Source organism: Cottoperca gobio, chromosome 10 (genome assembly GCF_900634415.1).
Source record: "Cottoperca gobio chromosome 10, fCotGob3.1, whole genome shotgun sequence".
Classification (NCBI taxonomy): Eukaryota; Metazoa; Chordata; class Actinopteri; order Perciformes; family Bovichtidae; genus Cottoperca; species Cottoperca gobio.
The window spans coordinates 25,281,339-25,353,427 of record NC_041364.1 but is presented as its reverse complement, the minus strand read 5'-3'; the positions used below and the strand labels follow the sequence as shown (position 1 = coordinate 25,353,427).

The 72,089-nt window shown below is 42.3% G+C and overlaps 1 protein-coding gene across 1 annotated transcript; it reads right to left on the bottom strand.

Annotated features, from left to right (window-relative positions):
- Positions 1-32,246: 32,246 nt before the first annotated feature.
- On the bottom strand, positions 32,247-53,504 carry slc7a11 (solute carrier family 7 member 11). Its single transcript, XM_029441450.1, has 13 exons — positions 53,460-53,504; positions 49,910-50,542; positions 47,354-47,480; positions 44,200-44,315; positions 41,968-42,093; positions 40,036-40,135; positions 39,764-39,808; positions 38,497-38,620; positions 35,114-35,217; positions 34,551-34,647; positions 33,834-33,983; positions 33,382-33,559; positions 32,247-32,481 (listed from the first exon to the last, which is right to left on the bottom strand). Exons 2-13 carry the CDS (start codon positions 50,196-50,198, stop codon positions 32,426-32,428), a joined length of 1,512 nt encoding a protein of 503 aa, XP_029297310.1. The 5' UTR covers positions 50,199-50,542; positions 53,460-53,504; the 3' UTR covers positions 32,247-32,425.
- Positions 53,505-72,089: the final 18,585 nt, after the last annotated feature.

Sequence of the window (72,089 nt, the reverse complement as noted above, 5' to 3'; positions counted from 1 at the left end):
CTGAACAGCCCTCCTGCAGGCTATCAGCCTCCTACATCATACACCATGCAAAACTGAAACGTACATCTACTGTACCGGAGATATTCTTCAACGAGAGATGAAGAAGGAAAACACAGAGACAGGCTGAAATGGACTGAGGCTACAGCGTGTCTGAGAACTCTCTGATATTGATGCCAAGTCCAAATCAGAAAGCGAAAACAATTTTCCACATACTTTAGAGAAAAACCGAGCTGAAACTTGATGAAGCCACACCTCCTATCCCCGGGCCAACATTTCACTGCTGTCAGGTGCAAAAAAAGAAAAATGTCTTGTTTTAGCAGGAGGCCAGTGCATTTACGATATAATCCGATTAGATTTGAAGGGGTTTCATGATGAGCGGAATGGGAAATGCTCTTAACTCCTAGACTAAAGGTTTGAGTGTTCAGGGTTTATTCTAATGCTCAAACTCCTACAGACCTACAGTGTTGTATTATTTACAATGTGACACTGAGCAAATGTAGCCGACAAAAAACTTCACCTCCCTTCTAATAAAAGATACAATAGGCAGTGCAAGATGAAAAAGTGTGTGTGTTTTGTGTGTGTGTGCGTGTGTGTGTGTCTGCCCTTCCTCCAACTAAGCTGATATTTGGCTATTGATTTATGACTAGAGCATCTATCCTGTTTAACAGCAAAATGTCAGTATATCCAAGTTGGATCTGGTGTGCCAGCATGTGTGTGTGTTTATTCTATCAGTATTCCCTTCCCCTCTGCTGCTCCCATGATGCAGCTGATAATAAAGATGGAGGTTACCAGGGTCAGTGCCGTGCCCCCGCCACTGTCCGCTCAGTGATCTATTTGGCCCACTGCAACAAATTATAAAGTACTGTCCCTATGCTGTGTGTGTGTGTGTGTGTGTGTGTGTGTGTGTGTGTGTGCGTGTGTGCGTGTGTGTGTGTGAGTAAACAGAAGATGGTTATCCCTCGCTGCACATGGTGGTGATTTGTTTGCATGTATTCTATGTCAGGTTTGATGTATGTTATTATAGCAGGGTCCTTGCAGCCGACAAGGCCATTATGAAATAGAAAGCATACATGCACACACACATACAGCAGATAAGTTAGTTTCACAGTTACACACACAGATACACATACCTCCTGGCGATTCAAAAGTTGACACAGCTGAAAACTAATATAAACTAATGTATTTGCAGTTCCTAGAGCCGCTCTGACCTGTGTGATCTCTCTTTCTCTCTCTCTCTCTCTCTTTCTCTTTCTCTTTCTCTCTCTCTCTCTCTCTCTCTCTCTCTCTCTCTCTCTCTCTCTCTCTCTCTCGCTCTTTCTCTCTGTCTCTCTCTCTCTGAGTGCATGCTGGGAGTTTGTGTGTGAGTGAGACACTGAGCGTGTGCTTTTCGATTCTTCTTTTTTGATTATTTTGTTAATGGGTATTAATTTAACTTATTTTACTGGTGTTAATTTGGTAAAGTTGACTTTTGGTGCGTTTGGGTGTGGTGTTTGAGGTGTGTGTGGGGTTTTCTCTTACCGGTGTCTCACCGGTCGGCATCTGACGCCATGTTCCCATGTAGTGTAGAGGATATTGGTTTAGCTGTGGGAGAAAGGTCGGACACAGCAGTATTAAGTCACTGGCGCGGATGAACGGCGCTGTTGTCATTTTCCTGAATCAGCTGGAGAAGGTGAACCGTGTCATCGAGACAGGTATCGTGGTGAACGATTTGTTTGTGCAGGTGTTGCCACTCACTTAACCCGCAACCAAAGTTGTTATTGCAAATATCCCTCCATAACCGATTTGTTTCTCAGCAGAGAGCTGTCCAGACACGGGAAAGCTGTTTCCCCGGTGAAAAAGATTCTGTCTGGAAGTAAGTCTCAGTTACTGAAACATGTTGTGTCTCACCATAGACAGCTGTATATGATTCTTAATAACCGGGATGTGGAGCTCAACCGCCGCTTCCATACTAAAGTAGATGATTACGACTACGTGATTTTTGCCACCTCATTGTGTATGAAATGTTTTGGTTGCGGGGAGGAGTGATACACCGCAAGAGCCTGTCCGAAGCGCGGGGATCCAACTCTGTCTGGTCCTGGAGGGGCGGCAGGGGGATCTCCGCCGAGGGTAGCCGTGGCTCCAGCGGGGGGATCTCCACCGACTGCTCCGGCTGTGTCTGACCTGGCGCACGAGGTGTGTGGTGTGGGGAAAAATAATGGGCGAAAAAATGACCAAGATATTCTAGGTGAAGTATGAGGAAGTGAGGTCGAAAAAAGGGAGAAGAGGTGCAGGTAGAGGAGGCAGGTGGTTTGGGAGGAGAGCAGGTAAAGGAGGTAGGAGAGGTGCAGGTAGAGGAGGCAGGTGGTTTGGGAGGAGAGCAGGTAAAGGAGAGCCGACAGAGGTGCAGGTAAACAGGGCAGAAAAAGAAACGGTTACATGGAGTGAACAGGTAGAGGAAACGGAGATGGAGGAGGAAGAGACAGCGGCAGCACTGGAGAAAGTACAGCAAAAACCTGCTGCCAAACATAAGAAAAGGTCAAAGAAGGCATCCAGTAATGCTAAAAACAGTAAAGTTGGGGACAGACTGTGAGAAGGCAGGGACAGACGGACGAGAGTCTTAGTGAGGATGAGTGTTTGCCGGACAGCAGTGATATCCCTGCTTTTAATTTAACTTTCCAGATTTAACAGTTTTTATTACCTCAGCCAGACTCCAGATGAGTCAAAGAGAGGAGTCTGGCCTCACTGAACAAGAGTATTATAGATTAAAGAAACTTGTGGTAAAAGTAAAAAAACAAATACATTTTGATGATGCGTGATTTCATTAATTTAGTTGTTTTTTAGCGTTTAACATCTCAGTAGTGATGGATACTTTCGAAGTGGGTGTTTTGATTTTCTTTTTTTAAAGAATACAAATATATGAAACTGCTAAAATGAAACATGTTGATGTACTTTTTTTACAAGAATCGCACAGTGACAGTTTTAATGAGATAGACTGGAGGAGAGCGTGGGAAGGGGAAGTCATTTTAAGCCACAACACTTCTCTCAGTGGAGGAGTGGGTTTCCTCTTTTCCAGGTCCTTTACTCCAGTCTCAGTAGAGGTTGAGCATTTTATCAAGGGAAGGTTGCTTTTAGTTAAAGCAAGGTTTGACCTTTTTACAGCTGTTTTCTATATTCTATAAAAACATTGTTGGAGCATACACATTTGTGCACAGCGCAGAGAGATAGTGTCAGGACAGACAGACGAGGACCCAGGAGCGCAATTTCGAGATCGAGGTTTTATTGAAAACACACACACAACAGGGCTGAATGAGGCACGGCAGTAGTACAGTTCAGGGATATTCTAAACTCGTAGTCGTAAGGCGGAAGGCAAGTCGGGTTTACCGGGGCTGGAGATCAGAGTAGTAACAGATCACAGATCAGGAGTCAGAGTTGAAAGCAGACAGGTAGGCAGGCAGGCAGGCAGGATTTCCGATGTAGGCTTGCAGATGATCTGACAAGTGTGGACTGAAAAACAGGGCTTTCTATACAGGGCATGATGAGTGGTAAATGCAGTGCAGCTGGTAAGTTAACGAGGGTGGAGCAGAGACAGGTGGAGGTAATTGAAAACAATTAGTGGTGTTACCAGGCAGGGAGAGGGCTCATGACAGGACCCCCCCCCCCCGAAGGGACGGCTCCAGAAGTCCCCAAGAAACACCACCAAGCCGGGCGGGAGGAGGGGAAGCCGGCGGAGGGTCAGAATTCCTCTGAGCGGTCAGAGTCCATATCCTCAGCGGCACCGTCTCCATCAGAAGACTCGACATCCGAGGACCCCAGCTCAGAACCAGGTTCAGGGTCAGGACTAGACACCGGAGCAGGGGTAACAGGGCCTGGAAGTGGATCTACATGGCAAGAAGCCCTGCGCCGACCCCGTCGGAGAGATGGCTGGTCAGGGTGTTGGCGATGGAATTCAGTGATGAGGGCCGGATCCACAATTCTTCCAGCGGGAACCCAAGACCTCTCTTCAGGACCATAACCCTCCCAGTCCACCAGATATTGGATGCCCCTACCCCTTAGTCGAGAGCGGAGCAGTCGCCGGACCGTGCACCGTCGAGGAAGCGCGGAGGAGGAGGCGGTGGTGCTGCTGGGACCAGTGGGCTCTCATGTACAGGTCTGAGCTTGGAGACGTGGAAGGTGGGATGTACCTTCATGGTCTTGGGTAGCAGTAGTCGGACTGCCGTAGGGCTGATGACCCTCTGTATGGGAAAGGGTCCAATGAAGCGAGGCGCCAGTTTCCGAGACTCCACCCGCAGTGGTATATCTCGAGCCGACAACCAGACCTTCTGTCCGACATGGTAAACTGGTGCTGGGGTCCTACTCCGGTTAGCTCCGATAGCATAGCTTGCACTGGACTTCAGGAGTGTGGTGCGAGCCTGGGCCCATGTGCGGCGGCAGCGGCGGGCATAGGCGAGCGCAGAGGGACAGGTAGCATCTCCCTCCTGACTGGTAAACAGAGGTGGTTGATATCCATAAACACATTGAAAGGGGGAGAGTCCGGTGGCAGAACTGGTGAGTGAGTTGTGGGCATATTCTACCCAGAGAAGATGTTGGGCCCAAGCACGGGGGTTGCAGAATTCCTTCCAGAAGGCCGCAGAGAATTGAGGGCCTCGGTCTGACACAATATCCCTGGGAAGACCATGGACTCGAAACACATGTTCCAAGACCACCCGGGCGGTCTCCTTTGCAGTTGGCAGCTTTGGGAGGGGCACGAAGTGGGTCATTTTACTGAAGCGGTCAACGATGGTGAGGACGACAGTGTTTCCTTCAGATAGCGGAAGGCCCGTAACGAAGTCCAGGGAGATATGGGACCAGGGTTGCATGGGCACTGGCAGAGGCTGGAGTAACCCAGCTGGGGGCTGACTGGGGGTCTTGTGCTGGTTGCAAGTGGGGCAAGCTCTAACAAACTCCTGGATATCTTTTCTCATCAACGGCCACCAGAAACGTTGGGAGAGCAGATGGAGGGTGCGTGTGATTCCGGGGTGACAGGCCAGGCGAGAGTCGTGCCCCCACTGAATCACCTGAGACCTCAGATCTGCTGGGACAAAGAGACGGTTAGAGGGGCATGCACTGGGGCCCGGCTGGTTCCGGATGGCTTCTCTGACCTGCTCCTCAATGTCCCAGGTCAAGGCAGCAACAACACAGGGGCTTGGGAGGATGGTTGTCGACTCCTCATTGGATGCCTCATCCTTCTGAAACATCCTGGAGAGTGCGTCAGGCTTGATATTGCGGGAGCCAGGACGGTAGGAGAGCGTGAAGTTAAAACGGGTGAAGAATAATGACCACCGACGCTGGCGGGAATTCAGCCTCCTGGCTGTCTGGATATACTCCAGGTTTTTATGGTCTGTCCAGACCACAAACGGAACTTTAGACCCCTCCAACCAGTGGCGCCACTCCTCGAGGGCGAGCTTGACGGCCAGTAGCTTGCGGTTGCCGATGTCGTAGTTGCATTCTGCTGGAGTCAGTCTACGGGAGTAAAAGGCACAGGGGTGCATCTTGCCATCCTCTGCTGCTCGTTGGGAAAGCACCGCTCCAACTCCTACATCCGAAGCATCCACCTCCACCACAAATTGCCGTCCAGCGTCAGGCATTTGGAGAATAGGGCCTGAGGTGAAACGAGCTTTGAGGGTCTTGAAGGCTTTGTCAGCAGCTGCTGTCCACTGAAATGGTTGTTTCACGCTGGTCAGCGCAGTGAGTGGTGCTGCCACTGTGCTGTAACCCCGGATGAATCTCCTATAAAAGTTGGCGAACCCCAGGAACTGCTGCAGTTTCTTGCGGGTCTCTGGAACCGGCCACGACACCACAGCAGACACCTTTGCAGGATCCATTTGAACGCTGCCTTCGGTCACCACATAACCCAGGAATGAGACAGACTTGGCGTGGAACTCGCACTTCTCTGCCTTCACGAAGAGAGAGTTCTCCAGCAACCGGCGTAGCACCAACTGGACATGGTGAGTGTGTTCTGTCTGAGTTTTTGAAAAGATCAAAATGTCGTCAAGGTAAACGAAAACAAACTTATTGAGCATGTCTCTGAGGATGTCGTTTACCAGCGCCTGGAACACTCCCGGGGCATTGGTGAGACCGAACGGGATGACGAGATATTCGTAGTGTCCTGTTGGAGTGTTGAACGCAGTCTTCCACTCGTCACCCTCTCTCATCCGCACCAGATGGTAGGCATTCCGCAGGTCTAGCTTGGTGAACACTGTGGCCCCTTGCAGCAGTTCAAAGGCAGAGGAGAGTAGGGGTAGAGGATAACGATTCTTTACTGTAATGTCGTTCAAGCCCCGGTAATCGATGCACGGACGGAGAGAGCCATCCTTCTTTCCGACAAAGAAGAATCCCGCTCCCGCGGGGGAAAATGATGGACGGATTATGCCGGTGGCCAGTGAGTCGTTTATGTAGTCCTCCATGGCTTTTCTTTCTGGGGCTGACAGCGAGTAGAGACGGCCCTTCGGGGGTGTGGTGCCAGGCAGAAGGTCGATGGCGCAGTCATATGGTCTGTGTGGTGGCAGAGACGTGGCCTTGGACTTGTTGAACACCTCTCTCAAGTTGTGATAACAGGCAGGAACATTGGATATGTCGGGGGCGGTGCTGGAAGCTCCCCGGTCGATTGGCAAGATGGCTCCCTTTAGGCAGGTCCGATGGCAGCCCCTCCCCCACTCACGTATTGTGCCTGTTTCCCAGTCCAGTTGGGGGTTATGAAGATGGAGCCACGGAAATCCAAGGATGAGTGGTTGGCCGGGTGAGGGTAGGAGATGGAACTGGATGGACTCCTGGTGGTTTCCTGACAGCAGAATTGTCACAAGGGCCGTGATGTGAGTGATGGTGCCGAGACGGTGTCCATCCAGGGCTCGTGCAGGAACGGGTGGAGTGAGTTGTTGACGACTCACGGCCAGTTGCCGCGCGAGCTCTGTGTCCATTATGTTTGTTTCGGCTCCAGAATCCACTAGGGCGGCCAGGGTGTGAGTTGTGTCGGAAAGTTGAAGGCGGAGCTGAAGCAGGGGTTTTCGGATGGGGGGAGACTGAAGATGTATTGAGCTCACCCGGATCTCCCCTACACCTGGTGAGCTGCGGCTTTTGACGGGCTTGACAGGCGGGGGGTGGAACGTGGAGGACTCCCCCCGAATGCGGATGGCTGGTTGACTCAGACGCCCTCTCTCTCTTCTGCGGGTCTGGATACGCCGATCAATGCGAACGGCAAGGGCAATGGCGTCATCAAGTGTCTTGGGCTGCTCATGAGAGACGAGCTCGTCTTTAATGTAGTCCACCAGGCTGTGGAGGAAGGCGTGCACCAGTGCCTCGGAGTTCCACGAGCTGCGACTTGCCAGGGTACGAAAGTCTATGGAGAAGTCTGCCACCGTCCGATTGCCCTGGCGGGTAGTCAGCAGTGCCTGTGATGCTTCGGTTGTTGTTGAACCTAAGTCAAAGACCTTTAACATCTCCTCTTCGAAGGCACTGAAGGAGGCACAGGCTGGGGTCTGCCAGTCGAACTCTACCGCTCCCCACAACCGAGCTCGGCCGGTGAGATGGGTAATGACGTAACCCACCCTGGCTCCCTCCGTCGAGAAGGTCCTGGGCTGTAATGCGAACTGCACTCGGCAGCTGGTCAGGAAGGCTCGAATCTGCTTCGGGTCACCTTCAAAGCGTTCCGGATGGCCAATCCTCGGTTCTGGAGATCGAGGATATATTGAAATCCTAAAAGTTAAGAAAATGGCTTTAGCCAACCTGCCAGACGTTAAAGTACAGGGTGCAGTTGTCCGGTCCTGGTTTCAAAACGCCACCGAGATGGATGCTCCCTCTAGCTTCTTCTTCAGTCTGGAGAAAAAGAACGGACAGAAGAGGGTAATCCACTCACTTCTCTCAGACACAGGGCAAGAAATAACTGAACCAAGTCAGATAAGGCGAGCTGTCAGTTTTTATTCTTCTACTCCAGTATGAGTATGAGGGAGATGTAACACTCCTCTGAGGGTTCTGTGGGGGATTACCTCAGGTTTCAAAGGAGACCAACTCAGGTCCCGGCATCGACAGCCTCACAGTCAAGTTTTTTAAAGTCTTTTTAGCAAATGATCTCTTAGATGTTTTTAATGAAAGCCTGGCCTCTGGTTCTATGCCGATGTCCTGCCGCAGAGCCGTAATAACACTTCCACCTGTGTGTGGATTACAAGCTTCTGTCCAAGGCCCTGGCAACCAGGCTGGGGGGGGCTATGGAGCAGGTCATATACCGGGACCAGACCTACTGTGTGCCCGGCAGGTCCATGGTAGACAATGTCTGCCTAATTCGGGATGTTTTGGAAGTCGGCAGGTCATTGAGCATTAATGCTGGTATGATTTCTCTAGATCAGGAAAAGGCATTTGACCGGGTTGAACACAACTTCCTCTGGAAAGTGATGGAGAAGTTTGGTTCAGCCTTGGTTTCATATATAAGATCAAGGTGTTATACAGTGAAGTTGAGAGTGTGCTGAAGATAGTCTGTGTGCTCCTTTTAGAGTGTGGAGAAGCGTCCAGCAGGGCTGTGCTCTGTTGGGGATGCTCTATGCGCTCTCCCTTGAACCTCTCCTCATGAAAATACGCTCCAACCTACAGGGTCTGCTTTTACTGGGTTTTAGTAGCAGCATTGTTTTATCAGCTTATGCGGATGATGTCATTGGAAGCCAGAAGGAAGCGGATATTTTAACCAATATTGTAAAAGACAAGGCATCGGCAGCGAGGGTGAATTGGAAAAAAAGTGATGCTCTCGCTGTCGGAAGTGGCGTGGCGGTCTCCCAGTTCTTCCCCAGAGCCTCACCTGGAGAAGAGATGGAATAAAATATCTAGGTGTGTTTTTGGGAAAAGAAAATATAGTCCAGAAGAACTGGGAGAACGTCACTGAAAAGATTGAGGTAAGGATTTCCAAATGTAAATGGCTGCTCCCTCAGATGTCTTTTAAGGTGCTGTAATTATAACTGATCGAACTGTGATGATGAATTCATTAATATTAAGGCATCTTGCTCAGCGGTATTCAAACAATGGGGGGGGGGGGGTTGTGTGTGGGGGGGGGGTGGTGTATGTGAATGTGCAAAGAATGTTTTTATTTAAAATTAATAAAAAAATATTTGCTTTATCTACAAACAATTTTGCAACCCCCTGCTGTACCTCCTCGGACCCCCCTGTTGAAGGCCGATGTCATTTTTAAGTTTAACACGTCTCTGAGTACTAAAAGCGCTATCAGTGTTTCATTGAACAGGTGCTCTTTTATTAAATAAACTAAACGCTTATGTTATTCATCGCATGTATGAGCACGTTTCAGTGTTTACTGCACGGGTATCAAACTCAAGGCAATTATATACGGCCCGCTTGAAAATATATGTCGATCATAACTGGCCCGCCGGTTTTGGAAATACATATTTGAGGAATTATCTAAATGTGTGAGAAATGAAACTGTCCCGGGACAAACTGACTGACGACAGATGGAGATCCTGCGATGCATTGAAAAGATCGGATTAGTGGACAGGATGCGGGAGAAGATGCAGCTGACGGTGTATAACTGCATCACACATCAGGAAGCGCTGTGTTGTAAAGCTCTGGAGATTGAACATGTAATAAGCACCGTAACACAGACAGGAAACTTTATAAGTCAATTTAAGTCTTTTCTGAACATGGCGGTGCGATGGCTGAGTCGAGGGAAAGTGCTGAATAGATTTTTCGAGATGCGTGAGGAAATCTGGCCGTTTTTGGAAAGCAAAGGGAAAGACACGACAGATCTCTGGGACGATGTGAGCTGGACTGTTTGTGCAACATAACCAAGCATCTCACTGTTAAACCTCCAGCTTCAGGGCCGTGTGATCACGGACATGTATGATGCAGTGAGAGCGTTCCAAGCCAAGCTGCCTGTGGGAGACTCGGATGCAGAAGAAAACTTTGGTCACTAACGTGTTTCCAAACACTGACAAACCATCTCCCCTGCTGTGTTCTCGACCGCACATTCTGCTGATAAACTGAGCGCATTTGCCGAATTTGCAGCTCAGAAATTAAAATTAAACTGCTCAGCAATCCGTTTGCAGTTAACTTAAATATGTTCCATATCTTTTTGCACTTTATCCAATATGTGTATCCAGTTCAATAAATGTGGACCGTGTTTGGCCCTCGTTGTAGTCCCAGTTTTTAATTTTGGCCCTCTCTGTGATTGAGTTTGACACCCCTGCTTGCTTTGCGCAGTTTCTCCTCTGCTCGGTTTCGCGAAGGGCGGGGTTTCACTGCCGACACACACATGTGCGAACACACCCACAGTCAGAGACAGGGCGGAGAAAAGGAGAGGGGAGAACTAAAAAATAAAATCCGCTGCTAAAAGTTTTACTTTAAAACGACACAGTATAATTATTTATTACTTGATTACTAAAAATGTCAGCTCAAAATTGTCTGTGAGCCATATTGTGTCATCGAAAGAGCCATAGGTTCCCGACCGATATATAGGGTATATCTGTGTTGTTTGTTTTGACCATCATAGTTATTTGGTCAAAATTGTAACTACCAAAAGAATAAATAAATACATTGTGTTTATTTGTCTACAATGATAGCGCCTCTTCTCGGGAAAACCCTCTGACGATGTCTGTACTGTAATTTAATGCAATATCTGTTTGGGCGGGCACAAAAAATACATGAGAAAATATCTGGAGAAAACTTTAGTTTGACTGTAATATACTATGATAAATATTTCTTTTAAGGTGCAACACAAATCTAACTGCGATTTGATCTATATTTTGTATGTTTAATTCTGAGACTTTCTTTTACTTAATTTACTCTTTGAGTGTTTTTACATTGCCTGTGATAATATCCACATCAGCCTCTCAGATTGTGTGTGCCGAGGCAGAGCTCTGGGTGGCTCAGTACGGATCTTCACCTCGCCTGAGGGTGGATGATCCTCGCAATCCAGCTCTTCTGTGGATCAGTCCCAAAGCTCCCATTCAAAAGACCAAATATCCTCTTGGCTCCCGCCTACCCCAGTCCAGCAGGGAAAAAACGCCCGAACTCTATGGATGTCACATTTTCTAGGGTTTTGAAGGTCCATTCAATTATTCATATGCTTGAGCAAGGTACTGGAGTCTATTTTCACTGGTGATCAAAATGTCAAAAGCCACTTGGCCAACGACATTATTTGATTAGTGTGATAACTCATAGTTGCAGGTAGATTTTGGGTAAACAGTCTTTGGTCTTCATCATTTTGGGGATTTCAGGACGCTATTTGACACTGAAGCTAAATCAGAGAAATTTAAAACGCAGCAACCCACATAGTATGCTCGTAGAAAGTTACAGATACCCCACAGATGAAGTAATGCAGTGGTTCCCAAACTTTCTGTGGCCAAGGCACACCAAAGACCAAGCCAAAATCTCAAGGCACACCTGTATTCATATCTGGGCAAAATCCCCTCTATAACACATAGTATCACTGTAATCACTCTGTGAACATTTATTTAGCCTAGTCCTTGTAAGATAGCTATTCTCCTTCACACTAGCATATACTAGCATTATATTTAGGCCAAAGGATATAATACCTATTGTTTCTATATTGTGAAATAAGTATGTAGGACAAAGTACCGATAAAGTACAGTGCTTCCCTGTGCTGCGCCCCCCCACCCCTCCACCTGAAATTCAAGACGTTTTTTATATATTCACATCTCACTTTTCACATTGAACAGGTGCTCTTATATTAAATAAACTAAAGGTTTATGTCATTTTTCTCATTTATGTGCACGTTTCAGTTGCTTTGCGTATTTACATTCTCTGCTCTGCTCTGCTTTGTGAAGGACGGAGCTCCGCTTCCAAACCCATACACACACGCACGCATGCGCACACACCTACAGTCAGAGACAGAGCGGAGGAAAGGTAAGGAGATAACTTAAAAAATATAACATTCAACATATATAATATGAATTAGTCTAGCTTTAAAAAATTAGTAGTTATTAGTAGTAGGCGTAGAGTAAATGTAATTTGTAACTTCCTCCATTGTGACAGTTTGCTTGTTCCAACTACATTTCTTACGGTTCATCTGTATTTGTAAGAGACTTGCAAACTTTTTAAGCCATATCATAATCATAAAGTGTGGTGTCAGTCGCCCTCAAGCAGACAAGCTCTTGAGATTTCCAACTCATCATCCATCTTTTGATTGCACTTCAATGACAAAAGTGAACGTCAGTAAAAAAAACAGTTGTAGAGTAATGTGAGGTGAGGATTGTTCTCAACAACACTCTTGGCTTTCATTTTCACTTTTTTTATGTAAATGAAACATTGTGAGTTCCTTGTCCTCTAATGTTAGCAGGACATCTTCTCTTTAGCCTGCGGTAAGCAAAGACACAATGATGTATTGTCTCTTTCCTGGTTCTGCCTCATCAACTCTTCCAGTGCCTTGTAGGAATTGGTGTCCAAACAACACTTATCAATGTCATGTGTGAGCTATACTGTATGGATGACTGATGGGTTGAAGACAGACTTATTTGTGTGTGATCTCTACTATAAAATGCATGACTGTGGAGTGTTGTAGGTCATTAGTTAGAATAACAGATGAAGGTAATGTACAGTGAGAGCATTATGGAGGCCTTCATTATTCACAAAAAGCAGAATAATGCCACTGTGTATGTAGGCCTAATGAACAGTGGGTGGAGAGGCGTTCAAATCCTAAAACAATGAGATTCCGCTGGAGGAGCTAGAATAAATTTACAAAGTGAGGGAGGAAGAAAGATGCCAAAGAATCCTATCAGCCGCCCTCACTGATTTCCCCGAAACACATCATTGAAGGTACGAGGGACCGAAACAAGACAGAAACAATTACAAACCCAGGATCAGAGGCAGAGCGTTCCTCAAAGCTTCCATTTTTTCACTTTCAACTCATCCTCTGTGCCTGTGATTTTTGAACCAATTATATTGAGACAAGAGCGAGCTTTGTGGAGCGTCGTTCAGGGGAGAGAAACAACGGCAGTCATTGGGCAAATATTGAAATCACGGATCACATCAAAACTTGATCAAACTTGTCTGATGTCTTGGCAGCAGTGCATTAGTCACTGGGGGAATCCAATCAGCCAAACAAAATAAGCATGTTTTTTTTTACTTTCGAGTTATATTGCCTCAGAGCAGCAGACTTGTTCTACAAGCAGCAGCCCACACAGTGAAACTGATACAAACTGAGAAAACATCTGCACATTGTTCATCATAACATAGCAAATTCCCCACGCAATATGTTGAAAGCAAAGTAGGCCTTATTCCCTCCTGCTCGCTCAAATAATTGTCTCCAATTTCCGCCTGTAGTTGCCATGGTGACACAAATGTACTTTTAAGAGAAAAGAAATATTAGATGATTTGATGAGTTTCTCCTCTATAGCTTTTATTTAAGATTTTATTTGCACACAAGAGTATTTCAAGCAAAAAATGTAAATAAGACACAAAGCAGGGTGAGGTACATCCAGAACAATTCGGTGTGTTACCATGAAGTTCCAAACCATGTCCCAGGCCACTCAGGCCTTGATCAGAGTCTTTAAGAAGGTCTGCTGCTCTGTCTCTGTTTAACAGGTCAAGATAGTCGCCCGATGAGCTGATGAGGTGGGAGTGGCTAGATGGTGATGTGGAGCCGGGTGAGTGGGACAATACTAAGGTGCAGCAGGTAAGGTGAGAAGGACACATTTAGAGGACTAGATATCCAAACCAGTCAGTACTAGTTAGGGATTCATTTAGATCCCGTTCCCATGGAAGCTGGGTGGACCAGGAGGCATTATGCGCTGCACAGTGGTGGCCTTTATAAGGCTGATCTCATGGTCATGTTCTGAATAAGAGGCAGGGGCAATATCATCCTCACATTTCTTCCTAACCAATAACAATAATTGCCCATATCCTACTTTATTATTATTGGTGTTATTTTTTGTAATATTTTTATTCTGCTCATGCCTTTTAATTTTTTTCACTGTGTAATAATTGTTATTATTATTCACTAAAAATACAGCCCCCCGAATAAAGCGGAGGGGGAATACAAACCAAAAGTAGTGATTTTCATACAGTTCTTCCTGTTAGAAACAAACAAAAAACTGACAGTTTCTTTGTTATTGCTAAATGGATATTTGTGTGTTTAACGAGCAGTAATGATGGCAGTCTCTCTAGAGCTGAGCTTTGGTCACTTTAAATTAGCGGCTTTATTTCCATCCTCACTAGCCTAACCCCTGTATTGCTCACTCGACCTGAGTCACACACACTCGCAGCGATGTGTCAGTCACTGTGTTATGTGTGTGTGTATTAGTGTGTGTCATTCAGCCTATCTGACAGCAGCAGCCTCAGGCCTCTTTGCCTACACATTTACATGAAGAAACAAACTGCTTGCAAAGTTCTTCAAAATGTATATCCATTCATCCATCTCTGCTCAGAAGAAGCTAACAATACACACACACACACACACACACACACACACACACACACACACACACACACACACACACACACACAGACTTGTCACATCCATTTGGGCTAAGAGTTACCCTGTGGGTAGACCTTTCTTACCTCAGGGGGGTCTGCTGCTTCCTGTTAATGGGGACGACCCTGGAACCTCAAGGTCCACAACACACACACACACACACACACACACACACACACACACACACACACACACACACACACACACACACACATACACACACACACACACACGCACACAGTAGTGCCCCATTAGTCACAGTTTGCCAGAGGAATCACCACCCTCCTCTCACTGAGTTGAGTCATAGCCCCAGTAAAGAAAACTCACACATACACGCTCATGAAAACCATCATTCTTTACAGTTTTGACCTCCACACTAACCTTTTACCAACTTCCTGTTAGAGGTGACCTTTGACCCTGCCCTCAGGCATCCTTTGCCAGTGAATACCTCACTCTTTGCGCTGGAATATTCTTTTTTAGCGTAGGAAGGATCCTTACTGAGTGAAATTACCCGCAATTATGTAAGTGTCAGCCATGATAAGAGCTGGTGGAATCCTCTAAATGCAAAGGAAAGATGCTTCAGTGCTTACTTTCTCATCTCTTTCAGCATTAAGATACACTGGACCATTCTTTACCAAAGGAAAGATCATAATGCTGTCTCGCAATTCCTTGCAGCTGCAACATTTAAAGTGATGCACTATTGGGCTGTCCATAACATCCACTGTTGCTGTTTAGTTTTTACAATATGGATAAAGACATCTTTGATTGGAGGGATGATTCTGTTTTGGACAGGAATCATTTCTTGAATTACACGGCATTGAGTTTGTCAATGGACTCATTTTCTATGTGTTATAATGAAGTTGCTTTCCAAAAAAAACATAATTATGTAGTAGAAGTAAAAGTTGGATTCTCTGAGCACCGCGGAAGTCCTTATGAACTCTCCTCCACATCTTTACTTACATCATGGCATTATCTTTGAGGATAAGACATAGGACTTTACTATTCGACTACAGCCCAAGCATCAGGTCTGCTGCTCCGACCTTACTGCCCTCCTGTCTTCGCTGGTGGCTCCTCCCCTTTAGGTTTCATTGCACTTACACACAAAAACACACTCACATAAACACACATGTGTTTGTATACACACGCTGTGGATATGCAGAGTGTTTCCATGGATTGAAAGCAGAAAACAAATCTTTAGTTGTTCTGTACTGTCATTATCAGATAGAGTGATGATAGAGCCAACATTTGTTATCAAGATATTACTGCATGATGACATAATTATATCATAATATTATCATTAGTATATTATAAATACCTTTTAAAATAAATAAAAATGCATAAATCCTTACTTTTGTATATCCAAGACTGAAAACATGATTGTTCTACTTATTTGTACAAATAGTGTGCCTTGCTCAAAAATATTTGTGACTATTTCTTGTATATAAAGGATTGTGTGGTCTAATGAACTCATTTGCAAAACCTTTGCAAACTTAAATGTTTTCTACTATGTGGAACAACACCATGAAGAAATTATGTATGATACATATGAAAATTCATCGTCAATAACCTTAAAGCTACTTAAAGAAGTGAAAACTGTATGATACAGGGTTAATAAAAGCCGGGACAAAATGTAATTGAGTTGTTAAAGATTCTGTCTGTACTCTACTGTATATCAATCATCACAAAGACAACTGATTTGGATAAACTGTGTAAAAAAGCAGAAATGAAGAGAATGAGGACAAACTGAGAAAAAGGCATAAATAATACATGAATATCTCTTGTAGCCTCTCCCTCTCTTTCCCTCTCTCTGTGTTTCCATCCTTGAATTGGAAAGAGTCCATCCTGCTAACCTTGATTTGCTTGAAGCAATGGAGCTGTTTCCGTCAGCTTAAAAACCTGCACTATTGAATCTATAAAACATTATTTTATTGTCAGATAGAGTGAAGCTTCCTGTTTGACGGTCTGAAACATACTTCTAAAGTGCTGCAGGTCAATGTTTGAGTCAGAGTAAGGAAAAAGCAAAGTTTTTCATTATATTGCTAGTTTAATAACACATATAGGAGAGGTTTCAAAGCCAATTCTGAATGTGAACATTTTCTCATTCCTTCATACTCATTGTTACATTCATATAAAATCCTGCTTCCCCACAATCATCTACAATAACTCAATAATCTCTTCTCTTGGAGTGTTCATGTAACATTTTAGGAGTTTGAGTGTGTTTGTGGTGGTGTTTCTCATTGTTTAGTACTGCTCTGTGCTTTGAACGCTCATTTAAATAGGACATTTCCAGGAGAGTTAGGAAGCACTGCAGCATCCCCATGTGTACGCCCAGGGAACTGCATCTCAAGACGTCTTCTCACAGGAAAATGGGAGAAAATGTGTGTTGTTGGATAAACAAAGGTCAGGCAGCACAGGGGGAGAGGAGAGGAGAGGAGAGGAGAGGGAGAGGGAGATGAGATGAGATGAGAGTAGTGGAGGGGAGGGGAGAGTAGAGTAGAGAGGAGAGGAGAGGTAGAGGAGAAAACAACAATGTTGATTTTTGAATAAATGAAGGAAATTTCATCGTAGATCACTTAAATTTTCCAGCATCAGCAGATGGATTTGCCTGAAAAAAGTTAAAGCCCAAATGCACTGTTGAAAAACCTGGAAGTTGAAAAAATAAACTGGTACAGTTGAAAAGCTGAACTGCATTACATAAAGAAGCTAAGAGAACTGATAGAAAAGCTGGAAGCTAAACAGTTATACTGACACAGTAGTGGTAGTTGAAGTAGTAGTAAAGAGTTACATTGAAAAAACATTTTAAAAAAGCAGAAAAGTACTAATAAAATTAAAACAAGCATACATTTCCTTAGAAAGCATAGCACTTTAAATGTTTCTGTAGCTGAAAGTATGCAAAAGTAAGAGAGAGAGGGTAGACAGACAGACAGACGGACGGACAGACAGACGAGTAGACAGACAGATTCAGCAATCAGAAAGTCAGAACGTTTCTGTGTCTGTGTGTCTGTATTTTTTTTTTTTAATCCTGCCATTAGTGCAACATTCACTCTTACAACTTTTTATCAATCACTTTGTACTTTTATTACTTATTACTTATTTATTTTATTTTATTATTGTGTACTCACCACTTTACTTTCTTGTTTTTTTGCTGTAACAAGGTAAACTTCCCTATTGTGGGACTAATAAAGGATTTCTGATTGGTTCTGATGATGATGAGTTTTAATGATGTATTAGTGATTTTATTGCTTTTTCACCATGCTGTCAGGTTCCACCATGCTGTCAGGTTTGGGGAAATTTTGTTATTTTTTTATAATAATTCACTTTCTTGATTGATTGTGGTAGGAAGGGAGGGTCTGCAGTTGAGGTGATTTTACATGGATTTCTCTCAAATTCTAGTCATGGGTTATTGCATCTATCCATTTGAATAAATATTGCAGTTGATTTGACAAGTAGTGGAGAAAGTTTAGTGTTTCTAAGCCACCTTGTGATTTTCCTTGTTGTAATACAGTAATTGAGATTCTAGTTCTTTTGTTATTCCAGTATAATTGAGTGTTTTGAACCATTTGTCTGCTGCGCAGGATGCTGAATAGAAAGGTCTAATGACAGAGTTAATGTTTTGTTTTGTTTCTGTTGTGATATCTCGATTAAGTTAAAAAGCCTATAGACTTTAACTGAAGCATTTTTGTTTTTTATGAAGCCTGTGTGGTCAGGGTGAATTGGCACATAAGTGAATGTCTCTATTCTGCTCGCTAGTGTTTTGGTAATTCTTTTTATGTCAGTGTTGATTAGTGAGAGAGTCTTTATTGGGTTTTAATTGAAATGTCATCACAGCCGTATTCATCTGCATGGGTTTGGTGGAGTTAGCTTTCTGCTGTAACATAGTGGAGATAAGATATCTCAGAAGTGTTTAGAATTAGACTTGCATTTATATAGCGACTTTCTAGTTTTCCGACCTACAAAGCACTAATGACAACATTCAACCAATCACACACTGATGGCAGGGCTGCCATACAAGGTGCCAAACTGCTCATCATTCAGCTTATTCACACACACTCACACACATTGCACTTATATTGGTGTGTGTGTGTGTGTGTGTGTGTGTGTGTGTGTGTGTGTGTGTGTGTGTGTGTGTGTGTGTGTGTGTGTGTGTGTGTGTGTGTGTGTGTATGAATAAGCTGAGTAAACATCTGGAGCAGAACTGCGGTTCAGTATCTTGCCCAGGGACACTTCAGCACTTCTGGAGGAGCCAGGAATCAAACCACTGGTCTTCTTATTAGGGGTCTAGTCTTATTAGCTCCATGCAAAAGCCCACAGTTATATATAAACAGGGAAACGGCACTTATTAATATTCATTAATGCTGTCTGCATGAAGACGATCATAGCAAAGGCCGACAGAAAAGCTAAAAAAAGAAATTGTGTGAAAATGAAGTTCTTGTTGGGGAGGTGGAGAACATAATATGTTTATAATAATAATAATAAATTGTATTTGTAAAGCGCCTTTCAAAGCTAAAAGCAATCTCAAGGTGCTAAAATGCTGGACAACAACAAAAACAACAACAACAACAACAGACATAAGAGGTTAGGGAAATTCTTTTTTGAAGAGAAAGGTTTTTAGTTTTTAAAGGAGTCGGTGGCCTGTGGAGCCCTCAGGTGTTCTGGGAGGGAATTCCATAGGTGAGGAGCAGCTGAACAGAAGGCCCGATCGCCCATGGTGCGGAGCTTGGTCCTGGGGGGGTGGAGCAAAGTTTTTTTAGAGGAGCGGAGGTTGCGTGTGGAGGTTTGTTGGAGGAGGAGTTCCTTGAGATACGGAGGAGCATTTCCATGTATGCACTGATGGGTGAGTAGGGAAATGTTGTACTCAATCCTGAATGAGACAGGAAGCCAGTGGAGTGAGTGGAGAATGGGTGTGATGTGGTTATATTTTTGCACCCTCATCAGGATCCTAGCGGCGCTGTTTTGGATATATTGGAGCTTTTGAAGGCTCCCGCTTGGAATCCCGATGAGGAGAGCGTTGCAGTAGTCCAACCTTGAGGAGACAAAGGTGTGGACGAGTTGTTCAGCATCTGACAGGGAGAGTGTGGGGCGGAGTTTTGCAATGTTCCTGAGGTGGTAGAAGGACATGTGGGTGTAAAAGGTCAGATGAGGGTCAAATCTTACACCTAGGTTGGTGACTGATGGCGATAGGGGTATGTTTTGGCCAGAAAAAGTGATGTGGGTTATGGGGGAAGACTGGACCTGGTGTGGTGTGCCAACTAAAATAGCCTCTGTTTTTGAACTATTTAATTGAAGGAAATTTTCTTTTAACCAAGCCTTTATCTCCTCAAGGCAAGTGGTCAATGATGATGATGATGAAGATGTCGACAGTGGGGCTGCATGTAGTATCAGGTCGATTTTTATATATAGCTGTGTGTCATCAGCGTAGCAATGGAATGGTATTAAATCGTCCCCTGGTTAACATCACAGCCAGTGGGCCTCAGAGCTGGACTGGCCACAGACACAGTCCTCTGTCATTATTTTAAAAATTACAAAATAAATTAAAGAAGAATATATAGAACAATGGCAAAATGAAAATAAAATTCAGAGAGATAGAGACAGAGAGACAGAGAGATAGAGACAGAGAGATAGAGAGAGAGAGACATCTAAAAGATTGTTTGCTAAAATGTCCCAGAAGGCTTTAAAACACTCGACTGTGAGGCCGTCAATGCCGGGAGCTCGCAGTCCCTGCATGGCCTGTAAAGCAACCTGCAGCTCCCGCATAGTCAACGGCCCCTCAAGCTGTGAGTTGTCTCCTCGGAGACCTGAGGTAATCCACCACAGAACCCTCCGAGGAGTGTTTCATCTCCCTCATACTCACTGGAGTAGAGGGAAGAATAAAAACTCACAGCTCGTCTTCTTATCTGGCTTGGTTCAGTTATTTCTTGCCCTGTGTCTGAGAAGTGAGTGGATTACCCTCTTCTGTCTGTTCTTTTACTCCAGGCCAAAGAAAAAACTAGAAGGAGCATCCATCTCGGTAGTGCTTTGAAACCGGGACCGGACCAGTGCATCCTGTACTTTAACGTCTATCAGGTTGGCTAAAGCCATTTTCTTAATTTTGAGGATTTCAATATATCCTCGATCTCCTGTGGACTCACTGATTTTTTTCTAGTTCCACTATTTCACCCTCCAGGTCTTTCATAGATCTGATGATGTCTTGTGTGACATTGAGGGTGTGCTGTTGACAAAGCATTTTTATTTCTTATATATGCACTTTTTGGCTTAACGTTTCTAATAAAAACATTACTTAAAAGCAAGGAATGATCTGTAAAACCAACCAGGATAATACTGCATATTTAAAAAAATATAAAAATTATGTTTAAAACAACAAATACGGTCTAGTCTGGCTAGGAAATCGTATTTCCTCCCACGTGGGACCATGTGTACTGTCTAGCATCTGCGTGCATCCTTCGTCACACATCAAACAGGCTATGGGAGTGGACCAGCTGCCTCAGAGCATTATGGGACACTGTTGCGATCCAAAGATAAATTTCCCCTCCCAAGAATAAAAGATCCTCTGAGGCACAGCCATTTAAAATATCATTAAATTGTTGTATAAACAGCTTCCTCTGTGCCCCAATTGTTGGAGCGTACACATTTATAAAAAACAGCTGTTAAAAGGTTGAACCTTGCTTTAACTAAAAGCAACCTCCCCTCAATGAAATTCTCGACCTCCAGTGAGACTGGAGTAAAATACTTGGAGAAGAGGAAGCCCACTCCTCCACTGAGAGAAGTGTTGTGGCTTAAAATGACTTCCCCTTCCTACTCTCTCGTCCAGTCTATCTCATTAAAACTGTCGCTGTGCCGCGGACACACCCGGCGGAGAGCCCCCCGGCTCTCCAGGACGAGGCGGAGCTGGATCCACACGTCTCGGACAGGCTCTCGTGGTGTGTCCCTCCTCCCCGCAAGCAAAACATTTCATAATCGATGAGGTGGCAAAAATCACGTAGTCATAATCATCCACTTTAACATGGAAAGCGGAGGTTGAGCGCCACATCCCGGTTATTAAGAATCATATAAAGCTGTCTACGGTGAGACACTACGTGTTTCAGTTACTGAGACTTACATCCAGACAGAATCTTTTTCAACAGGGAAACACCGTGTCTGGACAGCTCTCTGCTGAGAACCTTATCAGTTATGAACGGAAGGACATTTGAAATAACAACTTTGGTTGCAGGTTGAGTGAGTGGCAGTACCTGCACAAACATCTCGTTCACAACAATACCTGTTTCGATGACACGCAGTACCTTCTCCACCTGATCCAGGAAAATGACAACAGCGGCGTTCATCCGTGCCAGTGAATTCCCCATTTACCATGGCGTCAGACGCCAACCGGCGAGACACCAGCAAGAGAAAAAACCCACAAACACTCCCACACCAAAACGCACAAATATTTTACTAAATCAAACTATCAACACTAAATTAAGTTAAATCAACACCCATTATCAACAAAAATATTTTTTTTTAAATCTCACTCACACACAAACTCCCAGCATGCACAGAGAGAGAGAGAAAGAGACAGAGAGAGTCTATACATGTGTGTTATCGCTTGCAGCATGAATGTTCCTCGGGCTGTAATAGAGCCATTTCAACATATATAAATAAATGCACTTAGTTAACAGATTTCAGGAGGATATACTATACATAGTCAAATAAATGCTGCTATTCAAATCATCATGGCCAGCACAAACAAGTGAAGGCTGGGAATGGCCAGCACTTTAACACTCTAACAATGTTTTAGTCTCTGAATACTTTCTGACTTCACTGCTGGAGGATTAATCCACATTTAGTGTTCTACTTCGTAATCGTGTAAATACGTGAATCCTCTTTTTCTCATCACACATGTACACAGCACAGCACACAGTGAAATGTAGTCTCTATATCTATAGTGTGACTCATTGATGTATTTTTAATAGTGTTAATTATCAATGGACAACCATGGAGCTCTATGACACAGGAGAAGAAGCTATGTCACACTTTGATACACACACAACTTGTTTGGTCTCAACCAACTCCTGAGAAAAATAGATGGCTCTTTATCTGCTAAATGCTCCACTATGTTTGCTGCTGAGCGGCTAGTGTTCAGTGGGTTTAGCCTGCCTAACCCACTGAACACTAGCTGCTCAGCAGGAAACCAGGTTAATGAGAGCCATAAGAGGGAATCAATACAGTAAAGCTGCAGACCAAAACAATGAGCTGAACAACACTAAAATGGTGGTTGGTGGCCTAGTGGTCTAGTGGTACGGCTTCCAAACAGAACAGGTTGTGAGTTCAGTACCAGGGCTGCCACCATTGTACCCCTGAGCTGCTCCAGGGAGACTGTCCCTGTAGTTAGTTCACTGTAAGTCGCTCTGGATAAGAGCATATGCTAAATGACCTGTAATGTAAAAAAAAGCTCTCCGAAGAGCTGGAGAGACCTCGTTGTGGGTTAATCACTATGATCGACTCTGAAAGGAGTTGATGTTGTTCATACAAAAATATTGATTACTTAAGGATATGGTATAATTTAGCTTTGTGCTGGAGAATATGTTCCGTTAGGGTTTAAATTCAGCAAATACAGATAATAATAATAATACAGCCAACACATGGAAAAAACTTGCCGCTCAGGGTTATCAACCTCCTCTGTCACAAAGTTCAGATAGAACCTGCAAAAGGAAACACATATTGTATTACCCACATTCATTAATACATAGTAGACCATTTGTAATGGATGTAGGAATTAAGTGAAAACATACAAATTGATATACAATAAACTGAGACCGCCTAAGATTATGTTTGATCATGTGCGTGTGTGTGTGTTTGTGTATGCGTGTGTGTGTGTGTGTGTGTGTGTGTGTGTGTGTGTGTGTGTGTGTGTGTGAGGACCATACCTACCACCCAGCGTATGCATACATCCCCGAGTAGAAGGCCAGTGGCATACCAGACAGCTTCACATTGTTCAGGTCAAAGGCATTCTCAAAGTTTTTGGTCTCTCCTGCAAACACACACACACACACACACACACACACATGAGGAGAAATGGGTAACACCTTATAGTCCAGACCTTGGATAGATGCACTTCTATTTCATCTTGCACCTGGAACTCTTTGGTGTGTTAATTGTCTCCATCACACTGTTCAGAGGAAAGATTAAAAGGTCACACATCTTGACAGTGAACAAGACAAAAACATCACCTTCATTTATATATTTTTCTTTTTCTTTGGTTAAAAAAAACAAAAAACATAAATTGTTAAAATATGGCGACGTGTGGTTGGGAAATTAGGTGTGACGTTGTGTTGATGTCCGTTGTCTCCACTTAGAGCTCTCTCTCTTTTTTTACAGACTTCTTTTTGTTGTTGTTTCCAGCGGAGAGGATGCATTGTTGTGGGTTCCCTCCAGAATTCAGTATGGTTTTAGTTCTTACAGTGTCAACTGCTACAAGGACAGAAATATGTCAACTCTGAGGTGTTCGGGGACCTGGCGGGACTCAGTAGCCGACAGTAGCGATCACTTTGAGTGGAGTTTAATGCCTGTTCGTCCAACTACCCGTGCATTGGGCTGTTCCAATACACAATATTTAGTGCATATATTAGTTTGATACAATAGTTTTTATTTTTAATAGTCCTGTAAAAGTGTACCTTTTGGTCTCATATTTGGTCACCTGGGTGTAAAACCTGTGCGCTCATAGAAGCAGTGTAATTAGTCCCAGCACAAACTACCAGACTCACTCATGTCTGAGTTTACCACAATCACTGCAATCTATTCAAATATTAGACATCCTATTAGACAATATACATCTAAGTGATGTGCCAGTTTCAAAATGTCACGCTGCTATTGTTACGGCCAAAAATGGTAAAGTTAATTATCATGATGACCATTAAGACTTTACTGACATACTGCTTTTGACAGGTGAAATTTAGCAAAATTACTCTAAACCTTTGCCTTTTGCTGACAAACCTAAAAACACATTGATGGCTCTGTAAAAGCAGTGATCTAAAAAAAACACTTAAAAACATCATAAACACAAGCAGTTGAGTTGTTAGAAGTTTAGGATGACTGACTGGGATTGACTCTGAATGCCATGTCTATGTGTGTCTTTAATGTACGAATGCACCAATTCATGTTGTCTGATCACTTGATTTGTTTTGGGTGTTAATCCGTGCCCTCTGCTCGTACTTCTCTGTAACTTCAACATCCAGTCAGAGAAGTCAACAGACTTATTATCTCTCCTATCTTCTTTTGCTCTCTCCCCGTCTCCCTCCCCTCCTACTCACAAAGCTGGCAACCACCTCGACCTCATATTCACCAGAAACTGCTCAACTGCTCAAACCTCTCTGTAACCCCACTTCACATCTTTGATCACTTTTTCATATCCTACTCTCTCCCCCACTCCCAAACTAACAAACCTATCTCCCCGAAAACTGTACCCCTCTGCCGTAACCTTCGCTCCCTCTCTCCCTCTTCTCTTGCCTCAGCTGTCCTCTCGGCCCTTCCTTCACCTGACTTCTCACTCATGCTTGCCAACTCTGCCACAGACACTCTCCTCTCTACTCTGTCCTCCTCTCTGGACTCCCTCTGTCCTCTCACTCTGCAGCAGATTCGCCAGATCCCTCCAGCTCCCTGGTTGGATGACTCTGTGTGTACTAACAGAGCCATCCTACGGGGAGCTGAAAGAAAATGGCTGAAATCAAAACACCCTCACGACCTACTTACCTTTCAAACTCTTCCCCTCTTTCTCTTCTTCTATTTCAGAAGCGAAAAGCACTTTCTTCCAACAAATAATTAAATCCTCTTTCTCCAATCCCAAAAAACTCTATCTTCTCCACCCTCCTCGACCCTCCCAGTCCTCCACATCCTTCTTCCTTCCTACCGTCCCACTTTGTCAACTACTTTGTAAAAAAGATAGATGACATACGCTCTTTATTTTCCGACTTGCTGACTAACATCATTTGTTTACTATCCACATCACTTCCCCCCACTCTTATTTCTTTCTCCACTCTCTTTTCGAATTAAGTTTTATCTCTCATTACCTCTGCCCGTCCTACCACCTGCCCTCTGGACCCTATCCCCTCTCACCTTCTCCAGTCTATTGCTCTTGACCTCTCACCCATCTCATCAACACTTCCTTAACATCTGGTTGCTTTCCTAACAATCTTAAGGAGGCAAGAGTGAACCCTCTCTTGAAGAAACCCTCACTCGATCCAGATACAGACCTGTCCCTCTTCTTTCTTTTCTTTCCAAAACACTTGAGCGTGCAGTCTTTAATCAACTCTTGTCTTACCTTCACCAGAACAACCTTCTTGATCCGCACCAATCTGGTTTCAAGGCGGGTCACTCAACTGAGACTGCCCTCCTCGCTGTTACTGAGGAACTCCACGCTGCTAGAGCAGCCTCCCTCTCCTCTGTTGTCATCCTTCTGGACCTTTCTGCTGCATTTGACACAGTGAACCACCAGATCCTCCTCCACACCCTCCAAGAACTGGGAGGCTCTGCTTTCTACCTGCTTGCATCCTACCTAAAGGATTGCACCTACAGGGTAACTTGGAGAGGGGCTCTGTAGGACCCCTGTCAACTCACCACCGGGATACCTCAGGGCTCTGTCCTGGGGCCTCTCCTCTTTTCACTGTACACCAACTCAATTGGCTCTGTCATTCACTCGCATGGTTTCTCCTACCACAGCTACGCAGATGACACTCAACTGATTCTGTCTTTTCCAAGATCTGAAACCCAGGTGGAGGCACGGATCTCGGCTTGTCTGGCTGATATCTCTCGGTGGATGGCCACACATCACTTAAAAGTCAACCTTGACAAGACCGAGCTCCTTTTCCTTCCAGGTAAGGGCTCTCCCATCCAAGACCTTAACATTAACATCGGCACCTCTGTTGTTTCCCCGACTCTGACTGCAAGGAATCTGGGTATGACGCTGGACAACCAACTGTCCTTCGGTCCCAACATCGCTGCAACAACCCGCTCCTGCAGATGCACTCTGTACAACATCAGGAGGATACGTCCCCTACTGACTCAGAAGGCGACGCAGGTTCTTGTTCAGGCTCTTGTCATCTCACGCCTTGACTACTGCAACTCCCTCCTCGCTGGACTGCCTGCATGTGCCATTCGACCTCTACAGCTCATCCAGAATGCAGCAGCCCGACTGGTCTTCAATCTACCCAAGTTCCCCCACACTACACCGCTTCTCCGCTCCCTTCACTGGCTACCAGTGGCGGCCCAAATCTGATTCAAGACTCTGGTGCTGGCCTACCGTGCTTTGAGTGGATCAGCCCCTTCCTACATCCAGGCCATGGTCGAACCATACACCCCAGTGCGTTCACTTTGCTCTGCGTCTGGGACCCAGATTTCCCTCAATCAAAACCCGCCTGTTTGCTATCCTGGCTCCAAAATGGTGGAACGACCACCCCATTGATGTCAGGGCAGCAGACAATCTTCACACCTTCCGTCGCAGACTGAAAACTCACCTGTTTCGACTGCATCTCGGTGAATGAAGAAAACAAAATAACTGTTCTTTGTATGTTGCACTTATATTGGTTTGGCTTATTTATAGCTAATAGTTGAATTTTTATTTTATTGTTTCTGTATGTTGCACTTATGTTGTTGCACTTCAAACTGGCTTATTTAAAGACAGTGTTCACTTATACGATTGTACCTATTTGAAGCTATTGTACTTACAAGATTCTTGCTGTTCGGAGTTGTATCTCCATGATTGTTTGCACTTTTTGTACTTCGCTTTGGACAAAAGCGACAGCTAAATGAACTGTAATGTAATGTTAATGATTAAAAAATCAATTTTAAGAGTACTCCACTGATCTAACAATAAACAGTACTGCAGGATCATAGATTTAATTGTTTTTATTCCACAGATTCATCTTGACCAAGAATGGTTCAAAAACGACTTCATGAAAGAAAGGGAAAGGAAAGGAGAGACCCTGCCCGGAGGAAGCCCGGGGCCCCCGTCTGGAGCCAGGCCCAGAGGGAGGGCCCGACAGCGAGCGCCTGGTGGCCGGGTTTGCCACGGAGCCCGGTCGGGCACAGCCCGAAGAAGCTACGTGGTGCCTCCCATCCATCCATCCTGTGGGCCCACCACTCATGGGAAAAACCGCTGGGGTCGGGTGCGCTGTCTCTGCTGATCAGACCCGGGCAGCAGAGGCTGGCTCTGGGGACGTGGAACGTCACCTCTCTGTGGGGGAAGGAGCCTGAACTAGTGCGGGAGGTGGATCGCTACCAGTTGGATCTGGTGGGGCTTACCTCCACGCACAGTCTTGGCTCTGGAACCGTACTCCTGAATAGGTGTGAGGCGTCGGGCCGGGGTGGGGATACTCACTAGCCCCCGGCTGAGCGCCGCTACGTTGGAGTTTATCCCGGTGGACGAGAGCGTCGCCTCCCTACGCCTTCGGGTTATGGGGGGAAAACTCTGACTGTTGTTTGTGCCTATGCCCTAATCCGCAGTTCTGAGTATTCGGCCTTCTTGGAGACCCTGAATGGAGCCCTGCAGGGGGCTCCAGTAGGGGACTCCGTAGTCTTGCTAGGAGACTTCAACGCACACGTGGGAAATGATGGAGACACCTGGAGTGGCGTGATTGGGAGGAAGGGCCTCCCTGATCTAAACCCGAATGGTCGTTTGTTGTTGGACTTCTGTGCTAGTCATGGAATGGCCATAACAAACACCATTTTCGAACATAAGGATGCTCATAAGTGCACGTGGTACCAGAGCACCCTAGGCCAAAGGTCAATGATCGATTTCGTAATCGTATCATCTGATCTGAGGTCGCATGTTTTGGACACTCAGGTGAAGAGAGGGGCGGAGCTGTCGACTGATCACCATCTGGTGGTGAGTTGGATCAAGGGGTGGGGGAAGACTCTGGACAGACCTGGTAAACCCAAACGGGTAGTGCGGGTGAACTGGGAACGTCTGGAGGAAGCCCCTGTCCTGGGGATCTTTAACTCACACCTCCGGTGGAGCTTTTCAGCTATCCCTGTGGAGGTTGGGGGCATTGAACCTGAGTGGGCGATGTTCAAAACCTCTATTGCTGAAGCTGCGGTGATGAGCTGTGGTCTCAAGGTCTTAGGTGCCTCAAGGGCGGTAACCCTTGAACACCGTGGTGGACCCCGGTAGTCAGGGAAGCCGTCCGACTGAAGAAGGAGTCCTTCCGGGTTATGTTATCCGGGAGGACTCCGGAAACAGTTGCAGGGTATCGAAGGACTAGAAGGGCGGCAGCTTCTGCCGTGTCAGAGGCAAAGCAGCGGGTGTGGGAAAAGCTATGGAGAAGGACTTTCGGTCGGCACCAAGGTGCTTCTGGAAAACCATCCGGCACCTCAGGAGGGGGAAGCGAGGAACCATCCAAGCTGTGTACAGCAAGGGTGGGACCCTGCTGACTTCAACTGAGAAGGTTATCGGCCGCTGGAAGGAGCACTTTGAGGAACTCCTGAATCCGACTAACACGTCCTCTATGGTTGAGGCAGAGCTGGAAGCTGATGGGGGATCATCGTCAATTTCCCTGATGGAAGTCACTGAGGTAGTCAAACAACTCCACAGTGGCAAAGCCGCAGGGGTTGATGAGATCCGTCCAGAAATGCTGAAGGCTTTGGGTGTTGAGGGGCTGTCTTGGTTGACACGCCTCGTCAACATTGCGTGGAAGTCTGGGACAGTGCCTAGGGGTTGGCAGACCGGGGTGGTGGTTCCCCTATTTAAAAAGGGGGACCAGAGAGTGTGTGCCAACTACAGGGGTATCACACTTCTCAGCCTCCCTGGTAAAGTCTACTCCAAGGTACTGGAAAGGAGGGTTCGGCCGGTAGTCGAACCTCTGATTGAAGAGGAACAATGCGGATTCCGTCCTGGTCGTGGAACAACAGACCAACTCTTTACTCTTGCAAGGATCCTGGAGGGGGCCTGGGAGTACGCCCATCCGGTCTACATGTGTTTTGTGGATCTGGAGAAGGCGTATGACCGGGTCCCCCGGGTGATACTGTGGGAGGTGCTGCGGGAGTATGGGGTGAGGGGGTCACTTTTGAGGGCCATCCAATCCCTGTACGCCCAAAGTGAGAGTTGTGTCCGGAGACTCGGCAGTAAGTCGGACTCGTTCGTGATTTTCATGGATAGGATATCGAGGCGTAGTCGTGGAGGAGAGGGGTTGCAGTTCGGTGACCTGAGGATCTCATCGCTGCTCTTTGCAGATGGTGTGGTCCTTATGGCATCTTCGGTCTGTGACCTTCAACAGTCACTGGATCGGTTCGCAGCCGAGTGTGCAGCGGTTGGGATGAGGATCAGCACCTCCAAATCTGAGGCCATGGCTCTCAGCAGGAAACCGGTGGATTGCCTACTCCGGGTAGGGAATGAGCCATTACCCCAAGTGAAGGAGTTCAAGTACCTCGGGGTCTTGTTCGCGAGTGAGGGGACAATGGAGCGAGAGATTGGCCGGAGAATCGGAGCAGCGGGGGCGGTATTACAGTCACTTTACCGCACCGTTGTGACGAAAAGAGAGCTGAGCCAGAAGGCAAAGCTCTCAATATACCGGTCGATCTTCGTTCCTACCCTCACCTATGGTCATGAAGGCTGGGTCATGACCGAAAGAACGAGATCACGGGTACAAGCGGCCGAAATGGGTTTTCAAAACCTGATGCCTCCATTACCCACAATGCAACAGTGTCAGAGATTCAGGTGTGATATGTTAAATTGGCTGCAGCTGAGATGAGCAGGGCTACAGAGACCGGGTAAGATCACTTATTTCTAACTTGTAGTCTTCAGACCCAACCAACGCTGACCCAAGTAACATCACTTGAGGACATTTATCTGGACACACAAAAGGCTTTATACAACTTTTTTCAGATATGCAGTAGTACTCCCCAACACCTGGAAACATACTAAAAGTGTAATATTGGTTTCTCAAAAACTTTTTTTTCTTTTGGACCAGCACAAAGGCGTTCCCTTGTGGCTAAACAAAAAGAGGGGATCCATCCGGAGTCAAACCGTGGATGCTAAAGCAGTGGACAGCTCCTTTTTTTCCTATTTTTAGGTCTTCCTGGTGGAGTGGACACCTGCAAACAATGAGCAGGACATGAATACTATGACTAAAATGACACTTTTCATTCATATGTGAATTTGAAAATACACGTGCAAACAGGTAGATAAAAACATGTGATCCTGTTATCTATATTAAAAGCCACCTGTATTTCCTTTAGGATCATGCCAACATTTAGGTTGATACATTATTTGCACTGTATTCAACTGTCCTTGCTGCTCCAGATGTTGCCAGAGACATTTAGGGTGTACCACAAAGTAACATCTACCTGACTATGAAGTCGATTATAAAGCCTTACAAAGTGGGGTTGCCCTTCATCTGTTAATTAAAGCTCTTGTGAAGTCATTTAAATACATGTTAAAGGAACAGCTGAGCAGTTGCAGCCTCTGAACCATCAGCAGTGTGGTAAACTAGCTTTGCTCTCACAAAGGCTAATGCTAGCTGAGTTTAACACAGCTTTTTTATGGCTCAGCGCTAAAGTGGAAGCTCCGGGGCATTTTGTCTCCTTCCATCCTGCTGCCATCCTCTCATCAGCAGTAAAAGCCCTCCATTTACAGTGCTGAGAGGGAATGTAGTGTGCCACAGGGCAGCGGTTACACAGACAGATTACCTGCAAATCCCACCCAGGAGGAATGGAGAACAGCCACATCAGCAGACTGCACGCCACACACACATACACACGCACTCACACACACACCCTTGGAGTAAGACTTTAACCACACCAGGCTGCAGAGGGCCAAGCAACTTCATTCCGGATGCAGGGAACAAGGCGCTGCTGCTGCCTGGCTAATGTGAAATGTGACTGGAGTACCACAGGAGAGTTGGAAGCTGAGGGAAAGTCATAATAACATTTAAATCAAAGGGCAAATGTCATAATGTTAAGGGCTGGACCATCTGCATGCTACACCCGGGCTGATAGAGGGACACACCAACCTGACACAAAAGATGGGTTCTTATTCAAATCTGAAATATATTTTATGCCAAAGTGATTATTACATCTGCAGAGTCCACTGAAGAACCCATTAAAACTGGAAGCAGATATGAATCACAGGTCAGATACACGCATTATGTTTCACGACCTTGGCAGAGGTCTGCACTCTCCCAATAACCTTCCAGTTGTCTCTGTTTTTAGCACCGACGGGGCCCTCTGGAAAACATTGGAAAACTGCACTAATCAATATTGTATATTACAACTGGATGAAATAACTATATGTACTGTGAAAAGTGTTGCAGTGACAAACTCACAGCGAAGGACGACCATCTCTGCAGTTTCAGCCTTTTAACTTATGTGTGTTTTGCAGCATGTGGTCGGCATCTTTCAACTCTCTTTGGTTGAGGACAGACTGGCTTGAGGGCAGGTTGATCGGATAACAACCATATTTCAATCTTGGCCTTTTGGCAAGTACTAACAGCATAATTGTTAATTAGCCACAGCGAAGCGCCGTATGGTTTTAGAGTTACTGAGGAATTTAGATATTAATATAATTCTGGATTAACACATGACATAAAACAACCTTGGTTGCTGCTGTTATTTATCAATTTATTTATGTCTACAGACTTCCTGTTTATTGGCACGTGTCCTGTGGTTAAGCCTTTTATATACAATATATATTAATAAAAAAAACATTAGTCCAGACAATGTTTGTATCATGTGCAGTGACTCTGTCCCGACACACACTTAGTTTGCAGTGTTTACTCTTACATAAATAATCAATAAATAATGCTCACAAAAACAATGACAACAAATTTCACTTTTTTAACATAAATGTCTATCCTTTAATAAAACACAATATATAAACTCACATTCAGCAGAGACATTTAGAACTTTCAGTCTTTGTCCCAGAGGAGTTTTGGAGAGTACAACAGCAGTTTCCCTCTGTGAGTTGACTTCAGCTCAGTATGTAAGCGATCTGAGAGACCAAGCAGGGGATGGAGTTGTTGTGAAGTGTTACTGCTCAGCGGGGACGACAACCAGGAGGATCTGCACGGTTCTGTTGAAGGAATCTGGGGACACAAAGGAAACCAGACAATGACTTCATCTTATGTTGTATAAGGTGAAATGTTAGACACATATTAGCATCGCGAAATGAACGTGATCTGTTAGGGATATGTTGCTGCCGGTTTGACTCACTTCCTTCCTTATCTTTGAGTTCTTAGGCCGGGGAAATGGAACTATTTAACAATTCCATCCATCAAAATCTGGTTTTCAAGTGACTTTCAACCATTAAAAACTTCTCCACCGGTAGAGCTTCAACCCCTTTTGTTAATCAGCTTTTGTAAAGTCAAACATCTGGAATCTGGAAAGAATTTTCTTTAAAATAAATTGTAATGCTACTACTCATCAAACGATGTGGTAGCTGGTTACATTCTTTACATTCGTTGGAACCTTTGGAAAATGGCAAAAACATATATTTTTTAAATATCTTTGCATAGTTTTTCAACTTTAATTTTTACTAAAATTATTATATTAATATTATAATATATAATATAATATTAATATAATATATATGTGGTATTTGCAGCTAATATGAGCTCTTGGCTAATGTGGGTAACCTAATAACCAACCATTTGGGGTAACATTTTTAAAAGTGTGTTACTTCTGAAAACAGAAAGCTTTCCTTATAAGTGTGTATGTTTAGTGTACATTTTGTAAAAACATAAAAGAAATGTAATGTGGTACTGTGTTGCACAATGGAGAAATCATGGGGGTTGTTTTCTCAGACATTCTGCAGCTGCCTGTCCGTGCCGAGGGAACGGACTCGTATGTGGAGTACTGCTTTAACTCTGGGTTACATGAAATACAGGTTCAGCGTGACCATGCATCCCATACATGATCCATCTATTCTAGTTTGTGCTGTTGAATAGGTAGTTCTATTGTATTTGCAACTATTAGTTAAGACTTACCTAATGCCCTCTGAAGCCACTTTGGTCTCTGGTCAAAGTAAATGAAGATATAGTAGGCTGGGATGCCAGTGAGGGAAATGGCAAATCCAATCCCTGTGTTGAACGGGTCCGAGTACAGAGACAGGAAGACCATGAAGAAACATGTGAAGCAGAACACCACTGGGATGAAGAGCGGGACCTGTGGACAGGTCAGCAGTGATGTCTGTTATTACATATACTATCATATACTATATCATATACTGTATGTCAACTGTTTTTGGAACTAACTCATTCACATGTTCCTTTTGAACACAAATAAAGATTTTCTCAGCTAAATGAAACAGCTCCAAGAACAAGGTGAGTTACTGTGGAATACAAAGAAGTTGAATGACTTGTATTATATAGGTAACACAGTGTGGCACACATTCAGATTCAGTAGAGCTACAGCTGTGAACAGCTGTGGAAACACTGACCTTAAAGGGGCGGGGGAGGTCAGGTTTTGTATATCGTAGGTAGATTAAACCCAGCACCACCACACCAATGAACAGCCACCGCAGGAAGCTCATGAAATTTAACAGGCTGTAGATGTCTCCTACAAACAGCTGGAGCATGGTCATAGGGTACTGCAGACACACACACACACACACACATATACTTGTTTTTACCATGGCCAAATAAAATATTCCCGTTTGTGATTGGCTGCCAGATGTCGATTAAAATCTATTATCAGGACACCTCAAGCAAACTGTATGTAGGTCAATTGCTTAAAGTTTAAATCTCAAAGATCTCCGTTTTGTTCTCTTTGCTGCCACCTATGGTGATAAGTGTTAATTGCTCTATCGCATCTTGTGAATTACCCTGTGAATGTCACCACATTACCTCATTCGGCGCTAGATAGTGACTTAACCGATGTTTATATAAATGACACTGTCCGAGAGTTTTACTTTAACCATATGTCAGCAGGCAATGTATAGGAAACCATAGGAACGATACTATGCTGTGCAATAGTTACCAGCAGATGATAATTAAGAGTATGTTGAGTATTATTTGTTTCAGTGCTGGTAATGATGTTGTCATTAAAGACTTTTGTTAAATACTAATTGCTATTCGCTTGTTTTCAATAGTTGTTCATTCATATTGGAGTATTACTGATATTCAGTGTTGTCAGTTCCATGTTACAGTAAACTGACCAGTATGAGGACAGAAGCCAGTGGAGTGTGTCTGCGGACGTGGATCATAGACAAAACCTCAGGGAGATGTCCTTCACGTGAGGCCACGTAGAACATTCTGGTGAACGAACACACACACACACACACACACACACACACACACACACACACACACACACACACATTTTAACAAAAATGACATTAAGAATGTAGTTAATATTGAATTGATTTATGACTAAACCAAACTCATTATAATCTTACGTTATGAGATTATTTGCAGTCTAAGGGAACTGTATGTTCACAGACAAACAAAGAGTATCAGTAACCTGAACACTATTAGGGTACAAACTACCTGTGCAACTTGCTCATGTCACTGTACACACCACAAACTCTCTAATAGTGGCTTTTGTGAAGCAGGCATATTTTTTTTTTCTTATTATTTATTATATTATTATACATGTATTTTGTAATATTTTAGTAAGAAGCTTTTCTGCGTCTTTAAATTAGCTGTTTTTGGATTTCTGTTAAGCTTCTGTTGATAAAACTCAACACTTACAGCCAGTAAAGAGGAAGCATGTCTGTACCTTGATAAGGCAAAGAGGCAGCCATTCATGGAGCCATAGCAGGACAAGGCCACAAACACCGGCACCGCTATCGAGAAGTTCCCCATCAGCTTCTCTGCAAAGGTCTGTGACGACAGAAGCAGAGGGAGACACAGACAGAGAGCAAAGTGAGCGTTGAGATTGTAATATAAGGATGAGATAAACCACCAGCATATGTCAGCAGTGTATCTGCCCACTAACTCATGACAAGGTATGTTATTCATTAATTTCACATCATGATGTATAACATTATTCACAAGATCTTGCTATCTTATCGGTTAAGAAACTCTCCATTACCTAGTGAAGAATGTGTCACATCTTAGATAAAAAGTAGTTAGCTTGTTGCTAGTAGCGAGATCGTCAAGAAATAGCTCCAACATGAAAGTCCCACTAAAACATCAAACTGTCACTCTTACATTTATGTTTGTGTACATACATTATAAACAATATGCAACATGGTTATTAGTGAGCTTTACAGCTTTCGGTAGGAGTATTTTTGAGACAGAGCTTGGCGAGCTGTTTCTCTCCTCTTCAGTCGTCCGTGTTCTCACTCCAGATCTGTAAAACAAGTGTATTTCCCCAAATGTTGAATACTTCTTTTTAAAGGACAAAGCTCTGCCGTGAATGTATCTAAGTCTCCAGCTATCAGTTTATTGAATTGGGTTTTGTCTTATTTTATTAACTGAAGCTGGTTTTATACAATTAGAGCAGTTGGCAGGGCTGCTGGCAGTAATTGTCATAAATGGGTCATGCAGAAGTAGGAGCAAAAGCTGCTTATTATTCATGAAGCCATTCAGGGCTGATTAATCACAGCCCATGCTTGTATGGATAAGCATGGGCTGTAAGGGGAAATAATTTGAATTTGTCTTGTATTAGTAGTTGTATACAAAAGGACACTGAAACGATTCTGTCACTTAACATTATTTCTAAGCAAACACTCAACAATGATGCAACACTATTTAGTATGCTTGACTTCTATTTTAAAACTGTTAAATATTCCTAACTGAGCAGTGAGGCATTAAAGAACCCAAGTTTCATGCATTCCACCTACTTAAATTGCATTACTCCTGAAAAATATGTATTTTACTCAGTACAGAAAACACAAAGATTACAATGTGTGCAGTTATGTTCAGGGATTTATAAAAAAAAACAGGTCTCCACCATGAAATTTATTTCAGTTACATTTTATTTATATATTGCCAAATCATTTGAAGTTATCTCAGGGCATAAAGAGCAGGCATACACTGTACTCTTTATAATGTTGAGATTGAGGAATGCCATTGTTTTTGTTCTGTTGTCTTGGCTAGTTTTTTTTAATAATGTGCCTTTTGCCATGACCTGCTTAGGAAATTGTGAAAGGAAGTGGACCAGGTGGAAATTATTTGGATCAAGTGGTTATTATAATCCTATTACACATAGAGGTGGTGTGTCATCCGACCAGAAACCAACAGAGGTCAACAAATAGACTCATTAGGGTAGCCACAAAAGAATGAGAACAAATATTTTACTTTCACAGCATTTTGCTCAAGTCGAGAACATTACAGTACAGCACATTCTGTGTGACAGTCCTGCTTGGTAAATATCACTGGGAACATGTTGTTGTACATTCACCAGGTGGGAAAGAAGTTGGGTAGGATAAAACCTTAAACCTTAAACATTAAATGTTAGCTAATCTCCCAACAAAGAATAGCTTGGTAAATATAGTAATCTCACGTTGGTCACTGAAGTTACAGTCCTGATACCCTCTAAATCCATCGTCCACACAACCTCACCTGTGCTTTGTGTTCATTGACTACAGAGTTTCACACCACAGTTCCCTCCAGGCTCTTCACTAACTAAACACTGTAGTTCTTTTCAGGCTCGTCACAATATAACACACAAGGACAATTATCTGAATGTAATTCTTCCAACTCTTCAACTCTTCCCACCTACTACCCTTCACACTCTTACATTACGTGAACATACCTTTAATTTATGCGGTATAAAATGATAATAATTGTGCCTTGAGGCTAGACTCCTCAACTCAACCCAGACAACTTCTCGACAAATTAAGTTTGAGATGTAAACTTTTTTCCATCTGTCTGTGAGAATAAAAGAACAGAGTGTAATTATTGTATCACATCACAGCGTTCTAAGAACAGATAAATCCTCTTAACACCTTTCTTAAGGCTCTCCTATCGCTCATCCTACAAAGGGCAATAAAAGTAACTGCATTAGAAAAGATCAGAGATCTCTTAGTGAATGAGTCTTCCCCAGCTAGAGGCTTACAGTAGCACTGATAGCAGTCTGCAGTCTAATAAGCAATGATGACTGTTATTAGGGGATGTAGGGGATGTAATTAGCATTAACAGGGCTGGGCTGGAACAATCACATTAACAGCTGCTGGAAAGCTGAGACACTTTGCTAATAAAGTAAATGTTAAGTGCAGGAAGGCAACCGCGGTGCTTACATTAAGAGTAAACATCACTAACAGCAGAGAGGTGAGACCTCAGCTCAATGCTTTCAGTAGCACACATCACTGCAGAAGAGCCAAGGCCGCAAATGGCAAGAACTCCAAATCTAAACTCTGTTGACAGCTGGTTACTTTTCAAATGTAAAGAATAATACCTGGGAAACAAGAGGGACAGTAGTAAAAGTCCACATATGCTGTCATAGTTGTGGCCATATATTGCTCAACCCTATTAGGATTCTTTGTCTTACTTCTAGGTGTGCTCTAAATGATCAAATACCCATAATGTGGGGGATTTGGGGTTTTGGGAGTGTATTGTTACCATAGTCAATCAGTTAGCTGTTGGCAACAACTTGAGCTCGTTTTTTAGCCTCTATTTGTTTTGACAATTTGGCCCGATTAAAAGGAGATGAATAAACATGTATCAGTTTTTTTGCAATGTACACATGGATGTACACACTATCCTTCACACTCAAGAAAATGTAAAAATTGTGATGATTCTGTCAAGTTATGGAGATGTAAGGAGCATCTTTTTCTCTAGGATTCATTTTTTCCTAGATGTTTATTCGCAGTGGAGCGAATGAAAGGAGATAATGATATCTTCTGGAGGTGTAAGCCACACCGAATCTAAACAATGTGTGTTTTGTGTTGACAAGAAATCCAAATAAACGGGCCAGACTGCAATAACTAACTCTTGTGTTATGTTATATAACCCCCCCAGTGGGTTAACTGGATGCACCATATTAATGGTGCTGCTATTTTAGTTTACACTAAGATATAAAACATGACCTGACTAGTTCAACAAGTCAATCATTATAATGTTTCAGTTAGCCAGGAAATAATATTTTCATTCGGACAATATTTTTCAGGCCTTTCCATCGTGGTTAAAAAGTATTACAATATTACAATTACTTACCACAGCGACCGCCTCCGAGGCCAGGAGCTCCTCTGCTGACATCACAGTGTAGTACGCCACATTGGTCAGCACATAGCAGGAAGTCACAATCCCCATTGAGATACAGATGGCTAATGGCAGAGTCCTGATGGCAGCAGGGATAATAACAGACGCAGTGCACTGTCATTCACATGTCATTCATCTCTATGATGACCTCTACCTTTCCCTTTTCTCTGCTTTATTCATAGAAACAAAAGAGTGTTGCTGGGGGCTATAAATGCACTTAGTTAACATATTTCAGGAGGATATACTATACATAGTCAAATAAATGCTGCTATTCAAATCATCATGGCCAGCACAAACAAGTGAAGGCTGGGAATGGCCAGCACTTTAACACTCTAACAATGTTTTAGTCTCTGAATACTTTCTGACTTCACTGCTGAAGGATTAATCCACATTTAGTGTTCTACTTCGTAATCGTGTAAATACGTGAATCCTCTTTTTCTCATCACACATGTACACAGCACAGCACACAGTGAAATGTAGTCTCTATATCTATAGTGTGACTCATTGATGTATTTTTAATAGTGTTAATTATCAATGGACAACCATGGAGCTCTATGACACAGGGGAAGAAGCTATGTCACACTTTGATACACACACAACTTGTTTGGTCTCCACCAACTCCTGAGAAAAATACATGGCTCTTTATCTGCTAAATGCTCCACTATGTTTGCTGCTGAGCGGCTAGTGTTCAGTGGGTTTAGCCTGCCTAACCCACTGAACACTAGCTGCTCAGCAGGAAACCAGGTTAATGAGAGCCATAAGAGGGAATCAATACAGTAAAGCTGCAGACCAAAACAATGAGCTGAACAACACTAAAATGGTGGTTGGTGGCCTAGTGGTCTAGTGGTACGGCTTCCAAACAGAACAGGTTGTGAGTTCAGTACCAGGGCTGCCACCATTGTACCCCTGAGCAAGGTACTTAACCCTGAGCTGCTCCAGGGAGACTGTCCCTGTAGTTAGTTCACTGTAAGTCGCTCTGGATAAGAGCATATGCTAAATGACCTGTAATGTAAAAAAAAGCTCTCCGAAGAGCTGGAGAGACCTCTTTGTGGGTTAATCACTATGATCGACTCTGAAAGGAGTTGATGTTGTTCATACAAAAATATTGATTACTTAAGGATATGGTATAATTTAGCTTTGTGCTGGGGAATATGTTCCGTTAGGGTTTAAATTCAGCAAATACAGATAATAATAATACAGCCAACACATGAAAAAAACTTGCCGCTCAGGGTTATCAACCTCCTCTGTCACAAAGTTCAGATAGAACCTGCAAAAGGAAACACATATTGTATTACCCACATTCATTAATACATAGTAGACCATTTGTAATGGATGTAGGAATTAAGTGAAAACATACAAATTGATATACAATAAACTGAGACCGCCTAAGATTATGTTTGATCATGTGCGTGTGTGTGTGTGTGTGTGTATGCGTGTGTGTGTTTGTGTGTGTTTGTGTGTGTGTGTGTGTGTGTGTGTGAGGACCATACCTACCACCCAGCGTATGCATACATCCCCGAGTAGAAGGCCAGTGGCATACCAGACAGCTTCACATTGTTCAGGTCAAAGGCATTCTCAAAGTTTTTGGTCTCTCCTGCAAACACACACACACACACACACACACACACACACACACACACACACACACACACACACACACACACACACACGGACACATTTCTTCTTGTTGAACTTGTTGAAGCACCCTAAATAAATAGGGAATGTTGCAGCAGTTTAATAATCTGTGCAAGTAGTTCTTACACAAGACCAGGAGTGATCATAGCCATAACAATAACAATACTAATAATCATAAAAGTAGATTTAACAATAAAACACGTGAATGGAGGAGTACTCTTACTCGTACGCCTTATTAGCTTGGATAAATAGATTCTTCTGTATGTCAGACAGATTAAATCCCTCTCAATGTAATCAGTGTTGTGTTGAATACAGGAGCTCACATTTATGAACAAAAACTGCTCATACAAACTGTCTAATGGGACAATAATGCATTGAGTTGTTGAAATACATGAATAGTTTGTAATAATGATCACTGTGTGAAGGAATGCAGGGGTAAATACAGATATTACTAGTGTCAAGTTAATCCGATAGAGGCACCCTGGGGCAAAAAATAGATAAGGGGCCCCATTTGTGGTAAATTGATATGTATTTAAGAATACGCATTAAGTACATTTTCATAACACAGACAATCATCCAAGACTCTCCTGAATGGCCTTATCATTTGAGTTGGTATTGGGTTTTTTGAGGTGGATATTCCCAATCAAATTTGCAATCAATCAAATGATCACAAACCAACTGACACACAATAAATACGGAGCCTCCGGGGCCCCGGGAGTCTCAGTTACCTTCTGTATTAAGTTGTGTTAAAGAGAGCTGGATGTTTCTATAATAAAATGAAACTGGAGTCTGCAATTTGTAGAGCTCAGCAGGTATCAGGCATACAGTTTAGGGTCAGAGCATGAACAGCTGTAATCATCAGGATCTGGTCGTGTTGTTGGCTTAAGATGGTCAGCAGCTCAAGGAATGTGATTAATGATTAAGAGAGGTCATTTTCAGTAACATGTATATATGATATGTAAAGACTATTCCAGTTGGGTTTATAGCTGAGGTGAAAATTCAGCAATATCGCACGTGTAGTAAAGCTGTATACACACAGGCAGGTTTTATAGTGTGGTCCATAACTGAGGGTGCAGGGCCTCTTATAACACCAGCTGTGAGTTGTTGCTTGCTGTGAGCAGCTGTGTATCATGGCCCTCAAGGCTTCAAGGTTATATTTACAGTGCATGTTGTTGTGTGAGACAAAGGAAGTGTTTTAATTGTTACAGCTGAGCATTATGTGTGAAATCTGAGAACGTTCCTGCAAACAAATATCCAACACTTCATTTCCGCGCCAAGGATCGGCTCGACTCCACTTAGCTCACTTTTGGAGCCAGTTCCTCTTCTCTATTGCTTTTTCCACTGCAGATAGTCGACGCTCAGTGTAGGCAGGATTCTCAGCTGATCGCCATAGCGACGCGACACTCACTGAATCCTCTCTTCAGCAACCAAATGTCTGCACTACGTCAATTGTACGGCGTACTGTACGATGTAGTTTATTTCAAAATCTGGGTCTAGTGTAACATTTTTTTCCCGTTATTAATGGTTGCTTGATATTTAACAAAGTCGTGTTTGTGCTGGCTCTCCCGTGTCTTGATGATTCTCTCTGACCAATCAGCAGTGGGGGTATTTTTCTTATTTCTTATTTCGTATTTTTATATTATTATTATTATTATTATTATTATTATTATTATTATTATTATTATTATATATTATTTCTTGGGGGTATTTGGGGCTCTAGTATGGTATAGTATATTGCTAATAGAGGCTTTTAGAGGTGATGATAATAATGGTGGTGATGAAGTGGCTTACCTTTAAAGAGCTGGTACATTCCAGGCACTATGATGATGACAATGACCAGCAGTTTGCTGAAGGTGAGGAAGATTTGAATCCTATTTGTCCATGTAACGCTCATACTGTTCAGGTACATAACAGAAGCTACAGGGACAGAGAAAGAGAGGCACACATTTAGGTTGCTATTGCGCAATTTTATATTACACAATTCCTGTCCAGTGACAAGTAGTGTGTCCTTCATGAGCAGGATGGTGGATGGACAAGGGGCATGTCTGACTCAAATGTGTCTCATTACAATTCAACAGTTAATGATCTTTTTAACTGTGTTTTATTTGCCTCACATTACCCGTACCACTGAACATAATCTTGTTTTGATCATTTGTCAAGCGCCAGGGTTGATCAGTTGAGATCATTGAGCAACTATAACCATTGAAAACCTGATCAAACCCCAATCCACACATGCTGCTCTTTCTTGTTTTGGGGCTGACTGTGACAGCTTGCCTACACTGCCACTGAAGTAGTATGGACAGGTTGTCAGTGTTGCAGATCTCAGGTCTGTTAAAACATTCTGCTGGCCCACCTGGATCAAGAAGAGCAGAGAAAAATGAAAGGTTCCACACCAAAACCAGTGTGTACGTCATTTAATGTGACTTTGCTCTTCGGAAAAAGTCTATTTTGTATAATCTTTGTGATTTCTGTAACTCTTTTGCAATTAATTCCGTTTTGGATAATGTGTCCGAAGGTATTATAAGTGCTGTTGATGACATCAGCAGGACTACGTGCTTGTTTAACACAACATGTAATTGTCGTGTTGGCCGTATGCCTGGTGTAGGGTGGAAACGTTGCCTTTTTTGTTCTGGTTTGGAAGCTTTAATCCAATACTCTCCATATGTTCTTTCATTGAAGTTCTTATCCTGCACCTGGTCTAACTATAGGACAGAGTGGGCACAAAACGACAACATCATTATTCAGTTAAATAAAGTATTCAAAATGACTCATGAATGTTGCTTTACTGTGATTGAGATTACAATAGGAGGATTTGATTTGGGCTTAGAAGCAGCACAGTTGAGTACTTTCTTCCCTGAGCTATCCAGTATCCAGCCAATGTCACTGTAGGTTGTATTATACATGCTGGTGCAGTTGCAGTCATGTCTGTTCATGTTGTGGTCTGTGTTTTCATTGAATGGACAGGTTTGGTAAGATAAAGATAGTCATGTGAACAGCTGACATTGTCCTCTTCTTCCTCCAGTGGTGGGATGTAACTAAGTTCATTTTCTCAAGAACTTGAGCTAAATGTATTTCAATGCTGTAGTTACTCTGAATATTATTTACATACAATGATCAACCAAATATAAAAGTAAAATGCTAAAGTGTCAAAAATAATGAACCAATATTATGTTTGATCATGTCGTGTGTGTGTGTGTGTGTGTGTGTGTGTGTGTGTGTGTGTGTGTGTGTGTGTGTGTGTGTGTGTGTGTGTGTGTGTGTGTGTGTGATGGCTGGTTTGAAGAAATACACTTGTTGTTGTAATCTTGAGAAGATGCAGTTTGTTGCTAACGAGGTCTTGAGCTTGACATTTCCTGAATAGATAAAGCTTAACTGACATTTTTGTAACACCCTTTTTTTGCTTACTATAAATATTTTTCTTATGATACTTCTGTCTGGTTAAGACAATCTAAGAGAAGATGAAACTGAAAACAAAAAATAACAGAGAGCAAGTGTTCCAGGCTGCCACTCATACGGCACCACAACCGTAATTGTACTTAAGTGCATTTATAAATAAATTTTCCTTGTGATGGAGTATTTCTGACATTGTAGTATAATACAAAATGTGTTATTTTTGCATTTTAGCCCCCCTACAGTTTCAGAGTGCACTTCACTTGTACACTGCTATCGTAAATATGGAGAGCTCTTACTTAACACGAGCATATGTTATGATTACAGAACTTATATTTCTTACAAATGCTAGCAAGACAACAACTTTGCTAATATAGCCAAACATCTTGTAAGTTCAACAACACAAGACATAGCAAGCTCTCCCTTCTCTGTGAGTCAGTGTAGCATCAACATTATTTTGAATTTATTTTATGATAAAATAGTTCAATAATGTTGCTTTAAGTTAAGGACAAAAATATTTATTCCACCACTGCCCTCCTCATCATTTACAAACATTTCAAAAATATAACATCATTCCGACACATTGTCACGATGACATATTAATGTAACGGTAGTCTAGGTATACATACGTACTTATGCTGATGGCGGTGGCCAGTTTGACAGCCATGGGGGGGGGGACACAGGGCATGAACAGAGGCTCCAGGATGTACTGGCCAAAAGCCAGAGAAATGACTGCCATTGCTGCAGGCCTAGAGGAGATACACAGACACACAGGTAGACACACAAACATATCAATAGCATGGGCTGCTACAACTGCAAACATATAAAATATTACATTAAAGGTAATGGTACAGTGCCTGTAATCAATGGTTTTACTTTAGCATTGAAGCAAAGAACTACATGTCTACAACTACAAAATGTCTCACTCATGATGATGATATACACAGAATAATCTGTCAACACAGCAGCTCTCCGGAGTGTCATCACATCTTTCATCACATTGTATTTGTTTTGCAGTGAGTAAGCTCTGATATACCCACAGTACACGACCTGCTCAGCAGCGAACAGCAGGCAGGCTTTTCTCAGGAGTCGGTGGAGACTAAAACAGAGCTAAAAGGAGTCAGTGGACACAAACGTAACTCCAAAAAGAATGTTGCTGTCTGCTGGATTTGTAATTAGCCAGCTCTCTGCTAACATGTTATCAACTGTATATGTCAGTTCTCCTAACTCGACGTCTGCTTTTTACAGACTTATATAGTATAATGTGGTAAATATTATATGGAATGTTCTTATATGGAAAATAATAAGCATTGTGTCTTATGTGACCACATCACATGACCAACTTCCCCTTCTGTGATGATAATTCAGCCATCTCCATGATAACTGAGCAATCTCCACTTATTAAGACACCACTCAAAATGTCTGTCAAATGTCTGTCGAAGTGTAAGTAGCTAGTAAGTGTAACTTGAATTCAGGTTTTATTTATTTTTACAACTTTCATGCACAGGTTCATCAGCCACCATAACCCCACATCTCCATGTTAGTTCTGTTGTAGCAGCTATTATGCAGTTATTCAGCCCGTGTGTGTGTGTGTGTGTGTGTGTGTGTGTGTGTGTGTGTGTGTGTGTGTGTGTGTGTGTGTGTCTAATATCTGATGGGCAGCTATAGGCTTGGCTTCAATAAGAATCAAATAAGGTTGGCCAATCCCACAGGCTCATCTTATGGCTCATCAGTGTTTCGCTCTTCATTTCCCACAACAGCCACTGAGCTGCTGAAGCTAGGGAAATCTCTCTTTGTCTCCCTCGTTCTTGTTTGCGTTCGCTGCCTCTGTCTCTGTTCATTTCCCATGGTTTCCATTGAGTCCCGCTAGCCCGAGGCCAGCATAAAATTGGGCAGCTCAGGATAGCCACTAGACTGTTTATACTATTCGTCTTGGCTGTGTACATACACAGATGTGGGGTTATGGTGGCTGATGAACCTGTGCATGAAAGTTGTAAAAATAAATAAAACCTGAATTCAAGTTACACTTACTAGCTACTTACACTTCGACAGACATTTGACAGACATTTTGAGTGGTGTCTTAATAAGTGGAGATTGCTCAGTTATCATGGAGATGGCTGTGTACATACACAGCTGCATACGGAGCATTTTCTCACTTCACTGGTCTAAACTAAACTCAGTATCTCACCTCACGAGGTCACAGCCAGATAGAGCTTTTATTTGCTTCCTACATGTGCTATGTACAGCAGTATTCAGCTCTGGTTGAGAAGTTTCTGTGGACGTTTTGAGACGTTTGCACACCCTGCCTCTTTTGTAATGAAAGGTTGTATAAAATTGCATGGCGCAAAAGCTAATAAAACAGACCCTTCAATTTTGGAATCTCATGGTTTTTGGCTCCCTCAAAGGTTAGCACTGTTAAGAAGCTTTGCAATTTGGTTAATGGCGCAAATTCCTGTGATTTGTGTGAGTTTACCACAGTTGAAAGGTACAGGAAAGATTTTTATCCATCAGCAATCAGCTGTTTATTGATGCATCCTGCGGTGACGTAGCAAGATTAGCAATACGTTTTTTAATTGTGCTACTGGCCACCTGACAAATATAAGTCCAATATTCACTCTCTTTTAGCTTTAGTTTGGTCTTCACTAAACAGAAACGGCAGGTGGTTTGAAAAGCAGAACTATGTGAGAGTTTGGAAAAAGGCAGGCACAAAAAATACTTGATGCTATTGCAGAATCTATGCTAACCCTTTGTGTGTCACATACACCAAAACCACGGCCGTAGCTGCCAGCAGCTCCTCAAAGCACGCATTACTTGAAGCCTGACATGATGGATTTTCGTGGTATCTCGTGGATCTTGTGATTAGGGTTGTAATGGTGTGAGATTTTCATTGTATAGTGACCGTCTCCAAATACCAGGGTTTCACAGTATACGGTAGTATTATTATTATTATTATTATTATTATTATTATTATTATTATTATTATTATTATTATTATTATTATTATTTACAGTTAAAATGACCCTTAAAGGAATGAGAACAGAACTATAAACCTTATTTCTTCTTTAAAGCATGTAACTATAATATGTTGTATAACGAAGGCATGTTAGTTAGTTTACATATTAGCAGCACTGTAGTACGTTATATTACCTACTAAATGAAAAATAACATCAGCTGTGAGGTCTTAAGATGATGTCCTATGATTATCTACAATTAAAATATACTGTAGGTCCTCTCAGCTCCTGTCTGTAGCTTCAACTCTCACACACACTCATTTATGTCATTTTTTTTCAATACCGTATATAAGCAAATGCACACGGTATGAAAACCATCAATTATAATATCTCAGTTATACTGTCACAACCTTACTTGTGATATCACAAGAATTCAGCTGCCCTGTAAGGTGAGGCCTTCCCCAACTCCTCAGAAATATCTGGCTCTTTAACTGCTATATGCTCCACTATGTTCAGCTAGTCTCTATGTCTGTGTCTGTCTGCTGTTTGCTGCTGAGCAGGTAGTTTACAAATGGTTCATCAGACTGATGAGAGCGCTGACAGTGAACCAAAACAGTAAAGTCGTGCGCTGCAAAACCAAAACTATGAACTGAAATTTTTTAAAACGCTCCTTAGAACTGAGGGGAACTGCAGAATTGGATGATAATTCTGTGTGGAGTGGAATGGAACCCTCTCACATGACACATCGTGATTGGACCAATCGTGAATATAAATGATTGATTAATGCAGATTCAAGGTTAGGTTCAGTAAACTCGAGGTAAGGAGGCATACATTACCTTATAGCAATGAGATCAGCCCATAGCCTTATGAAAGCCATCTGAGGTCCAAAGGCTTCTAGTATATATGTGTAATGTCCACCAGACTTTTTAATACAAGTCCCCAGTTCAGCGTAGGACAGGGCTCCTGCAGTGACAGAGGGGACGGATTAGCTCTGGCTCTCAAACAAGAAGGCAGGCACAGAATAGCTGTTAAACTTTCTCAGCCACATCTATGTATAGTCCTTCCCTGGGCCCCATGATCCCCCAGATATATGGCTGTGGGAGCCTTTCAGGATCTAAACCCATAACTTAAGAAAAACAGATTTAGGTGAACAAATTTGAATTACAAGTTAAGGGAATAGGAATAAAGGAAAGCAGGAGAGGGGTTAAGGAAGTGTATTTAAGGATAACGTTGCTTGGACCTTTCATTACTGCGCAAAAACTAAAGGATTTAAGGATCCTGCACCAATACATGTTGGAATACACAGATGTGCACAGCATTACTTCAGCGCTGTCTCCTGCAGCACTGGTATTTCAACTCCTGGTGTTGATATAATGTTTAGATAGTAATATAATGACAAACCTAATCGCTGCCTGTCTTGTGTTTTTTTTATGTTGTTACATGTACTTTATGTACCACACCGGAGTCACAGGGAGGAGGTTTGGGAGGATGGAGGATGTAAAAAGAAACCAGAGACCAGTCTGACTCCTGTCTGTGGTAAGATTAGGCCACAAAAGCACTTTGATTAAGCCTAAAGTTAAAGTTAGGGAAAGGTTCGTAGTGCCTCATGCCTCAAGACACTGCTGACTTTTTCTGTATTGAACCAGACCACGATGTTCACCGAACTTTAACCAAGTGCTGTTTGTGCCCAAACACAACCATACAATTATTTAATAATGCTGTATTCAGAAGATATTGTATTACAAAATGGGATTATTTGGTGGGATGCAAATGAAACATATTGTCAATGAACATTTTACTGATACGTTCAGTATCAACATTTTTACGACTTGCCAGATACATTCATTAAGATTTCCTCATTCTGTTAATAGAAAATGTAATCTGGGCTTCATTACGTTTCTCTCAAAATGTATTTGCTACAAATGATAAACATCAATTGTAGGAGAAAGGGTTGGGTATTTGGATGTATGTTTAGCTTTGATTGCTGACTGCTCATAACACAGGACACATTTCTGTTGAGTGGGGAACTTCACATGAGCAGTTCCTGTGGATTGAACAATAGACCAATTTAACCCTACTGTGTTCTGGACACTCCCTTTGAAGAAACAACCTGCAACTCAACACATTGGGGAATAACAGTGTACCTGCTTCTCAGTAGAGAGAGACTTGATTATTTATTCAGTGTTAGTATGTAGAGCTATAGTAATACTTTCTTTCATTTTCAGAAACATAAGTATACTATCCTATGGCTGTGTATTCCTCTACTTACAACGCATGTATGACAGTGTGCAAGTCTGTATTTGTTTCACATTCTTTGATGGCACCCTAGATGTCTTTCCCGTTTCCCTGCCCTGTCTGCAGCCTCAGGGGCTTTAGGACTGGCTACGCTAGATTAACACTGTGGCAGAGGTTTCCTCTTTGGCCCATGTTTCGTCCAGATTAAGTCCATTTTATTTATACAGCCCAATATCTCAAATTTGCCTCACATGATTTTACAAGTTCTACAGTATATGCCACCCTCTGTCCTCGGACCCAATTGGGATAAGAAAAAACTCCTCAACAAAACACTTAAACAGGGAAAAAATGGAAGAAAGTGCAACAGAGGAGAATCCATCTCCCAGGACAGACGGACATGCAATAGATTATGTGTGTACAGAACAGAGCAACATATTAAAACTACAGTTTGGACAATCACAATGAGAGTAATATAGTAAACATTAACACGCTCCTATCAAGCACACTTCACACAGCACTTTATAAATTGTAGCTTAATAATGTCCTTATGCATGAGACCAAGGAACTAACCAGTTCTCCTCTACCGGAATACTCTCGCCAAGCTTTTCTGTGTGATGTCAGTTTATAATTATTTCATGAAACACAATTGTTTAGTACCATATGAGTAAAATACACGGAGGCCAAAACACCTTCCCTGGGCCCCCTTGGTCCCCCTAGATTTTGACACAAAGCCTCTCCACAAGACGATGCCACAAGAGAGAAATCAGGGTACTAACATGCATTGCCTTTATTACACTAGTACACTGTTTTGTTTGAAAGTTACAAAAAAAATTCTATTTTGCATGTAAAAACCAAGATCAACCGTTTTGTAGTGAAATAGGATTATTGTTTATTATTAGTTCATTAGGTTTTAAGTAAAAATAGAGTACTTTTATTCTATTTTTTTATTTTTTATAAATGTGTTTTGGAAAGCACTCTCTCTTTGAATAAGACATTTGGTGTGTCACATATGTAGACTTCTGTTTATCCTTTTCTTCATTTTTTCTCAGTAAACATATGTTGTAACTTCCACCTCCACCAGAACCTTCCTATTCAATGTAACTCTCAAAGTAGAAAATACATATTTTTCATCTTCTGATCCACCTGAAGCAACTCACCGAAGAGTGACAGCACACCGCAGGCGATCCACACTATCAGGGACATTCCTATACTGCCTGAGTGCTTCAGGATGCCCTTTGGAGAGATGAAAATCCCGGCTCCGATGATGGTGCCGATGATGATGGAGATCCCTCGGAGAAGGGTCACCTTCTTCCCCAATCCCACTTTCCCTTCATCCACGTCCTGCAGTTTCCCCCCAGGATCTGGTTGAGTCCCGTCCTGAGAAACTTTATGTCCACTTTCTGTGACTTTTTCATCTTTTTGAGTAGATGCATACCTTTTGGTCATTTTTTAACACTGCCTAGCACTCACAAACACACTCTTTTTTTGGAATGGACTCAAAGTGTATTTTGCCTGGGATCTGTGCCTCTGGTCTCGCCCGGACCAACTCAGCCTGCTTGACTGGTGCAGGCAAAGTAACAAAACTAATCTCTACGGAGGGAGGACATCCCCCCTCTCTCTCTCTCTCTCTCTTGCATTGTGGTGGGGTGTGGTTCAGAATGTTAAAGGGAACCCAGGGTTGACTTACTTGGAACAGATCCACTGCAGCAACCCACAAGTTTATTTGTATAGCAACAATTACAACACGTGCAGCTCAACCTTCCTCTTGAGGTGGTGAACATGTAGAAACACTGAAGAAAAAGAAACAGAAAAAGAGAAAGAGGGGTAAAAATAATGCATTGACTAAAATACAGTGTGCAATAATGATTAGGATACCTCTACCTTGGAAAAATGTCTAAAGGTTCCTTTAAAGCAGGGGTGCTCAAAAGGTCGTTTGCGAGTGTAGTGCGGGTAGATCGAGCACCGTTAAAAAAAAAAAAATTATATATATTCCCTCAACGGAACCCCGCGAAGAGCAAATGGATTCACTTTGCTTTTTACTGAAATGTCCCTACAACTCAAAAAGTCTCTCAGCGAGGGTCCGTATACAGGGATTATCTTCAAAATTAAGTTCAAGATGGTAAAAAATAGCACATGTTGACAGCTGAGGAACTGGAACCAGATAATGTTTGTCATTTTCTTGGCATTTCTTGAAAATAGTGTAACGTTTTCTGTTATAGATTCATCAACTAATCAATAATCAGATTATCTAAAGCACTTCATTAGGTCAAAGTGAATGTGTGCACACCTGAAATGTTGGTAATTATCACTGCATAGTATATATGTGTGCACAACCACAGTAAGTACAGTAGGTCAGTGTTGAAACAGGAAGTGGATCTGTAAACTGTGATAGGTGTTACAAGTAGTTTAACTAACTTAGATGTTTGTATACAACCTGCTGATCATCCGACTGCTCATGTTTCTTCACCTGCTAAATTTAACATTGGTGCTCTATTCTGAAGTCGCAGCAACATCTTGGAACTACAATATTATCATAACTGATGGCTGCAGCCACAAAACAAAACAAATGTGTCCTATCAGGTATATTTTGACCTGCAACCACACACAGGGATGACATATATGTCTATTATGACATGTAAAGCCATTAGCAACCAATGAAAAAACTGCAAGCTAGACTCCAGCAGCTCAAACTGCTGGATATCATGTTCCAGCATGAATGATTAGTTGATTTACTTTAGGGTTATTGATAAGAGACATGCCGTTCATTTCTGTGGTGCGCTGCTGACTGCAGAATGTTATACTGTATGTCACCTCAGCACTGTCACAGAGGGTTAACACCACAGTTAGAGCATCAGGTAACAACCGGTTGCGAATAATAAACGGATGTCTGCATATAAATACATCATCTATAGGCCACGATTTTGGCATCAGAGGCGTTCTGGTTTCAGTTTATAGTCCGATTGTAGTCCAAGATGAATTGATCAATCACGTTTGAGCAGGCTTTGGTTGCTCGTAGACGTCAACTCTACTCCAACTCCATTCCCGTGTCGAAAGAGTTGCTAATCGGACTGTAAACAATGAGCAGTTTACGTTAAAGGAAGTCTTTGCCTGGATATCCGCTGGATACACCGAAACCCCAGAATTTGTCCCTTTTGTCCCGACAGACTGATCATCGCCAGACTGATAGTTTATGGGTTCCGAGATTGTCCACAGTCTGACGCAAATAAAAAAACTTTGTGCAATTTGTCTCCATATGTATTTAGTCATATGTTACTTTCTGTGTTTCCTTTGAGTCAGACTCAACCGGTTTGTTTATTTGTTCATTTGAAAAGCTGCTGACTCTTACTGTTTATACAGTGTTTTTGCCAGACCTTGTTTCCCCAAATCCCTGCAGCAGAGACCTATAGAGCTACAATGGCCAAATGTATTGGAAATATGCCAGTTTAAAATATACCAGAATGTTCCGTTAATTCGAACTGCTCCTGACCACTAACCTTTCAGCTATTGGTGACAAACAAAAGGATTTTAGTGTTCCTGTCTATACCAAGGTGTTTTTTGGAAGAGGAAATCCAATCTTCAATTTTCCAGGGTTTCTAGGTTTCCAGGGACTGTGGGAACCTCAACTATATACCTTTTATTATGTAATTAGAAGTCAGGTTATACTGCATACTGCTTAGGGGCAAGCAGATACAGGATCAGCTCCGCTCCCACTAAACAGTAGTTGCAGAGGTGTAACAGAAATACAACAGTATGTTGCTCAACTGACTATAAAGTTTGCCAAACCATGTGTGAGATAAAGAAGCTGGAGGGAGTTCAGGGCCCAAGTCATACATCTCTGTGTAAAGACAGAGGTTCTAAGACACCCTCAAAGGGAAAAATACTGAGTTCATTACACAACAGTGTAATGTGTACCACCTTCAAAACCCTTCCCATCAGTCATTTAGACGTTGAATGGGTTAATAACATAGCAGCCTGGCCCAACATCTCCAGCCAGGGTAATTAAAGCTCTGAACTGAGAGCTTCTGTGACATTCACAGCTGCTATCTGCAACCCTTTATAAAATACCTGAAATGCCAAAGTTGTGTTTCTGCTTGTTTGGGTTAACGTTGGAAACATCCACTTATTACTTACTATCATTGTTGACTTTGCAGGTGGGGACTTTATCAACCGGCCACCGCTTGGGGCTCCCAAATAAGCGAGGCCCAAATAGCTATAAATATAGTATGTTTTTTATTAAAGATTATTGTCTTGGGCTTTTAATGAAATGGGGAGAGAAGGGGGCATGAATGTGGGTCGCCCACTCTACCAGGTGAGCTACTGGGTCGCCCATATAATATAATGTTTAGATATCAAATGTATATATGATATATATTATTCTTCATGATGCCCTACAGGTGCTACTTCGTCATTTCAAATGTGTTGTGATTACTTCATAAGGGTTGTATTTTTAAAAACTTTGTAAAGTTCTTCCAGAGCCACAGAAGTCATTATATAACAGACTGAGTGCCCCTCTAATATGCAAATTAACTATAGCTGTCATATTAATGCAATACAGTAAAACGTCCAATGTATTCATGTTGTCACGGTGGGGAAAACGTGAGGACCCAATCGTAGAATGCAAGATGATCTTTTAACAAAAAGAGGACTTTATTCCAGGAAAGCTTTAAAAAAAATGGCAAAGTAACAAATAAAACCAAAAATACAGACCAGAGGGTGCGACGAGGTAGCCACGAGGGGAAACCACCATGTAACATGAATCACGACCAGTCAATGAACACTGGGACAGACAGGGATATATAAACACCTCTAAACGAGGGAACGAGACACAGCTGGGAGAGAAAGGCAAAATACACAGGAGGAAACTAATCAACAATCACAAAGAGAGGGAAAACACAGACACCGGAAGTACAACTAGACATGACACAAGGGGAAGTGAACACTTCAAAATAAAGTGCAGCTTTAAATATAGTGCTCGAGTACATTTACTTTTTTACCTTTGGCTGGTCCAGTGAGCAGTTCATGTTAGAGAAACAGAGGAAAATCAACGATCTGTGACTGTAGCCAGGACCATCAATACCCTCCTTAATACCAATAACATTCTCAATTAGGGAAAGAGTGAGAAAAAGGCCCAGAGGAGGCCCCATCCCTGCCCTGGGATCCCAAATCACATAATCTGTCCGTGACCTCATGTTAGCACAGCCATAACAAGATGTTTTTTTCTTTCCGAAAATAAGTGAAGGAAGGTATGTTGCGTAACTCTCCACCTGGAAGTGTGTTTATGGCAAAGCATAATCATGTGCGTGCTGGTGCATGCGTGTATATCATTGGACGAGTTACTCACAGGAGCTTTCAAAATACAACTGCCACTGGTGACCGACAACAGGAAGAAAGGGGAAAAAGGGTGGCATGAAAGGGATTTTCTGTCTTTTGTTCTCACTGTGTGGGATGAAAAGTCTCCTTTCAGATTTGATACACTCCCCCCTCAACTAAACACTCGTGTCCGGACAAGCGTCTAAAGGCAGGAGAGAGAGAGAAACAAAAGAGAAGCAGACACAGAAGTACTTGGATGGCTTTGGGTCTGACAGCCTTCCCACTACCCATTCTGAATAACCAGGCAGACCAAGCCAAGGACACACAGTCACCTCTCGCAGAGTCTTTCATGTCTTGTAAGGAGCCCCCTTCCCACACATACATTCACTACCCCTCTCACATTCACCCCACCATCCCCTATCAAGAATCCACAAAGACGTCTCTACATAATTCTTACAGTGGGAACACACAGCTGGATGGAAACACTGACAAGCTGGGTGTGATCATAGTAGATGATAGTGACAGTGGGAATAAGTATTCAATTATGCTGAACAGGAAACATTACAAAACAGAACAGAAGTGCATTCCTGTGGTGCATTTGTTGAATTTGCATCAGGAGTAAAGTAAACAGCAGCAACAAAAACACTGTAGAATTTCTGCGCATAATAAAATGGCCGACATCTTTAATATAAAATAATTGACATTGACAATTGAGGGAAACATTGTCCATCAACTTTGACTATATCTGAGCACCAATCATTGATGTACACACTTTTTTGGCTTGTGAGCTACTTTTAAAATGACCAGATCCAAGTGATCTACCCGTATTAAAAAAGGCTGCGACGGCGGGGGGGGGGCTCTGACTGTAGGTGTGTTTGCTCGTGTGTGTGAGCGAAACAGACGGGAGGAGGGAATGAATTTCACGGGGCGCAAGGTTCCGTTGGGGGAATATCTTCTTTTTTTTTTTAACGGTGCGCGATCTACCTGCACTACACTCGGCTCAGAAAATATCTTGAACCCAAAGCCACAGACGGGCAGGGAAGATAGTCTCAGTACTCAGTTCAAAAAGGCATGCAAGGATCAAAACCAGGAAGAAAGTCAGAGCAGGGGTAAGACATATAAGTATATACAGTATATGTCCTGCGAGACTAATCGGGACATGGTGCGCAGGTGAGTCAGGCAGAGATGGTCAGGTTAGGAGAACATAGTATATGACAGGTCAACACAGAGCAGCTCAGTCATTGGATGCTGGGATCTGCCTGAAATTTGAATTATGAACCAAATGGATTGAAAGTGTGAACTGCATCTTGGGCTTCAGTGCAGACTCAGAAGAAGTCTGTGTATCTACATTTTTAAAGTCAGTTTTCCCCTTTATTCATTCTTAAAGTTTCTTGAAGAATTGCTTTAATTATTTAATTCATTAATTATGCCTAGATACGTATTGTATTACCCTGTTGCTGTCTATATAATGCCAAAGTCACACTCCATAGTGTTTTTGTCTTTTGAGATGGTTTGGGTTCTTGGGTCTAAAGCAGAGGATGCAACACAGAGGAGAGGTATCACAATGATTAAATAAAGATTTTAAAATGTGTCAAATCTGTGTGACATTTTCTGACTAAAGCCTCATTTAGACTGGATTGATGTCTCGGGGACGAGGGGTAATTGTAAAATGACCTTTCCTGGTTCGGGATTTAGGAAGTTCTTTAGATAAAAAGGTTCACTGAACAATTTGCTTTCTACAATTTATTTCCATTTAAAAAAAGACAGTTTCGCTTTTAGGGACTTAATGAGGTAATTATTAATAATAATAATAATAATAAAAATAATACATTTCATTATATCAGACGAGCAGGAGAGTTCTGGATGTACTGGAACTTATTTAGGATTGAGGATGATGTGGCATAAAGAATGCTGTTTCAGATTCTGGATGTGATGAAGGAATGGATCAAAGTGTGTGCAGCGGAGAAGCAGAGTGATGGGCGGAGACGAGCTGAGTTGTTAAGGTGGAAAAAGGCAGTTCTGGTAATCTGATTGATGTGTGGTTGCCATGTCATATGGGTGATAAGTAAGTAAGGGTGTAAGTATGTGATGTTAAAAGAGAAAAACATTTTTGCTGCCTGGTCAAGTGAAAAGGGTGGAGGTGCAGAGAAAACCTGCAAAGAATACAACCCTCAGTCTTGTTATGATGGCAGATATTTGTATAGAAGTAGAGTAAAGCAACAGCAATGAAAATAATGTCATAACCAGTTAGCTATCGCCACGATGCATACATCCACACACACCACACCATTCAATCTCTGCATTCATGCAGAATGGCCCAAGTCACACTCCAGTCACATTTTCCATTCATCATTTGGGGTTTTGCTAAAAAGAAAGGCACCATTTTCTGTAAATCTAAGTGTGCTTACTTGAAATGGAAATTGCAATGATGTTGAATGGGAGTTGCAGTTTCAGTTGAAGCACTTAAACGCACCCTGTGGAGTGTTTGACCTCTAGCAGCGCTCTGTTGTGTTTGGATCGTGCACGAGCACAAGGACACCAATGCATGATGGAGATTATGTGGGCAACAAGATAAACAGTCCTGCTGCTGTTTTTTACTCATGAGCAGCTGGTAGAAGAAATACTGTAATGTTAATACATAATGAACAAACTTCATAGTGACTCAAGTGAGATTAGTTCTGATTTATGAACTGTAAATAAATTATGTACATTTTTATTCTGGCCTCACCCACATGGTTAGCACAGAGGTAGAATATTGCTAAGCCTCCCCAACTCCACCTTTGCATCCACCCATCCAGCCATGCATTCTCTGCACCTGCTCATCCTGTTCAGGGTTGTGGGGAACTGGAGTTTCTCCCAGCATGCATGAGCAGTGGGTTTTTTCTTGTGGCTGTTTTCCTGCCTCAGCTATTTGATAAATGTATAGGAAAATGATCCCCGAGTGCTAAATGTAATTAACAAAAGAGAAAATGATGGCCCAAACTGTGGGCAACAAGCAATTAAACACAGAATTACAACATTATTGATTAAAGCAGTCAACTTTATACAATATAAGCTGTTCCACACATCCTGTGGTCTGGTTAATCATAAATCAAAGCTGTATTTCTATCCTCTATAAATTCTCTCTCATAAAGAAGTTTCTTCATTATATCGGAGGTGAAGCACGGTGATTTATAATTAAGGGCCAGTATCTCAGTGCTGGTCTAACCTGACTCCACATCCAGTCTCTCAGACTTACCAGGAAGACAGCACATGCTGCTACATCGGGTCATGTTTTTTAGATGTTCTAATCAGTGGGGATTTATAATCTTTTAACCTGCCGCTTCAGCAAACTGAAGGGACAAGAAAAGAAGCAGAAAAAAAATGTGAGAATGTTGTTGAGTCTGCAGCTTGTTGGCTGCCAGCTTCAGGCTCCTTTTGTATTATTAGCTATTAATCCAACATTCTCTGTCAGTGTGGTTAGTCCTGAGGCCTGCTGGCACCACCGCATTTTCACCTTTTCATGGAGAGGGCCTATGAAATATAGATTACTGCTGTGGGCTTCACACAGAGGCCTGGCCTCTGTTGCTGCATGGCCAAGCAGGGAGGAAGACACTGCCTGTGATTTGGAACAAAGCAACACAGTGTTCAGCCAACACTGTCTCACAATTCAGTGACATTTATTAAAACTCTGAAAGACAATGACATGAAAATTATGTTCCTTCAAAATGGAAGAAGGGAGAGACATTCCCACACACTGTCACATATGTTCTGGTGAAATGATTATCTTAGTTACCCCCCCCCCCCCCCCCCCCCCCCATGTCTCTCACAATCAATGTCAATGTTGGAATGAGAAGATTAAATGAAACTGATTTAGTTTTCATTTGTGTGTGTATGTATGACAAAATAAAAAAACAAGCCTTTGATATTATTAAAGAGTTAGGGTTTCACTGCCCTCTAAGAGTTGAACGTTTGAATTCTGTCTTACCTCAAACCACACCGGTGAGATGAGAAGTGTGCTCACACCCAACAGTGATGTCACTGGGTCCTGCAGTACACTTTACATCACTGCAGCGAGGTGAGAAGTTAAACCACTGGAGGCTCGCAAAGAAAAACCCGCTTCCCATTTCCCCTCATCAGTCCAGCACAATATACAATATATACCGGGTCATTTCCACGAGTACTCAGCCAGATGGTCTCCACTCTCCAGCATTTCTCCCTGCCTGTTCTGATCCTGCCTGCCTGATTCCCGGATGGATGATACTTTGCCTGCCCCTTGTCAGGTTAAGTTAGCCTTTTCTGACTCCTGCTTTTGTCTGCTTCTTTGTTGGAATCAGCCTCTACAATACTTTCACTGCATTGACTGCGTCTGTCATGCATTTGGGTTCCCATGTGTTGCTGAACTACCAGCATTACACACACAGTACAATGTGCAACCTACACTTAAAAAGGAAATGCAATCCTAATTTCTAGTTTTCCAATGAAAATTGTTTTTTCATTTTTTCATCATGATTTCCATAATGAAAATTATGTTGATTTTGTAAAACATGGGCATTTTTTTAGTATATTTTTTTCCCTTAATGTAAAAACACACCATAAGAATGCCAACACATCACAGAAAGGGTGTGACAATGTGAAAAATCGAAAAGTAAATTTGACATTCAATTTTGTTTTCATTAAGTTACTCTTATTATGCCCCTCTTCATCCAGACAGAGGTTCAGAGCCAAAATTAGAAATAAAGTAGCAGAACAAAGAGATTTTGAGTAACAAGGTCCTTTTTCAGAGTGAATACTCCTGTTCACTCATGCAAATATAGCAGTAGACCGGAAGGTCGTCGGTTCAATCCGTGGACCAGCAGGATACATTTGGGTGGGGAAAGTGAGCGATCGGCCTGCCTCATTAGCACCTCTGAAGTGCCCTTGAGCAAGGCCCTTAAGCCCAACCGCTCCAGTGGAGCTGCTCACTTCGACATGGCTCTTGTGTGCAAATGTGTGTCTGTGTGCATTTAATCTCTACCCGGCCACATGTACACTTGTACCTCAAATTTACATCAATAAAAGGGTCATTCCAGAATTGGAGGTCATTTCATGTCCCACATATAGAAAATCTAATAATCCATGCCCAAAAAGATAAACCATGCACTTATTGTGTTAAATATACTTGTCTTGAGACAAGGTTTTTTTAAATATCAAACACCCTAAAAACACCCCTAAAATAGCATTTTTCTCTTGTCCCAGCTTCTTGGTGACCAACTTGCATGTAAAATATAACATTTAATACAGGGTTTTTATTTACTTTTTTTGGTATTATTATATTGATATATGTCTCTTGTAATGGTCAAATCCTTTTTTTAAATCATAAACATATTTTAAATAACAGTAATTTTACACTGAAATTGTGTCCCACAACATGCGTGCTACCCTGTTACCAAAACCTTTTTAGCTTGGCAGAGGAATTGAAAAAACTGTCAGTCACATGACACAGAGGAAATTACATCAGCAAGTCATGTGCTACTACCATGGGTAGACCAAAGGTAAGTCCTCCCTTTTATTTTTAATATATTTCCAATCTTTTCACTCTTGATGGAGTGTGGCACTCACCAAACGCAACCTTGTTACTCACATTATGAGACTAAAATAAATACATTTCAAACATATCTTTCTTTAGTTAGATATCTAAGTGTGTCCATTCATTGACAGTAGCATTACATTGTGCAGCTAGCATTCATTCCTGAGGTAAAAGCTCAAATTAGCATTGATTTGGAACCCTGTTACTTGCAACCCTGTTACTATAATTAGAGTAACAGGGTTGACATACAGTAACAGGGTTGCATTTCCTTCAGTTTACTCTATTATTTATAGTAAAATGTCATGTGTTTGTATAATTTAGCATAATATAATGTATTAAATATATTACTGTATTTTCCATCTATCCATCGTCTACCGCTTATCCGGGGTTGGGTCGTGGGGACAGCAGCTACAGCAGCTACAGTAGGGAACCCCAAACCCTTTTTCCAGGCCACATCCGCCAGCTACGACTGGGGGATCCAGAGGCGTTCCCAGGCCAGTGAGGAGATATAATCTCTCCACCGAGTCCTAGGTCTTGCCCGGGGTCTCCTCCCAGCTGGCCGTGCCTGGAACACCTTCCTAGGGAGGCGTCCAGGTGGCATCCTTACTAGATGACCGAACCACCTCAACTGACTCCTTTCAACGCAAAGGAGCAGCGGCTCTACTCCGAGTCTCTCCCGGATGGCTGAGCTTCTCACCCTATCTCTAAGGGAGATGCCAGCCTGAGAAAACCCATTTCGGCCGCTTGTACCCGCAATCTCGTTCTTTCGGTCATGACCCAGCCTTCATGACCATAGGTGAAGGTAGGAATGAAAATCGCCCGTTAGATCGAGAGCTTTGCCTTCAGGCTCAGCTCTCTTTTCGTGGTGCAGTAGGTAAAGCGAATGCAATACCGCCCCCGCTGCACCGATTCTCCGGCCGATCTCTCGCTCCATTTTGCCCTCACTCGCGAACAAGACCCCGAGGTACTTGAACTCCTTCACTTGGGGTAAGGGCTCATTCCCTACCCGGAGTAGGCAATCCACTGGTTTTGTGCTGAGAGCCATAGCCTCAGATTTGGAGGTGCTGATCCTCATCCCAACTGCTTCACACTCGGCTGCAAACCGATCCAGTGACTGCTGAAGGTCACAGAGCGATGATGCCATCAGGACCACATCATCTGCAAAGAGCAGCGATGAGATCCTCAGGCCACCGAACTGCAACCCCTCTCCTCCACGACTACGCCTCGATATCCTGGCCATGAATATCACAAACAGGATTGGTGATAAAGCGCACCCCCTAGCATAGGCCAACATCCACTGGGAACGAGTCCGGCTTACTGTTGAGTATCCGGACACAACTCTCGCTTTGGGCGTACAAGGATTGGATGGCCCTCAGAAGTGACCCCCCACCCCATATTCCCGCAGCACCTCCCAAAGTATCATCCGTGGGACCCGATCATACGCCTTCTCCAGATCCACAAAACACATGTAGACCATTGGGCGTACTCCCAGGCCCCCTCCAGAATCCTTGCGAGAGTGAAGAGTTGGTCCATTGTTCCACGACCAGGATGGAATCCTCATTGTTCCTCTTCAATCAGAAGTTCGCCTATCGGCCGAACCCTCCATTTCTCCAGTGTATATTTGATTATATGTGTTTATGTGTTGACATGTTTTTTATGTATCATTGCTACTCTTCCTGTTAATCCTTCATTGGAAAATATATATAGAATATTATAAAAAAAAACATTTCTGTGGTCCTGAGTATATATTTGTCACATTTATGTCATGATCTAAAACCCAAAGTAATGTAGCCATTCAACCCTGTTACTTTACGCAACCCTGTTACTCTAATTTCAACCCTGTTACCATGTCATTTTCTGTTAAAATAACCTTAAATAATTTTCTCAGCTCATAAAAGTTTAAACTTATTACCTTTTAATAGCTTGATTAATTATATGCATAATGAATTTGAGCAAATATTTCAAATGAAACGTGTGACAATTGAAAAGTTGGGCAAGATCGATTTAAAAAGCTACTTAAATTAACATTAAACCAGTTTTAACCAAAACTACATGAGTATTTAATATACATGTGACTTTCTTTACTTAATAGTAAAGAGTTTTATTGAAGAATGTTTTAAAAAATACCTTTTTCTACTTTTCTAATGAGTATGTGTCACAGGGTTGCACAAAACATGGCACACAACAAATAAAACGTCTAATAAAAAGTTTACATTTGATGCCTTTGCAGGCCAAATACATTTTTTTATTGTTCATTATCTATTTTTCCTAAATACATAACAAAAAATAATAAAATAAAAGGTTAATTTTTCTAAAGTGTTGATGTCTAAATTGTCCTCCAATTCTGGAATGACCCAAAAGCACATACAGACATTTTAACACCAACTGCATTTTAACATACACCTGCATCTGAACAGGTGGGGGAATCACCTATATCAGGAAGACTAACAGATGCACTTTGCTGTGCCTGGTGTGACCTGGCCTTTAGCCTAGCTTAGCTAATGCATTGCTAACTCCCACCCTCAGTCTAAAAAAGACCAAAAGGAAACCAATTTGAAACAACTGACTGGCACATAGCAAGGACACTGAGGACTGCAAACTTTCAAACAATAATGGCATTGTGAGGAGCATTAAGGGACAGCCACGCTCCGTCAGAACATCATTGTGGTCTTGAAAGCAAACTTAAAACTAGGCGGCTTCCTCACAAGAACATATAGTTCATCTCAACTGGCCTCTTTTGGAAGATGTTAGTTTACTAGCTACAAATTCAGGATGGCCAAAATGGTCAGCAGTAAAACAACACAGACACCCACCAACACTACTCGGTTCCTCAGGTGCAGAGGTGGACAGAGTACTAGAATATTGTACTCCAAAAGGTTTTTAAAAACGACAATTATTTCAAAACCAGCTGTTCTCAGCCAATTTTGTCAACAAAAGTGTCATTATAAAAACTCACTGAGAATGGGAAAGAAAAACAGTCAATATGTGTGAAAGATAAAGATAAAGACAGAGCAATCTGATATCACAGTGACACAGACGGCATGGCGAGTCCTCCGTCACAGAGGAGTAATCCTGTGGAAGGCTGACTGACATGGCTTTCCTGATCCCACTTTAATGAAGCAGCTACTTTTATTTATTTAATATCTCTCCGACTCACTCCCTGTTCTTTGTCTTTCATCCATATGGGACAAGTGGCTACACTGGGATTGTTATTGAATAAAGTAGGTTATTTATGGTTGGCAATCACAATAGGGTGTTAGCCATAAATATTAAATAAATAAATGTCACATGTCAAAATGTCTTCTGTGATAAAGGACTATTGTTCTACATTTGCAAAGACAAATATATATGAAAGTATAGACAAAGGGATTATGAAAATGTCAAAGAATGTGTAAAGGCTGCTATTTTATCGGCTATTTTAATTCAGCTATTTTTATACAATTTTAATTCTGATATATTATATTATTTTAACTCTGCATTTTTATCTGCTATTTTATACTATTTTACGTGCTATTTTATCTGCTATTTTATACTATTTTAATTTGGCTATTTTTCTAATGGTACTTCAGACTCATTTACATCTTCACTGTGATTAGTGTACTGTAAATGCTCTTATTCTGTCCTTGTACTAATTGTTATGTTTTTGCTGTGAAGCACTTTGGGCTGCAATTCTTGTATGAAAGGTGCTATACAAATAAAGCTTATTATTATATTATTATTACATTAAAGAAGCTGCAAGCTTGGTTTCAGATATTGAGTACTACTCTTTTAAGTTGAATCAATGTTAGGAGGAGAACACATTACAACACAGGCAAAGAACCTCACAACTGTCATCAAACCCTTTTTGCTCAAAATTATTCTAAGGTCTAAGATTAGCTGTGATTGTAGGACATCATTGCTCAGAGGAAGCTGAATTAGAAAATAGGTTTTCAAGGCATAAATATATTGAAATAAAGAATACAATGCTGTTAAAGTTTATCCATTTGTCATTTCGATAGTAAAATGAAATAAAAATGTAATCTTTCTCACACAGTGCCATGCTAATACATTCTAATGTTTAGCGGGAAACGTGAACAATTTTCAGCACGGTGGTTTGGGCCTCTCACATGTGTAGTTCGGTTCATTTGGTCTGGACGAAAAGTAAAACTTATGATAACAGACTGACAGGTAACTCGTTGATTGCAGGTTATGCACTTTTATGGCCTGAAAGCCAGCCACAGTAAGATTGTGAGCTGTTGATGAAGTGATCTTATAATAATCGATCTGTATAAGTAATATAATGTATTTATGGTAACCATGGTAATTCATATGCACGTCAGTGTGGGGACTTTCCTTGATAAACTGAAACAGCAGTTAAAACTATGGAGTGCTTTTAGAATCCCCTATAAATATTGCTGTTTGAATTGAACCAAACAGGTTAGATTTAAGTACCCTAAATGTGTAAGCACCCCAACATTTGCTTATTTGCACAAAACACATAGTACTGCTGAACCTGATTGCTGGCGTGCCAGTATTGTGTCATAAACCAAAGTGTTGGGCTATAATTGAAATGTTGACCTGATAATGGTGCTGGAATGTTCCAAGTTATTAAAAATTCAGCATCTGTATTACATGACACGTCAATCCATCCAATTGTTGTTGAGATATTTCATTCTGGACTGAAAATATTGGGACATGAGGAGTTTTTGAGCACTAGTATCTTTAGCACTTTTACTAGTGGGCTTCCATTTTACATGAATGCAAACAGCACAAGTTTCAAAATGTTCAAACATTGTCTATGCAAATGTTTTATTAGGATAAGATCACGTGTGTTGGACCTCAATGATACATACAAGTAGTATCGGTGAGAAACACTGAGTGTACACAGAACTTCAGATCAAGAAAAATCCCCAGAGCACCTTTAACGAAGATGTGCGTTGAGGTAGTTGGAAGGTGTTCAGCCGTCTGACCAGATGAGACTCCTGCTGATACCCCCAGCTCTAAATCCTATTTCTCTCTGTGTCTGTCTCTTAACAGGAATAATTGACAATGCATGTGAGCATTAATAACAAGGGGACAGAAAGACACATGTTTAATTGAAGTCCACAGGGAGCGTGCTGTTATTAAAGTCAAAGTCAACAGAACGAGAGAGGGCAGATAATCTAATCTGATTTATCAGCGTGGCTCTCCACATACAGTCATCAGTCTGAAGATGAATGGGATTAGATAATGTGACCTGTGAACAACTTTACAACTCATCTTACAACTTCACAACTCATCAATGTGCAGTAACAGACAGATTGATGGACAGGCTGAGAGCTCCAAGACGAGGGCTGAAAACCCAAAGGTTACCATTTGAATGTGGGTGAGGACATGTGTAGCATCTCTTCCTGCGCCCCAACAGCTACCAGCATGAGTGTTTTCTGATCTGCCACCACTATGGTGACGCCTTACTTAGGTTTAGAGAAAGATTGTGGTCTTGCAATGGTTAAGCAACACCACACCACACTACACGTTAGGTCACTTTCACACCTGTTCTTCTGTTCACTTGTCTCACATCAAGGACAGGAATTACACATTGTTGACTTCTAGTTCTGGTCCTGTTTCATTTTCATTCTGATTTATGACAAATAATCTAAGAGGAGTAAACATGACGTCAGATGTGTTCATGAAATACTGAGCATTATTTGTCACGACTGCAACAGGACTTTTTTAAGTCATCGTTACGACACAGCTCTCTAGAGGTATGTCCAGATAAGCAGATGGATTTGTTAAGACACAGGCAGGGTTCAGGTTTTACTTATGACTCAAAAACAAAAGAGGTGAAATACAAAAGACGAGGCTCAGCGAGTGCTTCTCAAATCAAATAAATAAAAATAGCCAAAAGACGAATCCTAAACCGGAGCTTTTGTAAATACAACTACCGGTAACTAACTAGTAAAAAAGAGAATGGAAATAAAACCTCAACTAACTGGCCTCATCTGTTCAGAAATGTAGACGTCTAGAGACAACAGATTCTATGTGTGTATACTTTAGTCAAACAACCCCGGCCCAATCTTCAGGCAGTTAACTTCGAGAGGCACAATGGCGTGCCGTATATATACCAGCCACCTCGAACGACAGGTTGCCCAGGTACGTGTAAATTGTCCGAGGAATGCATCACTGGGGGATGGGCATCTGTGACCAATATCCCTGCAGGGACCTCACAGCCTATTTTGCATACATGAAAAACACTAAAAGGATTAATCACATTGTAGGGGCGCTGGCTGCATTAGTAATGAAGAACAAATACAGTATTGACGGGAGTCTTGAGATCGCTATCGTAGCAGTTCTCACAATCAGCAGATGGATTTGATAATGTGCAACAAAAGACTTTGACAGTAGAAAAGTGACTTCAGCATGAATTCCAAAGATAAATTATAACCATTTGCTGATTGTAATGACTCTAGGAAGTGGCCTAGATCATTCGGTAACCATGGTAACACATGAATGTCAGCTTGTGAGTGCAGGGATTTTATCAAAGTTCCTTTCAATATATAATTTGAATTCAAGTTTAACTTGAGCACAATTTATATACAGTAAATCAATAACATATAAATAGCTAATATCTGCATTTTTTTGATAATTAAACAAAGAGTTAGTCCGGGCCCCAGCATGTATCCACCATGGGGCCCTGTTCATTCCTATGAAAGTTGGCACCGCCTATTGTAATGCCTCTGCTTGTCATCATACTTTTACAAGCTTCAAAGCTGAATTTATCATCTGAATTCTGCGATAATATTTTAATATTTTGAAAGCCAAAACTTTGTTTTTATTTGAAATCAGACAAAAACCCACTGTCCCGGACCCTGCCTTGTTACTATAAGCCTTTCCTTCATTATTTCAGGGAGCAGTAGGAGTAGGAGCAGAGCTGATGGTGTTCGCTGAGGTTGTCATTATGCTTCAAAAAATGAATTTACCCTCTCAATATGTTGTGAATATCTTTGTTTTTAGTTGTCCATCTCATGCATGAACAGATACGCTTCTACTACATCAACTACAGGGATTGTGTGTTGAGCTCTGAGCGCAGGTTGTTGGAGTCAACACTGTAGACACAGACGGAGCACTGAAGCTGCTACTCAGCAGGACTGGCTCATTTTAACACAAACTATCATCTTTCATTAAACCTAACTAAGTCATTTGTGTCATATCTAATCATAATCAAACCTTAACCAGCGGTTGGAAGGCAGTCTTGTGATGTCGTCCTACTGACGGGCGTCTGTGTGTCGGATGAGAGGACATGGACAGACATATTACAACACTGACCGTGTGCCTTCCAACGACACAAAGTGAAGATTAAATTAAAACTGTTAAACAAATCATCTCTATCTTACATTGAAATTCTCACAATGATGGATAATAATAATAATAATACATTTTATTTAGAGGCGCCTTTCAGGACACCCAAGGTCGCCTTACAGTGCATTTAAAAGTTAAAACAGCAAAAACAAAGATGGAAAACAAATTAGTCAAACCATCATAGATAAAACAGGCAAAACAAGAGTGTGGAGTGACGGAGTGAAAGGAGGATCTGCGATAACAAGTTGATTGTGTTTTAGAGTAGGCCAGTTTAAACAGGTGGGTTTTGAGGTGGGATTTGAAAGTCGTAATGGAGTCAGACTGTTTGATGTGTGGAGGCAGAGAATTCCAGAGCCTGAGCGCGGTGCAGCTAAAAGCCCTGGCTCCCATGGTGCTAAGGCGGGAGGTGGGGACAATCAGGAGTGCGGCTGAGGATGAGCGCAGGGAGCAGGAGGGGGTGTATTCCTGGAGGAGGTTTGAGAGATAGGTGGGGGCGAGGTTGTTGAGGGCTTTGTATGTGAGCAGAAGGTTTTTGTAATCAATCCGGTGCTGATCAGGGAGCCAGTGAAGTTGGATGAGGATGGGGGTCTGTGGTCTAACGATTTGGTGCGGGTAATGATCCGGGCAGCCGAGTTCTGAATGATTTGGAGTCTGTTGAGTAGTTTTGTGGGTAGGCCAGAGAGGATAGCATTACAGTAGTCAATCCGGAATGTGACAAATGCATTAACCAGGATTTCAGTGCTGGATTGTGACAGGGATGGGCGGAGTCTGGAAATGTTGCGGATATGGAAGAAGGCATTCCAGGTGATGTTTTTTATGTGGGGTGCAAATGAAAGGGTGCTGTCCAGGATGACGCCAAGGCTTTTGACTTGGCTGGTGAAGGATACAGGAAAGCCGTCGATCATGATGTTTGGGGGTGGGGTGGTTAGGATTTGGAGAGAGTGTTTTTGGAGCCGATGAGCAGGGCCTCAATGGAATAGAATGGAATGGTTCATATCATTGTGCTTTGGACAAAAGCATCAGCTAAATTAACTGTAATGTAATCATACTGTGCAAATGTACAGACAAATCTTTTTCAGGCATAATGCAATAATTCACTGTCAAAGGTGCTGAAGCATCGAGGCGTTCCTTCTCCTCAGAGAAGATGTCTCTGTATGGGAAGTCATACTCTCCATACAGAGTCACAGCAGCAAAGGATTTCAATAAGCCAAGACGAATATATTATATTTATCTGAAAATATAAAGATAATGAGTAGTTCAAATGAACACCGTGAAGGGAAAGTCGATACTATGAGGGTGTGAGGGAGTGGAAGAGAGTCACAGATGCATTAACACCAAGGTCATGTATTAAGCCCTGGGCTCCAACTCTACCGCAACAACATTCAGAGGGAAACTGCAAATCTAATTTTCTACGCATCTCATTGGTGGCGGAGCGACCACACTCACATATCATTCTCTGTTGTACATTCTTCCTCTGTTTTCATTCATTCTCTGCTAGTTTCAGTCATTACCAAGGCCTCTGGCATGGAGTGTATTAGGACATCATCTGGAGCTGTTCTTTTAACAGCCACTGTGCTGCTGAGGGATGTATGTATGCTTAGAAGGGTGGCTCATGCCATTTGTCTAATTGCCTTTGTGAGTAAGTTGGTTTACTGTAGAGTTTGAAAGATAAGAGTTTTTAAAATCCTTCATAAACCCTGTGCTTGAATTCACCAATTCACTTCAGAGTCAACTGCTAAACCTCTTTGCATTCACAATACACTGCATACAAACATGCACTTATGTAATCAGGTCACAGTCAGCTTTCTCCAGTAAGAAGATTTCTTAATTGCCATGTTAACTACAAACCTTTTTTCCCCAATCAGGGAAGCAGATGAAAGAAACTTTGTTTCACCAGGTGGATGCTTCCTGGAGAATTGAGTTTCCTGCCATGTAAAGGTAGACGTCAGGTTTCTTTAAAGTTAATTTTGGTATTAATACAGCTGAAGATAGACAAGAAAGTGGGAGAGAGAGCCACAAAGGATTTGAATGCTGGCCGCCGTGGTAAGCAATGAGTTTGTGGGCCCCCCCCCCTCCACCAGGTGACCAGGTTTTGGGCTTTTCACAAGTAGATATGTACATACAGTAAGAAAGACTACAGACAGGCAAAGTCACAGCTGTTGGATCAAAGAAGAGATATTTACACATAAAGAAGTATTTGCATATAAAGTCTTGCTGGAAGTCAATAAGTCGTGTTGGCAGGTGTGATCTTCACTGAAGTGTCTTAAACAGTACTTGGTGGATTTCTGTTGAATGCTGTACATTCATGGTCCTCGCAGGATGTATCCTGATGACCTTTAGAGATCTGCTGACTTTTCCACATGTGCCACCATGAGGTTGACATTTGTGGTTTTAAATGAAATATCTCAACATGGGTTGGGTTATTATATATATAATTATGGATGAGTTGCCATGACAATTGTTGTCCTCAGGATTAATTGTAATAACTTTTCATCTAATGCCAGTTTTGTCCAGTTCAGCTGTACCTAAATAACACGGTTTTGTGCTATTTAGCAAATGTTAGCATTAACCAACACACTCAGTTTGAGAGTTAGAGAGGAGGATACCTCTCACAGCAGCCTCTCCAGCACTAAGGGAAGCTGCTCTGAAGCGTATCTGCCTCTGATCCGAGTGATGTCCGACACAGTGTGAGTGAACAAGTTGACGGTAGATTATCCTCCAGGCTGAGGTGAAATTGTAAAATGTACCAGATTTAAAGTCAGCATTCTTATTCTGCCCTTGATCGTGTTAAGATGTGTAGAAAACAACATTAAACAACAGAAAAACACTAAAGATCCAGAGTTACACATTGGGAGTCGCTCTGACAAAAGCACCCCTATATGTTTTATGTTAATGAGTGTGCCTCGTGCATATGGCGTCTCTGTGGACTATGAAACACTATGCAGCAGCACTTCTTCATGTTGATGAGGAGTGACAGATTGTGTCTTCTCTTTGTATATCATAGTGAGGTGATTATCAATGATGAGCTTAAAGGAGAACTGGGGAGTACTACTGCATATCTGAAAAAAGTTGTATAAAGCCTTTTATGCCTTCAGAAGGAGCTGTTTGGATATATATGAGTCTGATATATGAGCTCGAGTGACTATAAGTTTGAAGAAAGATCTGGAGGTGTGGAGAAAGAAAGAGTTCTGTAGCCCACTGCTCATCTCTGCTGCAGGCTACATTAGCCACCACTAGCATAACACAGCCCAATCTATCGGCAAAGGAGTTGCATTCTGGGTAATGTACTGTCGCTGCCATGGTTTGACAAGGAAGAAGCATGTGTGGGATGACGTAATCTCTGGTTCGGCTGAATTGATTTTGATCTTTTTTATTAATACTGTCCATACTGTCCACTGCCATTGTGAGTGTGAACGTTATAGAGGTGCAATGCTAAAGCAACATTGTACTAATTTAATGCAAGCCTATGTAACTTCAGATTTCAAAATCAGAATCGGAAATCCTTTATTCGTCCCACAGCGGGGAAATGTACAGCTTTACATCAGCAAAGGGACAATATAAAATATGTAGGCTAACGTATTAAATAAAAGAGGCAAACATGTGTAATGAAACAAAACAAGTAGGGCTGTCAAGCGATAATTACAAGCTTTGTGATTAATTAATCTAAATGAATCGCATATATCAATATTTGCTGTGAGAAGCATTTCAAAATATTCAAATGGATTTGGAAGATGAGTGAATCAATGAGAAGGCATTATAAATTTAAAGGTCAACATGTCTTTTATTTCAATACCATTTCTCCAATATATTGTATGCTACAATTACAACACAGACCATTAATTTGACATAAAGTGCAATTTCAAATCGGGCATAACATCTTTCATTGCACAATAAACAATATCTTTAAAAGTTGTGTCATTTGATGCCATGTGTAAAGCCTCCGTTAGCCCCCTGTCCTCTACCACCTGCAGTCCATTGCAATACATCTCGTGATGGAGTTGTTAATGTGTCTCAGGTAGACCGACTCATTCTGCGTCTGAACGCCTGATCGAGAGATGACGAGACGGGTCACTCACTTTAGCATCAGCGTCGGTGCTAGCTAGCTCCGAGCTAGTTGCTGAGTGCTTTGCGTTGAGGTGATATTTCATGCTTGAAGTTCTCCAATGGTTCAAACATTCTTTGCTGCAGGAATCGTACAGAACGGAGCATCAACAGTTACATCCAGGAGTTATTAAATGTAAACTTTCCATTCACTGGGCCAAGTAACGTTTTCTCATCCACTTCATCATGTCGACGAGGCTGCTGTGGCCTCGCCGCGTCGATGACGTAAAGAGTCAAGGGGCATCTAAGAGCGCAATTAATCTGGGTTAATGTTTTTGTCGCATTATTTATTCTGTGAAATTAACGCACTAATTTGACAGCCCTAAAAGGGGGGAGGGACATGTTGAGCTGGAGGTGCCACTTTGGACAAGTAGAGAAGAGTCATACAGTCAGTGAACTGACAGTTACACAGCAATTCAGCTAAATGTTGCTAACATTAGCTAACATTAGACGCCATAAACTACCGGTCATACCAGAGCAAATAAGGCTGCAGCAGCAAAACCTCTGAGTGTATTGAAAGGTTCAAATATTTGTTTTATTGCTTATGAATTTAATTATTGTTAATTATTTAAAGATTGTGTTAATTCTCCTTTCCAAAGTGACACAGTCTTGCTTTAAGGCAGCAACTTGATGCACTAGTTTTTGAATTGTGGAACGTTTGAAGGACTTCAATATCAGCAAATCTCCATTTGATGTCAAAATACTTAAAAAATGACATCAAAATTAAATATGTGCTTAATATTTTAAAAGACTATTAAAAACGTGCAGTTTATTGGCAGAAAATTACACAATTATGCCGTATCAGTGGGAGCTGATTGTGTTGCTTATCAATGCCAGATACTGACATTTACAGACGGACCCAAACTGCCCCGAAGAAAAGAAAAGAAAGTTTCATTTTGTTGTCTCTGATATGTTTTGCATTGAATAATTATACTCAGAAACTTAAAACATATTTGTGCTGAATTTGACTATTTTGATGTTTTTATTTACAATTTTTAGATGATAATGCTTGAAGCCTGTCCTTTTATCTTCTTCTGAGAATCGCTCTCATTTCTTCAGCA

Coding starts and splice junctions, on each gene's coding strand:
- slc7a11 (XM_029441450.1), bottom strand. CDS start 50,198: ATGACCAAAAGGTATGCATCTACTCAAAAAGATGAAAAAGTCACAGAA. Junction 47,481..49,909: donor CGGTGTGCTGTCACTCTTCG/GTGAGTTGCTTC, acceptor CTGTCACTGCAG/GAGCCCTGTCCTACGCTGAA. Junction 33,560..33,833: donor ACCTCCCCCGCCCCTTTAAG/GTCAGTGTTTCC, acceptor ACCTGTCCACAG/GTCCCGCTCTTCATCCCAGT.